The sequence below is a fragment of the Mesitornis unicolor genome, unplaced genomic scaffold (assembly GCF_000695765.1).
Source record: "Mesitornis unicolor isolate BGI_N332 unplaced genomic scaffold, ASM69576v1 scaffold15953, whole genome shotgun sequence".
In the NCBI taxonomy this organism is placed as follows: Eukaryota; Metazoa; Chordata; class Aves; order Mesitornithiformes; family Mesitornithidae; genus Mesitornis; species Mesitornis unicolor.
In genome coordinates this window covers 1-57261 of record NW_010176858.1, presented here as the reverse complement: position 1 = coordinate 57261, position 57261 = coordinate 1, and the positions used below count along the sequence as shown (strand labels likewise).

At 46.0% G+C, this 57261-nt stretch overlaps 1 protein-coding gene across 2 annotated transcripts; it reads left to right on the top strand.

Annotated features, from left to right (window-relative positions):
• Positions 1-4586: 4586 nt before the first annotated feature.
• On the top strand, positions 4587-52818 carry NIN (ninein (GSK3B interacting protein)). Of its 2 annotated transcripts, none has more exons than XM_010181865.1 (29): positions 4587-4790; positions 10062-10143; positions 16971-17134; positions 22471-22510; positions 23058-23248; positions 23935-24081; positions 24618-24785; positions 26062-26198; positions 27468-27608; positions 27769-27943; positions 28684-28794; positions 29551-29640; positions 30938-31091; positions 31413-31534; positions 31920-32446; positions 33181-35229; positions 36415-36540; positions 36703-36772; positions 37640-37855; positions 38224-38337; positions 39407-39529; positions 39995-40108; positions 40837-40983; positions 42066-42245; positions 42770-42919; positions 43189-43302; positions 43822-43828; positions 46684-46835; positions 49748-49810. In XM_010181865.1, the coding sequence occupies exons 1-29, from the start codon at positions 4608-4610 to the stop codon at positions 49808-49810; spliced, it is 6057 nt and encodes a 2018-aa protein (XP_010180167.1). In that variant the 5' UTR covers positions 4587-4607. The 2 variants fall into 2 exon arrangements, with proteins under 2 accessions (XP_010180167.1, XP_010180166.1); XM_010181864.1 differs by lacking the exons at positions 43822-43828; positions 49748-49810 and adding exons at positions 51833-51946; positions 52609-52818 and having other exon boundaries at positions 4608-4790; positions 43189-43287; positions 46644-46835.
• Positions 52819-57261: the final 4443 nt, after the last annotated feature.

The window sequence follows — 57261 nt, the reverse complement described above, 5'->3', positions numbered from 1 at the left end:
CCTCTCCCCGGGCTGAGGTGAGGGAGCAGTGGGCTAGGGCTGAGGGAATTAACAACAGAGGTGGGTTTGTCATTGGTGAAGCCCTTGCTGTCACCAGGGTGGCAGGCGGCATCTGCTGTCTGGTCACCGACTGTGGGCCTGTCACCTCCGGCGCATCCGGGTAAGGATGGGGCTGGGGCCACGAAAACCCAAATTCGCAGCCTGGGACGGTCAGCCACTGGGGATGCCGGGGGTTTGCTGTGCGAGTGGGTGTCAGTTTGGGTGGGTGCCTTGATTCTGCTCATCTTCCCCCATTTCCTCCCAAAAACGGGGGTGACGGCGGGAGGTCCCGGCAGCGCAATGGGTGCGTGGCGTTATCGCCGTGATTCAGCACAGCCGGTGGTTACCGCAGCCGGCGCAGGGATGAGCGCCGCAGGAATTACCGAATCCCTTATTTCTGCCTAAATTGCCATCTTGCTTTGTTTACTTCTGCACTAAGCAGCTTTGTGCCCCTACCTTGGGCTTTATTGCACTCAGGGCTCCCCGAGTCATTGCAGCCCAACTCCGACCGATTTGCAAAATCAAAACAGATGGGGGCTTTGTTTTTAGCACTTGAGGGGAAGGCTGCTTATTGAAAGGCGCTATTACAATGCAAATACCGGGCTGGCGTGAATATTCAAACTGCTGCGCTTCTTTTGAAGCTCTTTACATAAATTTATAGTGCTTTATACACCATCGCTGCTTTGCTCATCCGGAGTGAAGCTTGGTTAACAGAATTTCTTTTCTCTGCCAACTTTGGAGGGTTTGGCTGTGTGTTTTTGGGGAGCACGGGGAGAGGTGGCATTGAGGTGCAAAGCAGCCAGCGCTGGGCTGCAAAAATTATGAGCATGCTCAATGAATGGGGAGGAGAGACTGCCAGCTGCACAGCTGACTGGTGGTGACCCTTGAGGAGCCGGGCGTGCTGTCGAGTGATTTACTGATATTTGGGTGCTTCGTTGTCCTCTTGGGTTTGGTTTTGTGGTTATTTTTTACCCTTTGGTTTCTTGGTGTAACCCTATGTGGAGCTGCTGCTCTCCAATAGCACATGGTGCTGTGGGGTGGGTTGAGCTCCGAAATCACCCTGGTGTGGGGCTTTAGGGGTGTAGGCAGCTGCGATGGATGAGATGGCCCATTAGGGAAAGGAGATGATGAGGTAGATGAGGCAACCCCAACTCCAGGTTTCCAGCTCAAGGGCCTGGTTTCAGTGGCTATGGGGCATCCCATCATAAAACCCTGCCATTAAAAACCCGGGTCCTGGTGCGTTTTGCCAGCCTCATTCATATAATCTTGGTTGTCCCAAGTGGCTTTTAACCTGCCCACATGTGGCCCTGCTCTTCAACATGGGGTGACTGCCACCGAGCGGTTACATTTTGGAGGTGACCACGTGATGCTCTGCTGGCACACTGCTAATTGCCAGGTCCTCGTTTGAGTCGAGGCAATCAGGAGTAATGCCAAAAATGACATTTTCTTTGCTGTCCCTGGAAGGAGACGGCTTCAAGGAGGTGACCGCTGCCTTCTGGGGTGGAGACAGCGTTGCCCGTGACCATGTGCCCTGGAGAGGGGCGGTTGGTGATGCAGCCCAACCCTTGGTGATGCTGAGCATCTCCACGCCATGCCACTGTGCAGCACCAAACGTGCTGGTTGCATTAATACTGTTTTTGCACAAAAAAAGGCTAATTGTAGTGCTTTTTACTTGATTGACCGGGTAATCTGTGGCTCCATTAGTCTGAGGCTAAATCTTGGAGGCTGATATTGGTTCCAGGTGCTTAATATGCGAAGCGGTAATTACCATTTAAGCCTATATTGTTTGAGTTAAATTTAGCTGAGAATTCAGTTCTATCGGGCCTCTGCATTGTGCACCGTGAAGGTTATCTGGCTTTCAGGAGGGGGTGGATTTAAAGGAAGGAAAGAAACGCTGGTGAAAACATCCTTTTCTCATCATCTCTGAGTACTTTGCTTCCTGGGACTTGGTATAGGGAGAGGAGAAATAAAGAATAATGTGGGTACGGCTCCAAGTAATTCTCTTAAACCTGTGCTGCCTGCTTAAGCCGGTCATTTTGGGGGACTTAACGGGCCCCAGAAGAGAAGCTATAAATCTGAACAAAGTGATGCCCTATGCAGGGAGCGGCCTCTCACAAGGGATGGGGGAGCCCCGGCTCAGCTGCTGCCTGCCCGCCCCCATTATCCCCAGCTCCGGGCGCCCTCCTGCATCTCAGCTGCTGGCCCATCTGGAGCGGGGATGAAAGGCTGGGGTTTCATTCAGGCTTTGTGTGCCTCTTGTGTTTCCCCCCCTCTATCCCTCCCCCTTTAGCCCTTTCTCTGCTGCCGCTCTCCCATTGCCAGGTCCAGGGTGCGGATGGAGGGCGGCTGGGGGCTCTGATGCCGCTGCCCTCATTATTTTGACTGCTGGGTGATGCTGGGCAGCCTTGTCAGGGAGGAAGCTTAGGTTTTTGTGGATTTTTTCCACCCTTTGAATAATTCAGCCAGGAGTAGGCATCTCGGGTCACCTTGCGCAGCCGGCTGTGCGCCGGAGCCGGCTGCCTAAGATGGAGGTTGTGCAGGATGCGTGCGGGATCTCCTGGCTACCGGCAGCTCGCCGTCACTGACTGATTGCAGGTAGGCAAGGAGCCTTGCTCTTTATGTCATGATTTCTGGTGCTTTTTACACTGGAAAGCACAAAATCCCCTCCCTGGAGTGGCTGGGATGTGCCGAGCCCAGTGAGCTCCAACCATCCCTGTCCATGGAGACACGCAAGGCTGCCGGGGCCACCATGCCCCAGCCAAAAACTCAACTGGGTGTAGGGCAAGTGCGGCCCCAGCAGAGACCAGCATCCAATGCTCTTCTCCTTTGGGGATTGGATTTTTCTTGCTGATCTTATGGTCTCCTCGCTCAGCCCACCTGGACTCATCTGGGGCAAGTTTTTGGGGCTGCCTGCGGAGAGGGGGTGACCCCAATGGGTGCCTGGGGACATGTTGGTAGGTGGCATTTGTCTCTCAGCACTAACTGAGAGAACTGGTTTTGAGGGTGTGAAAGTAGGGTTGGGTGCTGGAGTGGTATCTGGGGGGCTGGAGGTGGCTGACCCTGGAGATAAGGGGTCCCAAAATGGCTGGAAAGCTCCATGGGTTGGTGTTACCTTTGCTGTGGGCTTGACTGTAAGTTTTGGGGCTGCTGGAGCAGACAGGGCTCTCCTGATGCTGGTACCTGCTATTGAGCCCCGTGGGTACTGGTGGGAAATGGCGTTGTTGGTGTGAGAACTGGGAAAGGAGTTTTCTGCCTTATTTCTGCTTGCAGGGACCTGAGTTTTTTGGGTGATTTGAGGAGGGGTTGTGTCCACTTTCTCGAGGTCTGGTGCTGCTGCTGTCCTTGTACCTGTCCTTGCAGAAGGAAGGACAGCCAGGACGGGCTATTTCTGTCCACTGGTTCCTGTGTGGTGCTTGGCATCGGCCCTGCATCCCTCAGCAGGAGCGGGAGCCCCTTGCCACTGGCATCCACTCCTGCGGCCAGCAAAATCAAGGATGTGGCTGCTGCAGTGTCTGCCTCAGACATTTCCCAGTTACTCAGCAGTGGTGGTGGGATGGGTTTTTCCCTTTGCCCATTCCCATTTTTCCCTCTGCCACGGGGCACTTGTGCAAGCTGATGGGGTGGTTCCCAATGCTCTTGGAGGTCAATGCGTGCCTCGGAGCTGTGGTGGTGGGCAGGGGGATGAAATGGGGCAGCCAGGCAGTTGGGGCAGCTCTGCTTGTTCTGGGGTGGCCGGGAGCATCGCAATGCTGAGAGGAAGGAGGAGAGTGGCTGCTCCATAGCAGAGCTGGGGGGTTGGATAGGACCCCCAAGCTTTGGGAAATCTGGCTGAGACAACTTGCAGCAGTGTGAGCAAAACTAAATTCACGTAGAGACCTGGCTGGTGGTCTGAGGTTGGCCGAGCATCCTGGGCTTGTGTCCTTGGGGTGCTGAGTCCCTGCAGTGCCCGCTGCCACACGGTGTGCCCCAGTGATGATGGGGTGGTGGCACCTCCCCTGCAGTGGCTGGGCACCCCAAGGCTGTGTCGTGTGCTGGGTTATGCTGCTGCCCCAAACCAGCGGGGAGCCCTGCAGCCACAGATGCCAGCCAAATCCTTCATTTTAGACAGGAAATTCCCTTCCTAAAACAGTTCCTGGGGCTGCAACACTGCTTAGTGATGGGATGAGAGAAATGAAAAACTGTTTTGTTGGTGAGCCGGTGCTGCTGGGATGGTTGTTTATTTCCTCACTAAGGCTGGCAAAGCATCACCTGCAACCCCTGGGAGCCAGCAGGGCTCAAGGGACCAATTTTCCCCTGCAGCTGCTCCAGGGCGAGGTGGCAGGTGGGGACCTGGCCCTGGCCACCCACGCTGTCCCCACCCCAAGCATTTTTTCCCCTTGGTCTTTCTGCTGTGTGACTTTGACTTCACCCAGCAAGCGGCTGGAGGGGTGGTAGAGCACCAGGTTTACTTAATGCGAACAAAATCGGCAGCATATGACCTTGTGGGCTACCCTTTGGGGTTTGCCACCCCCATGGTTGATGCTTACCATCCCCGTCTCTCCCCACAGGTGAGCGTGGCAGGCTATGGGATGGATGAAGCTGAGCAGGACCAGTATGAAGCTCGCCTCAAGGAGCTCTTCGACAGCTTTGACAGCACGGGCACGGGGTCGCTGGGGCAGGAGGAGCTCACTGACCTCTGCCACATGCTGCACCTAGAGGAGGTGGCCCCCGCGCTGCAGCAGACCCTGCTCCAAGGCAACCTCCTAGGCAGGGTAAGGCTGGGGTGACCATGGGGTGTGATGTGGGGGGTTTAGCCCCATGTGCTGGCATTGTACTGGTGTTGGGTGTGTTTTCCCAGTGTCCAAGGCCAGACCAAGAGCTGGGTCCCTGCTGCCCTTGCCACCAATGCTTGCACAGCACAGGTGCTACCTCAGCACCCATTAATGCCATTTTGGGCCCAAACCAGCTCAGTGGGTGTTTGTGGTGCTGGGGGAGCGATGGGGACCTAAAGTCAGGGCTTGAACCTGTGATTTACCTTGGCTTAAGCTGTAGTTAAGCTGGCGGGGCTGCATGCCATCGTGCACGTTTCTCTAAAGTGGGGAATATTTTTCAGCTCCAGCACTCACTGACTGAGCTGCCTTTGTCCATGTTACCCAGGGTCAGTAACACAGACCCAGCTGGGACAGATTTTTGGGGACAAATGGCCCTGATCTTCTGCAGGGCTGCAGCATCCCCCCAGCCCGTAGAGGGGAGCTGTGGCTGCTAAGCACCCCGTGCTTTCCAAAGCCATTTTTTTCAGTTGTGCTTGTACCTTTATAGAGTTAAATGCCAGGGCGTTGAGCAGAAGCTGCTCACCCTTAGGGGGACCTCAGTGTTCATCGTGGATGTCCTTGTGCTCTTGCATTTCCTTCTTCCCAGCATGCTGTGCTTGGAGCACATCGGATGCTTTCCTTGAAATCACCCTGAAATCCCATCACTGCTCATTAAAATCAGAAAACGGAGCAGGGCGGCCAGGGCTCTCAACAGACAGGAGCTCAGCAGCCATCCTGATTCCAGTTTCCTATCAAACTGCAGCTCTCACAAAACAGAATAATTCCTGTAACGAACGAAGCCTCCTCATCCTTGCCTGCCCTGGGGCCGCAGTTCTTCTGCTGACAGGAGCACGGCTGGATCTGGAGGTTTCTGACCTTTGGAGTTGTTGTAGCGTGGCATTTGCTTGAGCACTGGAGACTCATCTCACTTGAGACTGTGCTGCTTGGCCGTCTCGAGCTTCCGCTGCTGGGATGCTGTTACCTGGCCTTGCCACTCGCAGGATGATGGGATGGAGGGAGAGGAGGAGCAGCACTGAAGATGTGGCTGTCACACTTGGCCAGGGTTCAAGCAACAGCGCTCGTCCCTGCTCAGAGTGGGTGAAAAGCAAAGTTAAATGCAGTAAATGCTCAACCCAAAAAGGCCCTGCTAAAGCATCCTGAGTGCTGGGTCTCGCTCACCCCATCCCAGCCTGGAGTTCCATCCCTGCAAGCTGTCCCAGGGCACAAGGCATCCCCAGGAGCACTTTTATTTCATTTCATCCCACTTTGTCTATGGGGATGGTTCTTGTTTACAACCCGTGGCACCTCAAATGTCAAAATAATCTTTGTGGCCTTCGTTTTCTCCTGTCTCCCCAGCGTTTGTGCTCGTTAGCAGCAGCAATGGCCCATATCTGAGTGACAGCCTGATTTAATAGCTATCGAATCCTGAGGGTTTCCTAGGGAGCTTATCGGGAGAATAACAGCAAACATGTTGGGAGAATAGCAGCAGACTATCCCCGAGCACAGGCTTCTTGCACCTGCCCCGTGCTGCAGATGGTCCCTCTTGGCGCTGGGAGCATCCTTTGTTTGCCTGCATTTCCAGGGACTGGGATTTATGGGAGGGCACTGGGGAGGGGGGGGATGTTTTGTCCGCCAAGGAGGTGACTTGGTGAGGCCACGTGCTTGCTTTTGTGCCAGGGGGTCTGCTCTGAGGGTGAATGTGCCGTGCTGGAGCTGTTTGGTTGGACAGGGAGCTGAGCTGGGATCTTGATGAGGGGATGGGTGCGCTGCTTCCCTCCCCCCAGCTCTGTGCCGTGTTTTGGGGCTTATTGGGTCTGGTGGGGGGTGTAAATTGTGCCCTGACTCACGGCAGAGCCAGCCCATCCCAGAGCAGCTTCTCATGCAATGGTGTGCGGAGGCGATGCTTGCTGTGATTCCTGGGTTTCCCCGACAAGGCTGTTTCCTGCAGCCGTGCCCGGCTCGTTTTGCCTCGGAGGGGTGGTTTAATTCCCCAGCTCAGGCACAAGCAGCGCTCATGGGCCGCAATGGTGACTGCAGTTATGATCTGCAGGGATGGGGTGAGTCAGGCACCTCTGGACCCTGCCCAAGGACCGTCCTTTGGCCGCCCTCAAGCAGGGATGGGGAGTTCAGGTTTCAGCCCGCTATTGCATTAGCAAACCTGCGGCCAGGACACCGTGGCGTGGGGTTTCACACATCAGCTCCTTTCCATGCTTTGGCTGATGACCTCTTCCAAATATACTCCCTCTGCGCCCGCTCTGACGCTGATGCCCTGAATGCACGGTCGTTGTTTGCTTGTCTGGCAGGCTTGGTTGCAAGCTTGCCCTGTCCCTATGCCTTCCCCACCATGTCCCTCTCTAACCTTCCAGCTGCTGCTGCTGGAAGGGGTTTGCAAGCAGGGCCAGGGCTTTGGGCAAAGGACTCTCCTCTCCAGGAGCTGGATGGAGCCACCAGTGCTGGCTCACCCTGGAGAGACCAGGGTTGCAGGCTCCGCTTTGCGTTGCAGGGACAGATAGCGAGGAGCAGCAGGTATCCTGGCACACACACATGCTCTCTTTTGAGTGCTATTAAGTCACAGCTTCATCGGAAACTTGCTTTAAAGCTGGCGTCAAGATTTCTCGGAGGCACTGGGATTGCTCAGCAGCCGCTGCTTGCTTGGTCCTTGATCACCGGGGGAAGCTGGGCTGGGTTTGCTGTGTCTGTGTGGTGTATTGGTCTTTTTTGCCTCTGATTTGCTTGTTCTGGGAAAATTCTCCTCACCAAGGACTTGCCGTGCTCCCGGTGCTGTGCAGAGCCCTGGTCTTGCTGTGGGGTTTGCCGGGACTGTCCCTGATCGATGCCTCGGGGTGGGCATGAATGCATGCTCTGCCATCGACCCCCAAACTCTGCTGGTTTGAGTCAGCCCTTGAGTTGCTGTTCGAGGCCCCCATGAGCAGATGCACAAGCTGTCACTTCCGAAATACCCCAAATTCAGTCGAGCACATTAAAAAAGAGCATTAAACTTTAAATACTCTGGCACTGTTTCGCTGGTGTAGACTTTGTGCCTTGCACTTGTAAAGTTTTTGGGTTGTCTTGAGCATCCAAGGCTGTTTCCTGGAAGCAGATGGTGCTTTGTGCCATTAGTGCTCTGCTCCCTGGGCTGCCCAGTCCCATCCTTTTGCTGGGAATATCCTCCGAGCAAAACACCAAAGGGTGTATAAAGGAGATATAAAGCAGCCCAGTGCCTGCTTTATATCTCCTGGGGGTGCACATCGCTCCTTCGTGCACCCTGGAGTGTAACTGGATGGAGATAGGGTGTAAGGACACTGCTGGGGATATTTCCCAAGTATCTCTGCCAGCTTGAGCTGCACCCACAGAGTGGGGTGCTGCCACTCAGAAGGTGTTTTTGGACCCCTCCGGGCCTTGCTGTGTGTCTGTGCTGCTGATTTGCATTTCAAATGTGTAAAGCCTGCTGCACAGTGGCTGCGGCGCTGGCACGGGGAACTGCAGGGTGGCTGCTGCCTGCCCTGCACTGAATCTTCCCCAGCGCATTTGGCGGTCATGGTAAAATCACTCTGTGGCCTCCACACTAGAGCCATCTGTCCCACACGCAGCTCAGTCCCCCCTTCCTCTTTCACCCCCTTCTTCCTTCCTCCTCTTCGTTAGGGCTTCTCTGCAAAAGTGAGCGATGGGACTCGTTAGGCAGAGCAGGATCTGTCCATGGGGCTCTCTGCCCTTCCCCAGGTGGTTTTACTCTGCTGTCTCATTCAATGTAATTGCACAAGCAATTAAAAGTAATTTTTATTTTATTTTCTTGCTGTGAGGTCCCATCCAAACCCAGCCCCAGCACCCATTTAAGGGACCATCTCTGTCTGTCCCTGTGGCTGTTCTCACCATTTCCTCCCCGAGAAGATCCCGTGGGGGGACACACACACCTGTTATTCAAACACCCTCATCTTTTATTCATCCTCATTTAGTCTAAATGTCAAGGTTTTTTAATCAGGCAAATTCTCCTGTCTCTGTAAACTGTCCTTTTGAAGTACACCAGCCCTTGGAAGTGAATGGCAGCAATTAGTATTTTTTTTTTCCTGACAACTTTCCTTGCTGAGCATCTTTCCAACTGTTTAATTACTGGGGGAGCCCCTGTTTAGAACTGTCGGGGTGGGTCGCACTGCCTGAACTGTAGTATGTGGGGGGACCACAGCTGAGCTCCCACCTCTGCCACTATCCACAGGTGTATTGCTCTTTTTCTGGGGCTGTCTTGACCCCCAAAAACAAGTTGGCAAACTTCAGACCTGAACTTTGCTGCTTGTGCCTTTCGTGCTGTATTTGCAGCCATCGGCTCTGCCAGCGAGAGCAACCTCGGTGGCTTCTTGAAATGCAAAGTCTCTCGTTCAATGCTAAAAATTCTCCGCCGAGTTATTTAGCCAGAAGAAGCGGTAGCAGCCAGCCCTGCCTCGCCACTGACCCGTGTCAAATGCCTTCCCCAGCTGTCCCCCGTTTCCATCCCCCGCGGCTGGGATTGCTGGCATTCCCCGGCGTGGCTGCAAAGATGCTGCGGCCCCTTTGCTACCGCTCCTGATGGTGAGGCAGGAAGCTTTCCAGGAAGGCACAGATGGAAAACGAGGGGAAAAAAATAAAACAACAAAAAACCCAGTGGTGGGAGCATCCCTCCTTGTTTTTCCCGTAGTTGCACTGGTATTTCCAGTTCAGCTCCCGTGGAGCTGCAGCAAGGCTGGGGCAGGGCTGCACTGGAAAGGGTGAGACTTTCTGCTGTCCGCTTTGGAAAGGGTTTTCTGGAGCATAATTAGGGCAGCGGAGCATTTTTATAACTGAGCATCTCGTCACTTGTCAGGACTGGGATCTCACTGTGGGAGCTGCCAGCCCTGACCAGGTCATTTTAAGCGATGGAGATGCTCCCTGGTCCTCTGGACGTGTTATTTCGGCTGCTTGTTTGATGGAAAAAAACCCAACCAATGCATTAAAGCAGTGGCTTGGGGAAATTCTGTGATAGCAATCATTTTTTCCATGTGCTAGAAATGCTGGGTTGCTTGCTGTTGTTTCTCCAGGCTCAGGACTGAATGAGCTGAGGTTCTTTCATGCCCCTTGCCAAGGTTTTTGGCAGACACAGGAGTGCTCCTGTTTCTATGTTGTGGTCTGAGTGATTTGCACTGTCTTCGTGCTGGATTATTTGCCTGATATTTCATTATCTGCACCCGTTGATTTCCTCCTCTCTTCCTTTTTTTCCCCCCACAGGTCCACTTTGACCAATTTAAAGAAGCACTTATCCTCATCTTATCCAGAACCCTCTCAAATGAAGAGCACTTCCAAGAAACAGGTACATCCTAAAATTCCATATAATAGTACATTTTCTGTGGCAGAGCAGATTTGGGTGTCTCTCACAGAGGGTCTTAGAAGAGAAAGTGATTTTTAGGCACTGAGATAAGCTCTTCTGCTTGGATGCCTGCACCTGGGGAGAAGGGAGAGCTGTGGAGCCTTGTACAAAAGCATTTTCTCAGCTATTAGATATTTATATCCCATTACCATGATCTAAATGCCTGCAGAGGCACGTGATGTCTGTGTGTCAACAGCTAACAGCCCTTCAGATGCTGGAGATGTCCCATGGCTGCTAAATGGGCTGAGATCTCTGCATCTCCCAAGGCTTCTGATGGCCAGGGATGCTTTAGGAGCTCCCCAGCAGACAGTGATGGGCAGGCGATCAAACAGCTTCCTTAATGCTGCTGCTGCTCATCTTGGATGTAAAATACCCCTCCTGTCTAGCACTGATGTTTTAATTTTTTTTTCCTCTTAATCTCCATTCTGTTTCCTGATCTTGGACATGAACGGAGCAAGCTCAGTCCTATAGGAAGCTGCTCTGAGGTGTCTATTTCTCCCAGTCTGGCCCAAAGATGCTTCCCAGCAAGGTGAGCCCTCTGACAAACCATTCTGAGGCCGGTCAGAGGCAGCAGTGGGTGCTGCACATCCTCACTGCCCTGTTTTCCCCTTCTCTTTGTTTCAGCATGCCTTGAAAATGTGGCTTTTTAGACCCTTGGCAGGAAATACGGTCAGAGCTTCAGTGTGTGCCCCCCTCCCCATACACAAGGGAGCACTGGGGAGGTGTGGGGTGAGGGCTGAGCCTCTGCAGCTCCAGCTGGAGTGAGGGTGGAGGGGGATTGAGGTCTGCCCGGTGCCCCACCTGTATGTAAATCCCTAATCCTGCCTGCGGAGCAGCAGGAGCGCGAAATCCTCCAAGGAGCAAAGGGCTTAGCAAGGGGGGAGAGGGGAAACTCCAGGTTTCCTCTCCTGAAGCATCCTGCAAAGAGTCAGCAAAACCACAAATTCCCCCCTTAAATAGGCTGTGAGGGCCGCAGGGCCCAAGAGATGCCAGGAGTAGATTATTATCCAATAAATAAATCAAAATAAATCTTCTAGAAAGGGCTAAATTTGGGGAAATTGCAAATGCAGCTGGCCAGAGGCTGTGTTGGAGCTGGAGACCTTGGGGACATGTTTGTCACTGGGTTTTGTGTCAGGTAATCGAAGGGCACACAGCGCAGGTAGGGAGCCTGCACCGGGCAGGCCTGGCAGGCATTTATTGTTAATGCGTTTTGACAGGTCGGTTAACGCCAAAGTCTTTGCTGCTTTTAATTTAGATCAAACTCGAGATTTGGAGAACAGGCTGCTTTGTGCTGTTGGTGTCAAACTGTCAGTGACGGTGGAGATGCTGGTGTTAGAGCCTGCCCCGGGCTTGGGGAAAATTGAGTTAAGAGCTCCAAATCATATAATTTAAATGAAAAATTAATTTGGGGGAGGAAAAAAAAAAGCACAGATTTTAAGGCTGTTTGCTGCCTTTGGAGAATTTGCTCTGTCAGGAAGCGGCTGTGTGGCTTGATGCTGTGGTTGTACCCGGTGACAGGGCAGCCTCTGGGGTTTCGGGGCTGGGGACAAGGAACCAAAAGAGCCATGGGATGCACAAGTGGTTCCTGCAGAAGCAGCTGATGTGGGTTTCCCCATTTTGGGGGAGAAGCAGCAGGTGGGAGAGACTTGGGCTTGCAGAGAGCAGCCAATATATTTCTTTCTTTCTTCTTGGTAAAAGAGCTAAATTCCCTTTCCCAAGGGAAGCCTGGCAGGAGGATGGTCCTGGCAGGCTGTGGGTGCTTTGCCTGGGAAGCAGCCCTGAAAATGGAGGCAGGCAGAGCTCCTGGTGCTGCTGTCATCGGCGCAGTGCCCTCCAGGACATCGGTGTGGGGACGCAGACCCAGCTGCAAAACAGAGCATCCTTAGCATCCGCCAGCTGGGTGAACACTCAGATCTGCTGGGAAATTGTGGCTGGGGCAGAGGAGTGCGGAAGACTGGGGAAAAAGCAGAAAAAGGCCTTAATATGTCTTTATCCACTAAAATAAGAACTATTTTTTTAGCTCCTGCAAAAGTGTGACTGCAAGGGAGACCCATCACCCCCAGCAGCACCTCGGGCCATTGCGGAGCTGTCTGACAAAGCTGGTGCTTGTGGATAAATTGCAGCCTGGTATAAATTGCAGCACGAATTAGCAGGGTTTGGTGCTCTGGGAGGTGCTGGAGGCTGAGCCTGTGGCTGCTGGGAATCCCGTGGGACCTGGGCTGGGTGCTGCTGCCACTGGTGCTCTTTATCCATGGGTCACTGTTGCAGCGATGATAAAATAGATTTAAGAGGAGGAAAAAAACCACAACCCAGTCAGTGATGTGTGTTTAGGGAAAAAAACCCAATCAAATAATCAGGTTTTTTTCTTCTCCATTATGGCAAATGAAAAGTCAGCTGTGTGCTGGAAGCCCAGCTAGGGAGGGATTACTGGGGTGGAGCGCAGGATTACGGGAACACCCAGGACAAATTAAAGAGCATCTTGATGCCATCCTCCATGTGGTCACAGGGGCACGTTGTGGTATTTTTTATTTTGTTTTTCCTTCCCAGCACATGGAGACAACAGCGCTGCCCTCCCAGAGAGGAGCTGGGGGGGTGATGCCCTTGTGGAAATCCCACCCATGGGGATGCTCTGGTGACTGCAAAGCTCTGGCTCCCACTCCACAAGCAGACTGGAGTGGGGACAGGTATAAAACCACTGATTTGGAGGTGATTTAGGGCACAGGCAAGGCCTCTGGGACAAAATGCCTTGGTTTTGGGTCCTGATGCCCTGGACAGGGTCCCCAGCAGCCTTGGTTGCTGAGCCTGAAACAGGGCCTAGGAGGAGTTTAGGCAGGACCTGGTGTCTCGGGGATTAGGATTTAGCAGATCCTTGTGCTTTGCCTGGGCTGGCTGGGAGAAGGATCCCTCCCTTCCAAATCTTAAGCAACAAAGAAATTAATTTCTCCTCTCAATGACAAGCTTGCTGGGCGAGGGTCTTCCTCCTCTAAACCCCCTTTTGTCTGCACTCAATGGCTTTGATGCTGGGGCCAGGAAAGCGCTGCTTGCCATCAAGGGGAGCCCCCCCGTTTCTGCCAGCATCCGAGGGCAGAGCAGGATTTTGAAATTACTTATCTAGTGCAGAAAGGCAGAAAATCAAGCGTAAATCTCCAACCATGGAGACGTTTCGCTGCCGAGATGGATGGCGGGGAGCGAGCTGGGGAAGGGATGGCTTCTGTCTGCAGCGCTTAAATCAGGGGCTTGCTTGTGAAATGCAGATGTAGATAGGGTTTGTTTTCCAGAGGGCACTTTGGGAGCCACAAACCCCTCGAGGCAGCAGGGCAGGGAGGCGAGAGGATGGCTCTCTTAGTGGCTCCTGTCTTACCCCCAGCCTGGGGGCAATTTGGTGGAGGCAGCAGATCAGACCCCAGTGTCTAATTAGACACCAGCTCCTGAGTGTGTGTTTTACTAAGCCCGCATGCTGCCCAGGGCTGTAGGAAGCAGGGAGGATTCGACCTATTTTTCTTTTTTTTTTCTCCTTTCTTGGTGTCTTGTGAGGCGCAAGGCAGCCAGGGTTTGTGTGGAGCAACATCTCGCCTTGCTGCTGGTTAAAGAAGGAGGTACCAGAGCAAGAGCTGCCTCTGTGTTTGATACAGGGGTGTATTTTACAGTGTTTGGGATAAATAGCACACAGGGGCATCTCACGGGCATATGTCTTGTGGGAAGCATTGATTTTTGACATCTCCCTCCTGTGCCTTTGAAGGCACGTGTGGATTGAGTGGCTCTTTCCATCCTTCCTGGTAGGTTTTGGCTGGAAATAAGAAATACGGTTCAGTGAACTTTCTGCTTGTGGGGATCACGGGTTGCTGGGGTTTGCTGGTCTGTGTGCTTGGCTTTCCCTGAATATTGGGATGGAGGGAGCATCAAGGGCACCGGTTGCTGTGCTGAGAATTTGGGTTGGGGAAAGCGGTAGAGCAGAAGGGCTCAGAGGATGCTGAGTGTATGGGAGGTATGCGTGCATGCCTGGTCCAGGGATGATGGTGCAAGGGGCTTTCTGTGAAGAATGCTCTGTGCTCGGGGATGGAGCTGCAGGATGCAGTGTGGTGCCCGTGGCCCTGTAACATGAGGGCTTTGTTTTGTACCATGTTTTTTAAAGAGCTGTAACCTCATGTTAATGAAAGCACCCTGGTGCGGGAAATGGGATGTTGGGGTGCTGAAGCTGGGATCCCCTCGGGAGCTGGGCTCAGGCACAGCCTATTTTGAAGTCAGAGCTTTGCAAGGCAGGAGCAAACATTCTGCTCTTTTCAAACTGTGAAGGGTGAACACCTCTGCTATGAGACAGGATGAGAGAGTTGGGATGTGCAGCCTGGAGGAGAGAAGGCTCTGGGGAGACCTTAGTGTGGCTTTTCAACACTGAAAGGGGGCCTATAAGGAAGATGGGATAGACTTTTTAGCAGGGCATGTAGTGATAGGACAAGGAGTAATGGTTTTAAACTGAAAGGTGTGATGTATCAGATTAGAGGGAAGAAACTTTTTTGACAGTGGTGAGAGACTGGCATAGATTGCCCAGGGAGGTGGTAGACGCTCCATCCCTGGAAATGTTCAAGGCCAGGTTGGATGGGACTCTGAGCAACCTGGTCTGGTTGAAGATGTCCATGCCCATGGCAGAGGGGTTGGACCAGATGGCCTTTAAAGGTCCCTTCCAACCCCAGTTATTCTATTCAATTTCTATGGGTCATCTTTCCCTCCCAGGGACATTCTCAGACTTCACACTTTTTTAATTGCAAAGAATAATCAAGCACACCCAGGTGCTGAGACCAAAGAGGAGAGAAATCAGCTGCCAGTGTCCAAAGGCTCAAAACCCATTTCCCCTATTGCTGTTAAAGACTGGCAGGGCGGCGCAGCATGAAGGCACTGGTGTTTCCATATTCAGCTGGATTTTCAGTGGTTAAACATGCTGCTGGGGCTTTGGGGTGGAAACAAGACTTCTGAGCATTGGGAAATCCAGAAGGAAATTAAGCCATAGCTTCATTATTGCTAAATTACAGCTTCTTTCCCCCCACATCTTTCCAAAGGCAGATAGGCGCGGAGGTGTGTTTCTATCTTGGAGGAGGAAAAATTATTTATAAAAAAACCCAAACCAAACAAAACAAAAAAAAAAAACCAACCAAAAGCCCCCAGCTCTATTCTGCAAGGGCGGGGGAGATGGCAGGGAGAAAATAAATGGGTGAATGAGTAGCCACAAATATTAGCATTTCAGAGAGAGCTGCTGGATGGAGATTGTTCACCACCGGGTAGGCTTTAATAGGAGCGATAAGGTTTGCTTTTGTTCTCGGGCTCTCACTTAATCAGCCTGTCTCATTGCGATTTTTCTATCGGTGCACTTCATCACCCAACTTTCATGTGCGAGTCCCAGCTGCAGCAAATCTTGTTAAAATGGCCTTGTTCAAACACAGGCGCCGGGTTTGTTCCCTAGAGCTGCAATATGGATGGATGGAGCGCAAGGCTGGAGGAATCAAAGGGCTCCTCGTCCTGTGTATTTTATAATTCATTGCATAGCTAAGTTGCAGAATATTTTTTCCTCTAACAAGCTTGAAGCCTTCTTCCATATCTAAGGGAATATTATCCGAGGAGGCGTTTGGGCAGGGGGGTTTAGAGACCCACTGCTTGCTGCGTACCTTTAGTCAATGATTGAACAGCTTTCCTGCTCCTTATTAGTATTGCACCCTTGCATTTATTTTGTACCAGAGCGCTCTGCAAATAAAATTTTAAAAAGCTGCTGCTGTTGCTGCTGCCTCAGTGTGCTGCAAGTGGCGGAAAATAAAGACGATGGAGTCCTGGGGGGGTTTCGACGGTGAGGTTAGCAAACACTGAAACAAAGTGTGGCAGAAAGCCTTCCCCTAATTGAATCCCTGGTTAATTTGGGCCTCTGTTTAATTTGCCCCCTGCTCCAGACCTTGGCTGATTCTCACTGAAAATAGCCCAAACCGTGCTTATTTATTTTTCGTTTTGATCCCTGTCTGTGAGTGCTCCTGGATAATTCATTCCCCGAAGGCAGAGGTTGTGGTGGGGAGCTGGAGCTGGGGAATGCGAGCGGAGCCACGAAGTCCCCTGTAATTAGTGACGACTGCGAAGGGTTATTTAGACCTTGCAGTTGGCATTAGTTGCACAGCACAAGCTGGGGCCTGCCCCGCCATCACCCGGATCAGCTGCTCGTGTCAGCCCTCAGGACGTGTTCGCCTCCAAACTTGCCCAATTTTTTTCCCCCGCTCACCTGGTTGTTTTCATGCTTTTAATTGAGCTGTGGTTTAAATCTACTGAAAGCAGTGGTGGTCACTCAGGTGCCTGCATAATCTGGAGACTTGAGCTGCCTAAGTGCAATGCTGTCCCTAATTAAACCTGCCCATTGCTAGTAATGAAGATTAGCGCAAGGAGGAGACACCTAATTGCCTTCCCATCCATGACTGTCTGCAAGGCTGGGGGTTTTTTTGCCCCCATCCTGTTAATGAAGCAAACTTGATCTGAGATTTGGGGATGGGTGAGGAAGATGGAGCCCAAATTCCACTTTGCGACAGCGTTGGTTTGGGTGTTTTGGGAGCAGGACCAGTTCCAACCCATCAGGCCTGATACCATGGTGATGGGTAGTGCTCCTGGAAAGGAGCAAGCTGCTGGCGCCTGCCTGGGGGTGAATGGTGGTGGCAATTTGGTGCTCAAAACCAGTTCTTTGCGCTAGGGTGCCAGACTGGATCTGTGAAAACCATGTTACCGATGCGCTTTGTGCTTGAATTTCACAGATTCTTCCCCAGAAGCCCAGCCCAAGTACATCAAAGGTGGCAAACGCTATGGCCGGCGGTCCCTGCCCGAGTTCCAGCAGTCAGTGGAGGACTTTGCCGAGGTGACCGTCATCGAGCCGCTGAGTGAGGAGGTGCATCCCCCGCACATCGCCCCCAGCACGGAGGTGAGCAGGAACGGGCCAAGTGCTGGGGTGGGCCGTACCCCCAAATGTTGCTGCTCCCCACCACCCTTGGGTGGTTTGGTTGGCCTTGGGGTCTTCCCAAGGCAATGGTCACCCTCCTCGCCTGTCCCCAGCGATCAGGCAGCACCTCCTTTGCTCCAGCCTCAAATTCCTGTCTGCAGGCTGCCGTGGGAAGCAGAGGAGGAGCCGGGCTCATGTGGTGATGTGCTTCTGGCCGTGGCGCAGGCCAGCAATTAAGTGAGGGCTGTGGCTAATGAAGTGTGGGCTGGGAGCTGAGCGAGCAGAAGGAGCATGTCCTCATCTGGTAGCTCCTCTGCAAAAACCTGGCTGTGGCTCCGGTACCTTGTGATAGCGGGGATGGGGAAGGTGGGTGGTGAGTGCCTAAATCCAGAGGTACTGGCTTCTCTTTCTGGTCTTTTTTATTGTCTCAGCAAAAACCTTGCCTGCTTCTGCACTAAGCTCTCGGCAGCCCCCATGCCCCATGTACGACTGTACATTTGCTTGGTCAAAAATCCAGATACTTTTTTATTTTCCCTGGTTTAATGATCATAATTAGTGTCTCTCTTTGCGCTAGTGCTTTCAACCCCAGCATGTCCTCTCGCCTTTTCAGAACAGAAAAGCAAAAGGTGAAGAGTGGGTTTGGTGGCATTAGCATCTGGCCACAGCAGTGTTTTCCTGCAGCTGAGCTCATTCCAGCCTGTCCCAGGTCGCCAAATATCATCATTTTGGTATTTACTTTTCTGCCAGAGCCAGCTCTGTAACCTTTGCTCACCACCACGGAGATGCTCATCTGTCTCCTGGTGCTGGCCACATGGGCTGCCCTGACCTTGAAATCCATGTTCATCTGCCCACAACCCTCAGGGAAGCGATGCCCTTGATGGAAGAGGCCACTCTAATCTCAATCCTCTGTTTTAGCTGTTAAGGAGGTGTAAAATCCTAGTCTATTAACAAGGTCAGTTAATTAACTAAACTGATATGTAACCATGGTGTGCTCCCTGTTGGCTGCATCAATCTCGTAGTGAGACTTCTTGTTGCACCTTTTGGGATGGTTAATTCTCTTGCAACTTGAGCAAAAATCAGGCTAAATTTGTAAAATCCTCGTTTTTCATCTTTATGAGGATTACTACCTTGTATCTAAAAGAAGATCCTCCTGGTACGTGTAGAAATTGGTTACTTGAAGGCATTGGGTGTCCTGGGGCTGAAATGCTGAGTGGTGTTGGAGACTCCTGACCCATTGATTTTTCTTTTTTTGGGGCTTGGCACAGCCTTTGCCCAGGTCTCTCCTGTGCGTATAAACACGCTGCTGCCTGCGCTCCGCAGGCCCTCCTCCAGCCCAGGGTGTTCTGCTGGCCTGAGAACTGGGGCAGTGTGGCTTAATTGGCGCTTGCTTTCAAGCGGTGCCAATTAAAAGGGCTCAGGCTCTGTCTGAGAGGCTTCCTTCCCCCTCTCATCTCCATAAACACGGGAGGCAAGGCTGGAGGACTGGTCTGTGCATGGCATTGGCTGCTCCGTGACCTCCATCACCAGTAACTTTCCAGGTGCCACTGGTCACATCATGAGCAGCTGGGTCTGAAGTCAGTGCTGACCTCGCCGTGGATGGTGCCGGGATCCCGAGGTTCCCTCTGACCTGCATGAATTTGTCCCCAAAGATACTACTGGGCCAATGGGTGCTGAGAAATGAGTGGCACTGGGACCTTTATGGATGTGGTGTTAATGTAGCCGTGAATGCATCTGGAAATGCAGTGTGAAAGCTTGCGGTGGTCCAAGCTGTGCGTCCCTGGCTGTCACTTGAGCTTGTTTGTCCTAAACTCTTGATGGGTCTTGTTGGGTGTTGAAGCCCATGGAGACTGAGAGCTGGCCCAGTGTGCTTGGGAAGGGCTGTGATCTTGTTTTTGTTTCCTTTTTGCCTTGTTTAGCACCTGGTGGTGATCTGTGCAATGGCGGTGGTGCAGGGTTGGGATGGGGAGCACGTTTGGTGACTGTGGGGTACCACACCCCGTGCAGCAGCACCCTTTGGCTGTGGAGTTGGACCAGATGACCTTTTAGGTCCCTTCCAACCCAAATCAGTCTGTGGTTCTGTACTTGCAGGTTGTAAAAGCTGCTGTCGTGTCCCAGCTCTGTCCCTTCTGAGCCCGCCGAGGCCACTCCCCAAAAATCCACATGTTTGCCTCTGCAGAGAGTGGTTTCCAGCACAGCCTCTCAAAGCCAGACCTTTTGGGAGGTTCAAGCTGAAACTATTTGTCCTCAAGTCCTCGGTGTACAAACGTGAGGCTTCTGAAGCGCAGCTGTCCTGTAAAGCCAGGATTTGCAGATAAAACAGCTCAGGGTAGCACTTGCTCCCTGCCAAAAAGTGCATTTTTTGATGTGATGCTGGTGCTTTGTAGCTGAAGGCAGCTGGCAAAGCGGGTTGTGGTGATTTGGCATCTTTCAGGGCTTTCTGCTCTGGCTGCTCAGATTGGAGAGCTGCTCTGTGGGCAAACATGCAGGGAGGGAAGAAATGGAGCCGTTAGCATCAGTGCGAAGTCTCACCTTGCTGTGCGTGAAGCAGAACAGGCTCAGCGTGCGCTCCTGATCGTCATTTTAATTAGCAATATATTCTGGCGGAGAACAAAGGTCTGTCTCGCTGAAGCAGATGGCGGAGGAGGGGGGAGGAAGAGAGGTTGCTGTCTTATTATGGGGAGAGGCCACAGCGAGCAAACGGCACAGGGCTGCAGATGCTCGCCCGCGCCCCGAGCATTGAAAGCCGGGGCCATCTGCTCCTCCGCCCGGCCAAGCACACGCCTGCCCAAATAATAACGCATTCCTGGGATCTCCGCTCCCCGACGTGTGTGACCCCCGTCCAGCTGTAGCCCCACCGGGGAAACAATGCCGGGCCTGACGTCGGGATGCGCTGGTCTCTGCTTTGTCCTCCCGCCCGCGGTGGCTGACCCCAAGCCCCTGCCGCACAAAGGGACCCCCTCACCCTCCGCAGCGGGGCATCGGCATGGGGAGAGGGGTCACACGAGCTCCCCGGGGTCGGGGGCAGTGTCATCAGCCCCCCCCCACCACCGCTATATTCAGCCTCTCTAGGGCATTGGGGTTTATGGAGTTATTGTGTGTGTTTGGGGTTCTTGGTTTGGAGGCAGGTCCTTGAAGTGAAGTTTGGTGCTAAACAGTTCAGATCTCATTCTGTATAAAAATATATGTTACTTATGCAAAAAGTGTTGGGCACAGCAGCAGACCCCCCTTCTGAGCATCACTGCTCCCATGCAAGGACAAGAATGAGCAACTGCAGGGTAGTAGCTCTGTCTGGCACCCAAAAATGCCTCTTCCCAACACTGAGCTGGCTGTTGCATATGTACAGGCACTTACAGGCTGGGATGGTGTCAGCTCATGCATTTTTGGGAACGTGGGCTGTAACTTGAGGGTACCTGTTGCTCAGCTCCCGCTTTTTGTGTGCATGTCCTGATGGTTTATGAGGCAAATCTGCCATATTAATGCCTTGATGGTAGCACTAGAAGAGCACTTTGGGCTAAAAGCTGCAGCTTTCTAGTGCAATATTATATATTTTTTTGACTTTTCCCAGAACAGAGCTGCAGGTTCCAGCCCTGCCTCCCTCAGGCACATTTCTACCTGAAGCCTGGCTGGGAAAGCAAAGGTTAAGCCCCCCACCGTCTCCATCCAAGGCTTTCCCCTATCCCTGCCCTGTGAGTCAGCCCAAAAGCAGAGGGGTCCAGCGAGATGCCATACCCTTGCCTGGTCCAGCAGCTGAAACAGGAGTGAGCAGCAGAGCTAAAAAAAGTCCGGTGATCTAATCCGGTTTCCATGGTAACATTGTAGATTAATGGCTTTTAGCTGTAATCTGAATGAGATGCATTGAAGTTTTATGTGATGATTTAGAGCCTCTTTATGTCCTGGGTGACTTTGACTTCAAATCCATCAGTCACGTGTGTGCAGAAGTAGCCACTTGTAATGATGGAGAAGTAACATCTGCCGAGGCTGTTGCTAGACCAGAAATTAATATTGCTGAGCATCACGTGTGAGTAAATACCCTGGGCTGGTACAAGAGTGGCAGAGATGAGACAATGTGGAGTACATGGGGAAATCACTTGAAACAACCGGTGTTGATGTAGTATTGCCACAGAGGAAGCGGGATGGCTTAAAACTATCAAAGAATATGTTGTATTTTTCAATCTAGCTCAGCAGAGAGCTTGTTGGCAGCACGGCTCTGTCTCCTGACCCAGAGCTATGGCTGGCAGAGATGTTTTGGAGAGGGCCTGGCCAATTGGCCAAGTGGGGCTCTGCAGGCAGACGGGTGCCCTTTGTCAAAAGGGAAAGCACAAAGCAGCAAAACCTTCATTTCCCAGACTGCACGTGCTCTGGAAGCAGATGTCCCCATCAGACCTGTGGGTTCGTTGCAGCTTAATTACCTGTGGTGGATGTGTGTTCCCCGGTGTCTGGGCTCTGCGGCTGGCGTGGGTGACGTGATTGCCCACAGAGGAGAGCAGGGACGTGGAGTGGTGTTGGGCCATGAAGGTTTCTGGGGATGCTTGAGACTCAAAAGTGTTCTGTGCTCATGTCCCAGCTTGTGGGCTGGCTGCGTACAAGACCCATGGGCTGCAGGTAGGGAAATGCAATGGGAAAATAGGGTGCCAGAAGGAAAGGATAACCCAAACTCAGATGGTCCCTCTGTGCAGCTCGTGATCTTCCCTGCCTCCTCATCATCTCGACCATCAAAACGTCTCAGTGTGGTTTGCTTGGAGGGCAAGTCTCTCCCTCCCTCCCTCCCCATCAACCTGCTGGACCCTGTGACTAGAATCACAGAGTCATTAAGGTTGGAAAAGACTGACTGTTCATCAACTCCAACTGTCAACCTAATCCCACCATGGCCACTGAACCATGTCCCCAAGTGCCACATCCACACATTTCTGAACCCCTCCAGGGATGGTTCCTGACTCCACCACTGCCCTGGGCAGCCCCTTCCAGTGCTTGACCACTCTTTCAGTGAAGAAATTTTCCCTCATATCCAATCTAACCCTCCCCTGGAGCAGCTTGAGGCCATTTCCTCTCATCCTATATCCCACCTCTCCTGGGTCACTTGCTTTAGGTGTCTTTTGCTGCAGCTGTGGTTTATCCCCACTGAAGCACCTTGCATGCCAGAAAGGGGCAGCATCAAAGAGCCATGGATTGCCAGCCCAGCCCGTGGGGAGTGGAGAGATGAAAGCCTGGCAGCTTTGCTGGAGTCCTGTAGCTTGTCTGATGCTGATCACGGAGTCTCTTTCATAGGGGTGATTGTCTTGCAATAGTAATAACTTGGGAACCTTTTGTTTTTTCCCCAGCACTGGAAGACGCAAGACAGCGAGGAGTACGAGGCCGAGGGTAAGAGCAAACCGCAGCGCTTGCATGTGCTTATTCTCTTTTCAGCTTTGAAGATGAAGCAGAGGAGTGCTTTAAGATGATTTCAGACCAGCTGGGTGCACTGGGAGTCCCACTCTGCTCTCTCCCATATTTCAGCTGCTCTCTATCCACTAGCCTGTCCAATGAGACCACAGTTTTGCTCCAAAAGCTGCTTTTCCAGCTCCAGGGTGAGGTGGTGGATGCAGAGCAGCTGAGCAAGCCCTGACTGGTTTGTGTCTGGTAGCTCCGTGAGCATTTCCAGTTGGGTGAGACCAAGCTCCATGTGTTTGCTGGAGGTAGAGGAAATGTGTTCCGCTGGAGTCTATTATATTTTCCGGTAGCCATACCCCAAAACTACATCCTGTGAGCAGGATGAGGTAAGGCAAATAGTGCTGTGGGGTCTGATGAGCAAGGAGGGGAGGCTCTGCCCACAGCAAGTCCCTTGTGGCTTGGAAAACCCTCAGGTCTTCTGGTGGCCAAACGTGTGCAGTGGATGGGCAGAAACTGGAGCATTTCCCCCCATTTCCAGGGCAGCTGCGCTTCTGGAACCCAGATGACCTGAACGCCTCCCCCGCAGCAGCGCTGCCCACCCTGGACTGGATAGAGGAGAAGCTGCAGGAGGTCTGCAACCACCTTGGCATCACCAGGGATGGCCACTTGAACCGCAAAAAGCTCATCTCCATTTGCGAGCAGTATGGGCTCCAGACAGCGGCTGGGGAGGTGAGCACTCACTTATGGACTTAACAACACCGTAGCGTGCGTCTTCTCATGCAGTCAGAGTAAACTGGAATTTAAAAACATATCCTGAATTCCAAGCGTGTTTCCTTTATCCCAGAGATCTTCTAGCTAGACAGTAAATATGGGTTAAAATATTCATAGGTGATTGCTTTTGACTTTGTGAAGGCCTGCAGGCTGCTTCTGTCCTGCAGGAGGAGTCCATGGGAAAATGATTTCTCTAGAAAAAAAATCTCTTGTCAATTTAGGATTCACTTTTATAAAAACATCAGACTGTTTTGCATCTTAGAATAACATGGCTTGTAATCATTTCCTTCATAGCGCACATTTCTGAGCAGGTATTCCTTTGCAGCATTTGCAATAAAATGTTTTCAGGATATTAAGGCAGAAAATGGAAAAAAAACAAACTGTAGACAAAGAAATAGGAAGGGACTGATCTTTACATCTCTGATCCTAATAAGGTTGGTCTTGCTTTTCGGAAAGCAGACTGCCCTGAAGCATAAAACAGATCTATTATAACCTTGCAGTGTCTTTCTATGGTGGTTGGTTCAGGGTTTGGAGGGGGTTTTTTTGTAGAGCCTTAGGGAACAGGACACTTTCTGCCGTGCCAAATTATTACCATGGTGTTTTTGGCAATAACAGATGTGATTCATAACCTTTGTTACTTGCAGGTGCTGGAAGAGGTGCTCCATAACCTGGAGCAAGATGGCACCATGAGCATAGAGGACTTCTTCTACAGCTTGTTGAAAAACGGGAAGTCGCTGACGCCCTCAGCGTCCACCCCGTACCGACAGCTGAAAAGACACCTCTCCATGCAGGTGAGGAGCTCGGCTGGATCTTGTAAGCTGTGGGGTCCAGTCAGTAAATGGGATAAACTGGTGGCCTGGGGTTATCTGGAGACTCTGGGCATGCAGGTCCCACATCTCTTCTTTAATTATTTTCTTTCTGAGATAGTTTGAAATTACTACTACTTATTAACTACTACTACTTCCTATCTTTGCCTGGAAGGTGAGGGCTATAGCAAAAGCACCTGTGCGTATGCTCCCTGCAGCCTTTTAAGGGGAGGTGATGCTTGAAATAAAAAACAGGCAGTAGAAAATGCTTTTGAAGCATTGAGGACAGCTCTGAAACTGTCCCCCCTCGGATTTATTTTAAATCCAAAGGGCCTGGTTGTGCCGTGGTGCCACGAGGTCAGCAGTGGTGCTCCTGCCTTGGCAGCGAGGAAAAGCCAGAGCTTAATCCTTAATCTCCAGAGCACTGTTAGCGAAATCACATTTCTAAGCCTTTCTGGTGGCGGGGTGGCCAGACGCCCGGTTCTGCCCATGCCCTGTCGCAGCCTCTCCCCTCTCCACAGTCTTTCGACGAGAGCGGGAGGCGCACGACCACTCCCTCGGCCATGCCCAGCACCGTCGGCTTCTGCCTCTTCTCCAGCCTGGATGATGGCATGGGCTATGGTTGCGTGGAGGGCATCCTCGACTGCTGGCACCAGGAGGGCATAGAGAACAGCCAGGACATCCTCAAGGTAACCAGTGGCTCTATCTCACCCGTTTTTGCATTATTTTTTTTTTAATCCCCAGTATGAGATGCTGGGCTGTCGCTGGATTATTGGGTTTTTCTCCCTTTAAAATTCCCGGTGCTACCTACAGGAGTTGAACTCTTCTTAGAAATTTCCAATAATTTCCTTCATTGAAATGATGGTGCATCCCAGAGAGCTAGAAGTTACTGATATAAATGTAACGTGACTGCCAGCTTAGCTCAAAGAGGTCACCTATATTTGTAGAGAGCAATTTAATTCCTTTCCCTCACTGAATAGCTGCATCTGCAAACCTTTTAGCATGGGGCTGACCTGAATTATTGCTTGTGCTGAGGTGGAGGACAGTACTTGAAACCCTGCCTGGTAATTAGTGCTTTATTAGACAGAATAAAAAGGTAATGAGGTTGCAGATCAGATACCTGAAGTGAACCCTATTCCTGTCCATCTTGCTAGAAGCTGTGGATAAGAGAAGATAATTTTCTGTGTGTATTGAGACCACCATGGGATTCCTGGCAGCAATGCTGGCAGATTTCTCTTGGCATTTAATGTCCATATGGATATTGAACATCCAGGTTGTAATAAACTCTGCCATTGCTCAGGCTTTAAAACTCGTTTATAGCCTGGGTGCGTGCAGGCCAGCTCGATAACCTGGTCCTGCTGTCACCAGGCTTGCCTGGTGCACCTTTACCTTCTCTTCTGTTTCCTGCTTCCCACTTTACCTCTGTCACCAGGGTGGTTTCTCCAGTGTTTGCAGAGTTCAACCTCACTGCTTTGTGCTCCTGCAGAGTTAGGTTGAAGGAAATGCTAAGCAGTTGCTGATAATTTATTTTCTAAGAGGTGGGATCTTTGCTGTCAAATATCTCCTACGAGGCTGCTTCTGCATCTTCTCTATTGCAAGAGCTGGTTTTGTTTAACATGAACATCTTCAACTGCTTTCTTGCAGCGTTTGAATACGTAAAAAGGCCAGTGTAGTTAGATCCTCTAGAGAATTAATACTTTTAATCAGGCATGGGCTTAATTTCCTGTAGGTCTTGCAGTACAAGTAGGACACTTTCCATCTCCGCAGCTGGCAGCAGCTCTCTAGCATAGGAAAGTGGCAGCGATGTCTGGTTTATTGCCCCCCGGGCATTCGTGACAGATTAATCAGCAAGCACGGATCTTTTCTGAGCCTCCTCACTTTATCCTGTCGCTTCACGCACAAATGTCTCCAGGCTTCTGCAGGGCAGCAAAGCTCGTTCTGCTCCAACGCTGAGTTGTTTTGCAGGCTCTGGATTTCAGCTTGGATGGGAAGGTGAACCTGACAGAGCTGACGCTGGCGCTAGAAAACGAGCTTTTAATAACCAAAAATGGAGTCGTCCAAGCAGCCCTGGCAAGCTTCAAAACGGAGATCAGACACTTGCTGTAAGTCATGGGATCACTGGTTCTACCCCATCCTCATCACCCTCTATTTTGCCAAGCAGGAGCTTACGTAGCAGTTTGTAGCACCTCTCCAAGGGGCACTGCCATTAGCTTCTCTGTTAGCTTGGTCAGAAGCTTTCAACTCTCCCGTTTTGCATGGGTAAAACACTCAAACCTAAGTATTGCAGAATAATATATTAAAAAATAAACCAGAGCAGCAGGCTGTTTCCAGCTCTCCCCTGCGGTCTGGAAATGGTCATTGCAATCTGCAATAATCATTGATGGCCAAGGAATGGAAAACTTAAGACACAGGCTGGCGCAATTTGTTAAGCAGTACCTTTAATCTGAACTGATTTCTTGCAGTAGTGCTATGTAGGTTTTGCCATGTGCTAGAGGTGTGGGTGAGGTACAGAAACGCCAGGTATCCCCACTTTTTTTATTTGAAAGTCAACACAGTGACTTTGCACTGGACTTGCTGTGCAGGATTCCCCAGCGAGGGTGTAGGAGATGGGAAACATTTCCCTGTACATATATTTATTAATTCATAAATTATCTACATGTACTCCTGAAGCTCAGATATTTCTCTCCACACACCAATGAGTCATCTTGTCCACCCCACTTTGGAGATCCCTGCTCCAAGCATTGCACCCTCAGTTTTGCCTTGGTGTGTAACTGCTGCACCCATCTGCCACGTGCATGAGTTCCAGTTGTTAGTGGTGTTCTGTTTGTGTTTGTAAATCTTTTAACAGTTCAGATATTTATCAGCTTATGCATTCACCTCCATGCAACACGATAGATGACTTTTGCTGGTCATTAAGACTGCATGTGTTTTTATCCATGTCTAAATACCTTTTTATGTTCACTTGGTGGAGAGATTTGTTGTCAAGTTCCCATCCAGAAAGCAGCTCAGTGTAGCAGATCTTACCGACTTGGGATCAAAACCAGGTTGGATGTAGTGTAAGGGTGAAGTAAAGGTAATAAAATGATGAGAACAAGTAAATGGGGCAGAAAGTGGCTTGCAAAATAGCATAGCCCTGCAGTTCAGGGGGCTAGGACACAGCTGAGGAGCTCACGTGTTGAGGTCTGATACTGGGGTTATCCACACAGGTCCAGAGCTATGTGTGCAAGTTCCTATCGAGTGACTAAATGCAGTTGATGCTAAAAACCCATGGAGAGCTTTCTGAGATGTCAATCAAGTTACTATTTGCAAGTACCTTCTTTGGGGGAACCAGGAGTGGGGGGTCTGATCCAGGCTGGCTGTGCTTACCCTAGGGAGAGGGTTGACCAAGTGGCAAGAGAGAAGGAGAAGCTGCGGTCGGACTTGGAAAAAGCCGAAAAGCTGAAATCCCTGATGGCCTCCGAAGTAGATGACCACCATGCTGCAATTGAGCGCCGAAACGAGTACAACCTCAGGTACAGTGTCCTGGTTCTTCCCTCCTCTCCTTTTTGGGATCACTGCTGTGGCATTGCAGGGGCTCTGTCACAGAGGTAGTGGCTTTGTGCTGGGTGATTCCAGCAATGCCTGCCACCTGCTGCTGCTTATGAGCTCCTCTTATCTTCGATGCCTTCGTAGGAAGCTGGATGAGGAGTACAAGGAGCGAATCGCAGCTTTAAAGAACGAGCTCCGGAGAGAGCGGGAGCAAATCCTGCAGCAGGCAAATAAACAGCGGCTGGAGCTGGAGCAGGAGATAGAAAAGCTGAAGACAGATGAGAACTACATGCGGGACCGCCTCACCCTTTCCCTGAAGGTAATGGGGACTGAATGCAGCTGGCGTTTTCCCTGCAGAAGGCAGGGATGCCCTGAAGTGGGAGGTGATGCTTGCAACGTAGTCCTTGTTGAGAGGAAGTGTTACAGTGTGTGTTGAGCTGAAAGTCATTTCAGCATCGAAATAGAGGTGTATCCATGAGAATTGGTTTTTGGGTCACCGTGATCGGTTATTGCTTGGATTTGTATGGCTTCAGTTCAAATCTCTGCTGCCATCAAGTGTGCGTGTGTACGGCTGTTGGATGGGCTGTCTGCCTTGCTGGCTCTTTGGCTGTCTAGCCAGGAGATAATGTCTTGACAAAGTTTATATATCGCTTTAGAAAACTAAAATAATCCCAAGCTTTCTGTTACGCCTTTTGATAATTTATCTGCTGCCTAATGCAAGGGTGGCACTCACCCATGACCCCACAGATTCACATCCTTTTCCTAGATTTTCTCTAGAAAACACTTAAGTCATGACTTTTTTTCTGAATCTGACAGCTACATAACCATATAATTTAATTCATTATTTTTTTTAAATGGCAATGGTGTTGTCTTACAGACAACTTCAAAAGTTGCCCTTTTGCCATGGTTGTACATGCGTGGCTGACAAATTCACAATTCCTATCTTTGGCTGAAGCTTGTAGCAGTGATGTGACTGGGAGGTTTTCCTAATGCGTTACCATGTGCTAATGATTTCCTTCTCCAAATGCTGAGCCTGTCGGGGGGGTTTGTTTGTTCCAGGAAAACAGCCGTCTGGAAAGTGAGCTCTTGGAAACGGGGGAAAAACTGGTGGAGTATGAAAGTTTGGCAAGCAAACTGCAGAGGAACTTGGAAAACGTCCTGGCTGAGAAGGTAAATCCTCCTCTTCCCACCATGCTTCCAGACTTAAATCGCTTTTCAGTTACCATGCTCAAGCTGCCAATTTAATTAGTGTAGGCTCTTGGGGTCCCTATCCAGATGTGACCCTTGTTGACATGGGCTGCCTGACTGACTTCAAGTTAAGGAAATGGAAGATATTTTCCCTTAGCTGTAGTTTTATGCTATTTCACAGTAGGGAGCCTTACACTGAAGTGATAATTTTGCTTTTTTTTTTCCCCCAGCTCCCCATTTTGGATAGACCCAGCATGCAGGTCCTTTATAGGAAAGATGATACACGAGGTGTTAGGCATTAGCTGGCATCTCTGCTAAAATTAGGTGGAAACGGAGCTGAACAACTGATCATGGTTGTCTTACAATAACCTCATCAGAATATCAGCTTTTTCAAAGGCGTTTCGGTGCATGTGTAGCCATAGACAAAGGCTCCTGTACTGGGATTCACACCCAACATCTGTTTTCCAGACTTCTTTTTTAAGTTGGGATTATTTATCCAACAGAGATGCACATGTGCTAAGCTGTGGTCTGAAATCAAAGCTAGCATGAGAGCTATGGCGAGACAGCAGCTTGTGCCCTACCAGAAGGGAAGCCAAGCTTTTGTATTTAAAATTTAAAAAAAAAAAACCCAAAAAAACAGAAGGGAGAGGATGCAGGGTGAGGATGCAGGGTGCTTGTGGTGAAGATGCATGCAGGGCTGTTTAGAAGAATAACTGGATTCCATCCATGCCGTTTTAGTTTGGTGACCTGGACCCCAGCAGCGCGGAGTTTTTCCTGCAGGAGGAGAGGCTGGCGCAGATGAGAAGCGAATACGAGCGGCAGTGCAGGGTGAGTGGAGCCCAGGGCTGGAGACCCAGCACCCATCGCCCACACCCACCAGGAACATCCTTGCTGCAAACGGCAGCACACAGCACTGCTGGATTTTCCTATGCAATGGCTTTTTTACATTAATTCAATTAATTCTTGGGAAATGGAAAGCTCTTGCCTCAGAGGCAACTGGCCGAGTGAAGAAGATGAGGTGTCCCAAGGGTGGGCTGGGGTAAGGTCTGTGGGGCCTCCTTAGCTCCCCAGCTGCACATCAAGCTCAGCTCCTTGCACAGTGTGCACCAGCAGGGTTTTTTTAATTTATAAAATAAATTCAAATATAATACGTGTAATACAGTAGTAATTATATATGTAATAGAATACAGTAGTATTTTCTTAAAATAAAACTGGAAATGTAAAGCTTCTTTTCCTCCCAAAATCTTGTATGGCTGAAGCACTGCTTTAAGGTTGGTCTGCAAGTTTTCTATTTGCTTATCTACTTTATGATGACTGCAGTGGTTCTCAGCATTCTGCACGATCTTTTTCATTCAGTAAAGGGCTACCTTGGCAAAAAGCTGTCTAATCTGAAACAGCACAGTAGGTCTCTTAGGAAGTTGCAGTTTAAAAGCAAAGATTGTCTAGAAATATTTGTTGAATTGATACTTCTTGATAAGGTGGTGCTTGAATATGCAGTTTTCTTTTTTTTTCCTAAAAAAGAACATCAAATATGGACCAGTATTCAAGGTTCACATTTTGAACCTTCTGAATCTGCAGAATTGTGTGTTTACACATTTGGGGATTCATTTTCCTCAATAAACGCTGTTCCTGGAGCTGGGTGCGTGGCATTTGGCACCAACGCTGGGGATATTCCACTGGCACATGGGCAGAAGTACCAGATGGTAACTGCAGTAATGAAGGGATCTCTTTCCTAATTCGATCTTTTTCCTTCCAGTTTGATTTTTTTCAAGTAGATGGTGTTTGAGGAGAGATTTCTCGACTGTTTGTTCCTAAGCTGCTGTTTAACAAAGGTCATAGGAAGGACGAATAAAGGGAAAGGTCCTGGAGCATGATATACTTCAGAGGCAGAATATATATGGGCGTCGGTGTTTCTTATTAAAAGAAACACATCTACTTGCATAGGTTGGAACCTGAAGGATGTTTTTCTGATAGGAGGATGACTGTGGCACGATGGCAGGATTATTGACAAGTCTTTACCTACCACAATTCCCTCCTAAATGGCTCCCGGTGGGAGTTTGTTGATGCAGAGATGCTCGGCTGCCTTGGTTGCTCTCCTTCAGGCTTCTCTTTTCGCCTCTCTTAGGAGCTGCAGGACCAAATAGATGAGCTGCACTCGGAGCTGGAGGAGTACCGTGCCCAGGATAAAGTGCTCAGGCCCTCGCTGAAAAATTCGCTGTCAGAAGAGTTCGACATCGACATGAAAAGCCATGGCAATAATGGCATCGAGCCTGACCAAGGTAAAGCATGTTCCCTGTATGACCAGTTTCTGTGCTGTAGGCACTTATGATAATGTCTTAGACATGATTTCATAAAAACTTTCCCAAACCTTCACAGTGAGACTCAAACACGGCTTCTGTTTTGCTATTTATCACTAAATAGAATACAGCTGCTGTACTACGTTTTACAAATTCATGCTTGCAGTTTCTTGTCTCTTTGTGTGATGGGAATTTGGGAGCTGCAAGTAGCTGCCTAAACAAATTTACACTGATGAAATAACTCTGTTCAGAATGTATCTCTTTGGGCTTCAAAATATGTAGATATGTATTTTATTTTGAAAGGACTTGGTTCGGAAGACTGCAACCCATTAAATATGAGCATAGAGGCAGAAATGGCTATTGAACAAATGAAGGAGCAGCATCACAGGGATCTACATCAGCTCAAACAGGAACTTGAAGACACAGTAAGCTATTTGAACTTCAAACCTTCTCACCTTTTCCAGCCTCTTCATGCAAGTAGAATGGTCTCAGAAAATGATTTTTATTCCTGGTAAAATTATAACCTTTCTGCGAATCTAACCCTCTACCTTCCCTGTTCCTTTTGCACGTTGCTGTGTGTTGGAGAGGCGCTGGAGATGGCTGAATGAATCACAGTAGGAAATCTCAGTGCAAAATTAAACTGAGCACTTTAGCATTCTTTGCAGGGGAAATCAATGCAAGATGCTAATACTTAAATCCAAATATTCTGTAGAATATATGGAAATATACAATACAGAAATGCTGAGGAAAACATCTCTGTAGAACATCCTTTAGAAACCAAACCAATCCAATCTGCTTTCCTTCTTGTAGGTGAGCCACTACGAAAAGCAGCTAGATGAGACGAAAGTCCACTGTGAAAAGGAGCAAGAGGATCTGAGGAAGAAGTACACCGAAGAGATGCATGCCATGGAAAAGCAAATAACTGGCCTTAAAACTCAAATTGCAGACCTGCAAGGCGAGACAGCAGTGCTCAGAGAACAGCAAGAAAAGCTGGATTGTAAATATAATGAGGAGAAAAACCAATTACAATTGCGCTTCGATGAGGAAAAAGCCAACCTGCAAGAACTACTGAGGCAGGAGCACGAAGAAGATGTTCGAGCCAGACTGGAGCAGGTAAATGAGAAGTTCAGCCAAGAACGGGAAGAACTGATTCAAAACGGTGTCTGGCTGGAAGAAAAGATGAGGGTTTTAGTGCAGAGGCTGCAGAAGGAGAAGGGAGAGCTGGAGCGAGGCTTTCACGAGCAGCTGAAGCAGATAGCGGAGGTCCATGCCCTGGAGAAGGAGGAGCTGCACCAAGAGCTGCTGAGGAAGCACGAGCAGGACCTGGAGGAGGAAAGGTAAGTTGGCACCGCTGGTGGGGACAGGAGTGGTATATGGTGACCTCGATGGCTTGGCATGGTGACCAAGGGGAAGGTAGTGCAGAAATTACTCCTGATGCTTAATTTGTGTACTCAGTGCTGTTACCTGTTTTATTCCAGAGCACTGGGCTGCTGTCCAGAGCTTGTTCTTCTTCTGACCTTCCTCAAGCAGATTTTTATATCGATTTGTAGCTCGCCCAGAGGCAACAGTGGTGTTAAAGCATAACCAGATGCGATTAACCTGGGCTCTGTTCAGGATCTCTGTGGTTTACAAATCCCAGCTTTGTACTTGTAAAGCATTTGGGTTTTCAGAGTTCTGAAGAAGTAAAGGGATCGCTGGTAAATGCTTTTAGCCAAGATCAAGTGTCAAAAGAAACTGAAACCATCTTAGGGTACCAAGGGAGAGATGGGGGTAAGAACATCTGCACCCACAAACCTGATCACAAACATAAGAGGGCATATATTGTACATGAGGCCTTTTCTGAGGATGTTTCATGAGTTACTCTTTTCCAAGGCAAATAGATTTTTCTCTTTGAAGTTTCAACAAATTGCCTCAAATTTAACCTGGGCTCTCAGAAACACCCATCAAATATTACTTCATCTAAAACTCAGTGAAAAGGTAGTTTGTCAACTTGTTTTATTCAGCCTAAAAAGCCATTTGAATCTCTGAGTTAGCCTAGAGTTTAGTAATATATTATGTTAACCATGTTTAGGAGAAAAATGGAAAGTGACTATAAGAGAAGAGCATCTCATGCAGAAACGCAGTTTTCTGTCGACACACAAACACTTGTGAATAAATACGAAGAAACGATCCGAAATCTGGAAGGCCGTTACCAGCGAGAGTTGCATGAACTCGCTGAACAGCAGAGAGAGGAGAAATCTCAGTGGGAGTTTGAAAAGGATGAGATCGCTCAGGAGGTTGCTGAAGCTCATGAGCAGCTGAAGGAAAGTCTGGCAAATGAAAAGGCAGTTTCTTCTGCTCTGACCCAAGAGAAAGATCTCCTGGAGAAGAGCTTCAAGGAAGAGGTGAACAAGCTGATGTGCGAGAGGGAGCAGCTTCAGAGGGAGCTGCGGGAGCTGAGGAATGCTGCTGAGACACAAGAGAGAAAGCTGAACGATAGAATAACACAACTTCAAAACGACCACAGGAAAGAGCTACAGAACAAAGAAGAGCGCATATCCATGGTGGAGGAAAATGGGAAGCTGGTCAGGCAAAAGCTGGAGAGGCTTGACAGTGAATATAAGCAAGAGAAAGAAGAACTCAATTCCAAACTCCTTGCTTTGGAGAGCTTAAACAAAGATATTTGTGTAAGAGCAGAATCAGAAAAGGCTGAGATGAGTCTGGAAATCTCAAACCTTCAAGAGATAATACAGAAATTGCAGTGGGAAACCCAGAGCTTTTCCGTACTACAAAGTCATTATAGGGTCCTGGAAAATGAGTATGCGAAAGCAAAGAGCAAAATTGCCTCTTTCTCTGGCACAGCACCCCTGGGAGATGACGCGGATGTCTTCTTAAACCTGCAGAAAGTGCACGAGCAAGCAGTGAAGGAGAACGTCAGGATGGCTGCCGAGATCGCCAGGCTGCAGCACAGGCTGCGTGCTGTGGAGCGGGAGCTACCTCCCAGTCCTGGCTGCTCTGATGCCATCTCCGAACCGCCTCAGCTGCCAGATGAGGTAGATCCCATTTTTGAAGGGTTGCTCAGCGATTGCAGAGAGGCAGAGAAGGGGACAGGTTCAGATGTTCTTCAGCTTGTGGAGGCTGATGCTACAGATCTCGGAAAAATAAGTGAGGTTGATTCAGATTTGGAGAATGCACGTGTTGAAGCCAGAGCAGATGGCCGCATGCTCACGGTGCCCGTGGGTCGGATGCAAGGAAGTGAAGCAGCACTGGGAGCTGCTGGCAGTCAGGACTGTGGCAAGAGTGAGGAGCTGCTTTCCTGGGTGCCTCCCCTGCAAAAAAGGGGAGATTTTGAGAAAACTCCTGCGAGAGATCCCAGACCGAAAATGTTACGCAATGATATTAAACAGCAGAAAGTTCACCTGCTAAATCATAGCATAACTCCCAAAAATAAAGGGCTTGTTTCTGATGCTTTGGAGCTGCAGGTTGAGCTTGAGAAGGCTGAAGAACTGAGTGAAGACTCTCTCCAGCTTGACCATGCTCCTGGGTCCACAAATGGTGACCTGAAAAGTGTAATAGCTCAGCTTTGGAAAAGGGTCAAAGAGTTAGAGGACGGATCAATGGCACAGGCTAAACTTCTGGCACTGCAAGAAGAAATTCAGGCAGAAAATGAGGATCTGAAATGTGAAATGATTGAGTTAGTAGAAAAAAATCAAGTGCTAGAAGACAACCTGCATAAGCTGAGAAGTCTTCACTGCAAGCTAGAAGAAAGCAAACTTGAAAGTATTAAGCTCAGAGAGGAAAACGCACAGCTCCTCCAAAAAGTTAAAGAATTGGAAGATGCCCAAGAACAAGATGATGCGTACAGGGACAAGTTAAGGCTGCGATGGCAGCTTGGGAAGCTGGAAGAACATGCTGCTGCGTTTACAGTTCAAGACAAACGTGCCCAAAGCAAAAGCACGGTGAAAGAAATGTCACTGGAAAAGGAGCTGCAAGAGCCCAGCAGAAAGCTGAGGGAGAAAGCTGCTGCTCCGGTTCACCCCACCGACATGTATTTCCTCCAAGGGAGAGAGGAGAGGAATATGGTGACACACGGCTTACAGAGCACGTGCACGGAGCTGCAGCTGAAAGTTGATCATCTGAGGTAATGTACGCTTGCCAAAACCTGGTGGGAAATGCGCTGGCCCCACGGTAATCAAGCGCGCTGCTTAGAAACTAACCTAGCGTCCCACTCATCGCTTCGTAGCCGCCTGCCTGCGTACGGTTGCCGCATTAACCACTGTAGATTAACTTTGATTTAGAAAACGGTGCCTTGGACTCTTAACTGCTAGCAAGTGGGTGATTAACCACGGATAACAACATTGAAGTCAATGTGTGACTTACTCCTCTCTGACCGTGACCTAACACGAATGATAAAATGGGAGCGACCTGCCAGCAGTTCTCTCTGGGGACGTAGTCACCTTTGTAGGGTGTAGCTTAGGGTACATCACAAACTCCTGTATTTTTATGTCGTATTTTAATGTCCAAAATACTGTGGTAACACTTCCAGAATGCTTTTAGCTGTTACTAATATCACTTCTGATTCACTCCCTTCTAGTACTGAGTGTTACTTGGAATGCTAAAACTGCTTCTATTTTTCTCAATATTTGAGTTAATACTAGAGAATTATGGTAACTTTTTTCCCAGCAAGAGCACATATTGTTAGGAATCCATCAGGCGTGTGATACGGTAAATACTGTTATAGCACAGAGAACATAATAGGTTACCTACCTGGCTTTAACTGCTGTATTTCAGCACGGATTTTTTTTTGGAGGCCATAAAGTGGTGACAAGTGGCTTAATTATTGTTTAGCACCAGCTTCCTGCAGGAAATTGTCCTTTCAGGTATTGCACCTAAGTCATTTCTCTGCAGTCGCCTCAGGACAGAAAAGGCACTTTCCAACGTGGCTGTTCGCAGCGCTATAGAAACAGCTCGCTCTTCTGGCTGGCTGCATGTTGTGGTGTGCAGCTGGTTAAACTTACATTATTTGTAATGCAAGGACTGAAAGGTATAGGCAATATTAGGGTGAATCTTTTACGAGGTATCTTAGATTTTAACTAACTTTAGCTGTACGAAAACATGCACAAGAAGTCCCTTTTTCAGCAATCTGAGAGCACTCTTACGAAATGAAATGCAAAATCCATATACTGTTCACATATAAAATAAGTCAATTGTAGCTTTGTTTTGAAATATCACAGGTAGCAATAGTTAGGCTGTTATTAATTTTTCTCCCTGTGGGCCTAGACAATATACAGAAACCGTTCTTGTTTGTCTCATCTTTCTGCCCCAGGTCCGAAGCCGAGAAGCTCAGAGAAGAAAATGCTATTCTGAAAAATGAAGTGACTTTGTTAAATGAGGAAGGCAGCGCCTCCAGCCTGAAACTGAGGGAGCTGAATGGATCCCGAGAAGAAATGCGGTAAGAATTCAGTGTGGCATGTGCCGTGTGTGTGTCTTCAGGCTAAGCTCTAAATAAATATCCAGAAATATAATTTCTCATTATGTCAAAACCCAGCCCATTCTTGTAGGCCTGTATATTAAGAGGTGACCCTAATGTTAATGAGCTTTCATTTTTCCTTAGGCAAAAGATAGAGTCTGTGAGGAAGGAGAAAGTGGCTGTACAGAAGATGGTTGACAACCTGAAAAAGCAGGTATATGGACTGAGCCTATAACCTTCTCTGTAGAAATCATCACTGTATGAAAGCTGTTCTGTAGATGGTCACAAAGGCAGAAATATATTATATACAGTTAAACCTTTTGATAGGTGTTCTCATCAACTCTTTGGGATTGATATGAGCCTTGTTTGATCCAATCAGAAGACAACTGCAATGCTACTGTAACTGTCCAGCTTACAGACATGAGAGCACTTCCCATAGTCAGCTTGGAAAGTTTCTTTAATAGAGAGATAATGCTAAAAATCTGTCTTTTGGAGTCTTTGTGGGTAATGCTCTGCAGTAGCCCATGGGAAACAAGTGTTATGTGACTCAGCCTCTACTTATTTCCCAGCTAGCTGGGTCTAGGAATGCTGCCAGCCATCACCCTTTGCTCGGATCCATGAGACTGCTACTTTTATTCTATTGCTATGCTAGGCAAAATAGAAGGTTTAAGTAGCTCTTACATTCATTTCTCTCTTACTATTGCTTAGTAAAATCCTACTTGCTCAGAATAATCTAGTGGCTCACCAGCATAATCCTCAAAATATCCATCAGCGTGGCAAAGGGAAGGAGGAACAGAGGGGTGTGCCAGATGACTGATGTTATAACTGCTATAATTGAGGCCAAATAAGAGAATTTAAGTTTGCAAGGCTGGCTATGCATGTAGCAGGCCATCAGGAGGATGACCTAAATATGGTTCTGTTGGATTTGGCCTAAAATTAGGGCATGGAGCAAGTTAAACAGCTCCATCATGCAGAGTCACCGTTGAATTGGAGTGACGCTTGTCAGTTCTTCTAATAATCTTAACAGAAAGGAAATGTTTTCTTAAAATCAGTCATAACTGACACTGCTGTCCCGATGCAGGTAGCAGATCTGAAGACCAGGAACCAGCAGCTGGACTCTGAAAATACAGAACTCAGCCAGAGGAACTCCAAAAATCAAGCAGATGTGCAGGACCTTAACCAACAGCTGGTGAGGGTGCTGAAGCAAAAGGAAAGGGAAGTGGGAAAGTGCACCCTGGAAGAATGGGAAAAGGAGAGGCTGGTACTGAAAGAGGAACTGGAAAACTCCAAAGTAAAGGTATGGGATTACACTAACAGCATCAAATAATTGAACTTTTAGCAATGCACAGGTGCTATGGTGTTTGCATCCCCTTCTTGAGCTGTGCGTGGTCTTTCAAAGCTGAACTTTCCTCTGTACTAGCTGCAGATGTCATGTGGGGGTGGAAAAAAAGGCACAGCAGCAGCCAAAAGCAGGGAAGTAAAAATGTGCAGGTTTGTCTTGAAAATGGAGCTTAGCAATGGATAGTTACCTGCATTTTCCAGCATGCCTGTTCTGTTCAGTCCAGTGCCATCCCAGCTCTAACCCCTGTCACTGATTGCACCATCCTCTGCTGACCCTTTGTTGCTCTGTCTCAAGTTCAAATCTGATCTTTTTACTTTTTGCAGTCATCAAATATGGTGTCTTCCTTGGAGATGGAGCTGTCAAAACTGAAGGTTCAGGCTCATATGTTGGAGCAGGAGAACCACATCCTCAAACAAGAACTTGAGAAGACAAAACAGGTATGGCATCCTATTTGAGTGCCACCAGGTGATAACGCTGGCTGGCTCTTAATGTGCCCTGCTCTCTTGCTTGTGTTGGAAACAGTTAATTTCTTTAAAGAAGGGTCATAACAGTAGGGGAATATAAATCCTTTTAAAATGGTCTCTGGGTACAATGCACAATTGTTCAAGTAAAGTTGGTTTCACTTTGCCTTTGCCAAAAGGCCTTCCAGAGTAGGGGATCTACAAAGCCAGGCTTTGACAAGGATTTAAAGCTCTAATGAAGGAGTAGACAGAGGTCTTCCAGTTCGTGCAGATGGGATTGGCAGGGCAAAATTTTCCTGTGTGAGTGGTGATACCCGAATAGCTCCGTTTAAGGACTGGTGTCTTCCTGCATGTCCTCTCAGAGAGAATTCCTATTGCTAAACCCGTCTGGAGACTTCAACGTCTCACAACTTCTGAGGATAATTTCCTGGAGGGTTTGGTTTATCGCCTGTATAAGCATGGTTCAATTGGCTGTAAATATATGCTAATAAACATAGATAATGAAGGCTACAAATGAGTTAGCTTTCCTGATTAGGGCTCCACCAAATAATTTTCTTTACAGCATAAAGCACTCATTTGATGCACCCAATGCTTAGGGCAGATAATGGTCTTAAAAAGCAAAAGCAGTTGAGGCCTATTCAGTAAAGAGTGGATTGTGGCTTGAGTGTAATTAAAGGCAGAAGATTGAGAGAGCAAAGACAGAACAGGACAAGAGAAGGCCGGCTGTTAAGCTACAGTGCTGTGTCAAATGGGAAAAGGATCAGAAGTCAGCGTACAGTAATTTTTTCCCCTCTCACAGAAAAGGCAGAGAGACCCAGCCCTAAAAGCAAATCTGAGGGGTCACAGGGCAATTAGGAATGCCCTGGATCATACAAACAATGCTCATATGGTCATTTGTACCAAATTGGAGAGCGCTGCTCTCTCTTCTGCTCTATCTGGAGTGGGTTGCTTGGCCCAGATGAGAAGAGAAAGCTTTGTGTCACACTCATATGCAAAATTCTGAAACAACCCAGAAACTCAACTGTGAGGGGTTTGTTTTCCACAGCTGCCCAGATGTCCTGATCTCTCCGACCTTCAAAACGAAGTTTCGAGCCTAATCACTAAAAATGAAAAGCTGCAGAAAGAAAAAGAAGCCCTGAGTGAGGAATTAAACAGATGTATTGATAAGGTAAGAAAGATCTGCAAATCCACATCACTACCTACATGCTGTAATGGGCAGTTAAAATTCTCATTATCATTATCTGTGTCACTCTAACCTGTAAAGCTACAAGCCAGATAAAGGCTTAATTGTTGCTACCTTTTGTTTTTCCTAGCTGGTCTTAAAGAGTTTAAATTCTGGAGCAGAGCTTTACTGTGATTAGATTATGTAGAAAATTCCAAACATTGCAAGGAACAGAGGCCTGGATATAAATATTGCAGCAGCACAAGGAAGGCAGTGTTCTCGCACTTTTATTGCAACTCCAACATATCGTAACTCAACTCGAGCAGTGTAACTACTACACACACTATAAATAGTGATCCCGTTGTGTGGAGATAACTGTAGCTGTAACTCCCTGTAGCTTAACCCTCAAAATCAAATTGAGTTAAAGAAAATCCTCCATCAGTCGGGCTTACCGGTGTAATCTTATTTCAGGTAGCTCAAGTAAGCTGCTTAGAGAGTGCAATTGGCAGCTTGAAGCAGGAGCAGAAGTGCTGGGAACAGCAGAGTCAGGCACTGAAAACACAGCTCGCCGTTTCACAAGAAAAGGTATAACAGGGATTTCTGTTACAGCCCGAGATAAAAAGCAATTTTTTTAATCTCATGTAGTGTTTTGTTTTTTTGTTTTTTTTTGTAAAAAGCAGCCCCCTTCTAATGTGTGCAGAGATGTGATGCAGCTAAGAATAGCCTCTTTGATCAGCTTTCAAAGTGACGTTCTTAAAGGACAAGAGGAAACTTGTTAAATGCTGCGAGGGACATTTTTCCCCTGAGAATAAGCTGTTTTGCATCTACAGACAAGTTCCTTTTGCCAATTCTTTCTGCCCAGTTATTCCTAAAATGCTGCAGAGACTCTGCTGCTGCTCCCTGTTCTTGTGGTGATAGCTTGTCCCTCACCATGCGGGGAGGGGAAGGAATGGCTCCCTGCTCGGCTGATTACACCTGGGGCTTCTTGTTGGCCATAGGCTGCCAGGAAGAATAAATAATTCAAGAGAAATTGTCTCTTCCCAGCATATAAATATTCGGGGCTGGAAGATGTCTCTCTTGAATGCAGCGTTGTGGCTGTGCTTAAAGTGGATGGCTACTAATTTGGAACAGAGTCAGAAAATCATTTAGCATTTTTAAAAGGGATTTTAAATTTTTATCAGCATTATAACTGTTTCACTCCTCCCATCAGAGATCTTAAATGTGTGCTATGTGGTGCATACACTTCCCGGCACACCAAGCTTCCCAGAAATCTTGGTCCAGCAAATGCCAAGCTGTGTTCCTGCTCGTTACAGGTTCAGAGCCTGGATGAGACGCTGCAAAATGCCAACCTTCAGATGTCCCGGCTAAAATCGGATTTACGGGTAACGCAACAGGAGAAGGAAACTCTGAAACAAGAAGTGGTGTCTTTACACAAGCAACTGCAGAACGCCCATGAAAAGGTACTGGACCTTGGGTGCCTCCAAGGCCATCAGCTTTGCATGCCACCTGCTGCACTGCTGTAGCCAACTTAATTCTTTAGGTTGCCCACTAAAAGGACACAAATAGTGCTGCAGGCTTGAGCAAGTAGACTCTAAGTTACTGCACCTATTGTATAGTTTTTTAAACAAATGATATAAAGCTAATAATTTAAAAAAAAAAAAAAGCCGAAAGGAGATGGATGCAAAAAAGCGCCTTATTTTAATGATGTTTTCTGTGTTTGGTAGTTTTCCATTTCAAAATAGTTAACTATCATTACTTTTGTCAGATCGTATATCATGTGCAGGTTTTACATTTAAAAAAAACCCCAACTTACTTGAAGTTTTGAATGTGAGGACAGGCAATGATCAGTCCATCTCCTGAGGCTCCATTCTCCCCTGAAAGAAATCTTTGCAAAAAAATAAAAATCTATGGGTACTGTATGAATTAACACCTATCAAAACTATAATGTATTAACAATTTAATAATTGACAGAGGGATCTAATTTTCAGTCAAACTTGTTTTTGAAAGGCACAGTATTCTGTCAGCCTCTCCTAACTGCTGAGGAACTGTAGCTGAAGGAGGTTGTAGACAGCAGTCTTGGGATTGGTATGATGAATTCAGTTACTAATTTGGCTTGTTTGCCATGTAATTAAGGAATATTTAATGTCCACGTGGAAAAGAGGCTGTTTCAGAATTGTACGACAGGAACTAAATTACAGCTATTACTGCATAATATATAATACTGAGTGCTATTATTTGCTTGATGAGGCTGTGAAATGGAGCACAAATTGCTGTTTTGTGGCATTGAACTCTGCGTGCTGCTCTCAGCCATTCTGGCGCACAGCTATTATCTCTGGTTTTAGCCAAAGGAACCACTTGGGGTTTGCATGGGGATTAGGATGTTGGGTTTCTTAGTGGCAAACTGTGTGTAGGCTGGGAGGAGGATGGGAATCCTGTGACTTTCGAGTCGGCAGTTCCTCAAAAGCCTGCTTAAACCCCACCTGCATAGAGAAAATGTCTGGTGCTTTGTGTAAGGCCTAACCCTGCAATTCTCTGTCTTAAGAATCGGGTTCTAGAACGGGCTGTGCCTTCCCCAGGGCTGCAGGACCAACACGGGCAACTGCACTGGGACGAACTGGACCAGCTGAGGAAGCAGGAGCAGCAGCTGCTCAGGCAGGAGAATGAGAGGCTTCAGAGAGAGGTGCAGAGCACTAAAACGGACCTGACCCACTCCCGGGAGAAGGTAACCTGAGCAAAGCTCAACCCATCACAGAGGCGGTCCTTGCCTTAATTCTTGGTTTGCAGTGGGGAATACAGGAGAGGAACATTGCTCCTTCCTTTTGAATAGAAACGTTACAGGAAAAACACATAATGAACAAGTTTTCCTTTGTATCTGCACTGAGTATGCAGACACTCCTATAATGTTTCAAACAGCTCTTTTTGAAAAGAAAATCCTGATAAATACTGTCTAAGATTCTGGTCCAACTTGCAGTTAACACCCTTCAAGTATTGTCTCTTTAGAAAAAATTCTTAATATTCCAAGCATTCCTCATGTGCAATTTCTTGGCTCACAGTATTAGGCAGATTATGGGGAGGAGGAAAGGAAAGACCTAAAGACCTTTTGTTGCTCAAATCTAAAATGTCAAAACCATACCAGACTCTGCTATGAGTCTGCAATTGGTTGGTATTTGAGATGAAGTAAATGCAATTTGATTTTTGAACGCTCTGGAACGTCTTTACATATCTGTTCATGTCTGGTCTCTCCAGATCCGACAGCTGGAATCTACTGTCCTTTCCCTCAAGCACCAAAAGCACCAAAGCCAGGCAGGTATCGTCAAAGCCATAGAGCAAGAGAAATTAAGCTTGAAGAGAGAGTGTGAACAGCTTCAGAAGGAGTTGTCGTCTGCAAACAGGAAGGTTAGTTTTTGATGGTAAATACAGCGCTTGATGCTAGTGTTACCACTTTTAGGTTACAAATCAGTTACCCTGCCTGTTCTTTGAAACTTGTGTCAGAGACACTGTATGACACTGTATAGCATTGTCTTAGACGCAGAGCATTATATTTGTCCAAATACTTCTGTCTTTTAATCTTGAATTGTCTTGATGTGCAATGATTCTGGGGGGAAAAAATGTACAAACCAGTAAGAAACTATTATCTTTCTAAGGAAACTTCTTCTCTTTAACAGATCAGTCAGATGAATTCTCTTGAACGTGAACTGGAAACCAGCTCAGAAAATGAAGGGCTAAGAAAAAAGCAAGTCAAACTGGATGATCAGTTAATGGAGGTACTTTTTCAATCAGTGTTGACTGTACTGAATAGTGTGGGCTTTATAGCTATCCCACCGAGTCTATGCATTTCTTTAAAAACAACTTCTAGATCTGTAGGAACAGAGGAAACGAATTGAAAGTAAAGAAGTTCATCTCCCCTAATGACTGATCTCATATTTCGTGATCCAGATGCTCGTGTGACAAACATGCTGCTCTGGTTTATCATGTTTCACATAAGGCTTCAGATATAAAATCAAATAGCCAAGGAATTTGTTTCTGTGCTTGAGGCAAGGCTAACATTTTCCTCTTCCTTCCTAAAACACGTAACCTCAAGTTTCCTAACTAATATTTGTGTAACACTGCTCTTAATGTAGAAACCTGTTCTTATTTACTATGGGAATAATTTGCTGAATTTAAACCTTGCTATCTTATCTAGATCATGATAGAATAACAATATACACAACTTGGTGTTAATTTAATGAGTGAAAACTTCAGCTGAGGTTCTCCCAAAGCCTGCTGTCAATGGGGGGGTTTGCTCAGTGCTGCTGGAGAGGGGTTGTGCTGGATGTTATGAAGACTCCATTGTTCTTGGGTGTCCTTGGACACAGGAACGGGCAAGCTCATGCTAACTTGTTGTAGCCCTTAAGGTCAGGCTACACCTCTGAGTTGTCTCTCAGCAGCCTTGCCTATACTTGATGTCCTGAATTTGAATTTAAAACAGAATATATTTTAAAAAAACCCACAATTTTGACTTGTTCCATAAATCAGAGCATCTTCTAGATGAGGCTTTTACAGCACTTTATGGAAAGACTTCATGTTTTTCATCGAGAGAGCAAATGGGAAACATTATGTTGAATATGTTATGTGGTTAGCTAAAAAGTCATAAAAACTTAATTAGAAACGATGAGATTTTGACAAGTTACTGCAAAGACTGTTTATATGCCCTACATTTTCATTTATATAGTCTTAAATAAGCTTTGGGAAAATTCCAAACACTGTTGAACCCTTTAGTACAAACACCAAGCACAGAATGGCATTTTCTCCTAAATTTTGTATTTCAAACATGCAGGACTTTTTGTTACTCCTGATAATGTTTTCCCAGCAGGTGTGTGTGACATTCACTGAGCACTTTATGACTTCTAACTTTCTCTTTTGTGCCTGTTCTCCCTCTGTTCGTGGCTAACCTGTCTAGAACTCAGTGGTTGGAAGTAGCAGAGAAGGGTGCAGTTCTCTTTCTGAAATAGTGTGCGAAGGTAGAGCAATAATTTTCAATGTACTACCATGGCATGGAGAAAACATCGCTTTCTTGTATGGATTTTTTTTTTAAATTCCATGCATCTTTTAAGTAAAGAAGCCACTATTCATTTTAATGAGAACTTTGAGCTTTGACAGCTGCACTAACTTCTTTGTGGTTAGTATATCCTGCAATTTGATTCTGTACACCAAGAAGTTGCATACTGCTGAGGCGTTGCCATGAAAATGGAGAAAAATAACCAACTGCATTCAAAAGAATTCAATTGATCATAAGAAAATGAAAAGTGGCTCAACCTCTTCCTTCTAACCCACTGACTGTGAGGCTGGAAGGTGCTTGCATATTTACCTCTGATATCTGCATGCTTTTTCACCAGACTCTCCAATGATTCCTTAATATTAACTGCTATGTGATCACACTCAGTGTCATCCCTAATAGTTTAGTGAGTTCGTTATTGTTCCAGTTTCTCCCACAGATTAATACAGCAAGGCTATGTTGTCTTCATTAGCCACGCAACTGGTATTTGTTGTTAAGATGCTCTTAAAATTGTTTCTTCAGCTGATTCATTAGATGCTCATGTGCCTCACAACATTACAGGAAACTCTAAATAAATTCCGTCAAAAGTTCATTATTTGGAGTAGTGTTTCTGTAGTCAGTAAAAGAATGGCTCCTTCACAGACAAGTTGATTCAAGAGAAACCTCCTGAGAGCTTAAAAAAATACAAATAGTATTTTGAAATACTCCCAGACCTATTTTCTGTTTACCAGGGCCAGCAGAGATGTACAGATGCCAACATAGCCAGAACAACTGCTCCATTATGAAAAATACTTATAGTTTGTTTGTTATAGATGAACTCAATAACTGAAATATGATTGCAAATTGAGGCCTTCATTTTACCACTTGTGACAGGAAAATTAAAACCACTAACACAATCACTTACACCTCTTCCTAAGGAAACAGAGTAATGGTGAGAATTTTATGATGTGGTCAACTGAACTTTACATGAAGAAAGTATTCATCTTACACAAATTCAAGCTGCAAATCAGCTTGTTTGAAACATCAGGGGTTCTTACTGTACAGTTCTGGTCTTTTTTTTTTTAGTTATTATAACCTATTAAAACTGTGAGCTGTTTTAATTTAGTCTAGAAAAATGCTAAATAAATAGTCACACGAAACAATCGTAGCTCTTGATATTGTCTGAAAGTACATCTAATGCTGGGCCAGTTTACCTAACTTAGGCTCTCGCAGTTGCAATGCTACCTTGGTAAGGCAGTGCCAGAAATGCCTTTTTCTAGCTGCCTTCATCCAGTAACTGTCAGAGCATACTATGATTATGTTACATAGACTTGCTGAAGCATTTGGTAACCTTTTTTATATGAAAGCAAGACAAATTTGGCATTAGCTGCTTCAGATGACTACATGCAGCCATGTCTTAAGGGCCCCTCTAAGTACACTTTTGTTTATGCAGCACAGACACTCAGGGGATTTCCAGACTTGCTCTCAAGCTCTCCTTGTGGCATGTCTCAAACTGAAAATTATGAGATGTGTTAAAATTCCTACAGTTAGTAGTGAACCTAAGATAGATGGGATTCTAAACACTGAATTCTGAATGTAACATAGCAGCTGGCTTCAAATTACTGAAGCCATCATACATGACATTGAAAATTTGTTTTGCTTTTGAGAATGTTCTCTCTCCATCCTAGATTAGACTAGAAATAGTCAGCCCTGATGGACATCTTCTTCAGCCTCAGGCTAGTGCTTTTATTTGTAAGCAGATGGTATTTTTGGAAGAGCTGCTTCAGATCAAGGTTAAAATTAAAAAGGACTATGAAGTTAAAGCTCACCACGGGCCCATTTAACTTTGACAGGATTTCATCAGAAATTATAATTCAGGACTGAAATGACGAATCAAAGCTCAGACTTCAGAACTGCACATAAAGATGCATCTTTTTTAATTGGAAAGAGAAATGTGTTATTTAGCTCATACTGAGTTGAGGCTTGTTCCTCTTGCACACAAGAAATTTCTCAAGAGTAACCCGATGTCTAGCATGTTGCTGAAAAATACCTTTTATGAATGGCAGCGCTGCTTTCTCCTGATGACGGCTGTGCTTTGCTCTTCAGATGCTCCACACCAGCGGCAGTGTGATGCTTAGCCAGCCAGCGCACGGCCGGGAGCTCCCGCAGCAAGGCTGTGCCGTGGTGCCCAAGGAGCAGCTCTTGCAGCTCCAACACCAGCTGCTGCAGGCGGAGAGGAGGAATCAGCGTCTTCAGGAAGAGCTGGAGAGCAGACCCTTGGAAACAAACATGCAACAGGTAAAGCTCTTCTTACTCTGCAGGTTACCACTTTCAAAGGGTATCTGGTTAGCTCACTCGTTTTTTCAGTTCTGATGAGATCCATTCTCTGTTTATGCCAGTTCAAAACTGAAAATTTAAAATTCATTCTGTCGAAGCTATGCGCAAAACAAACCTTTATTTAGAACATTTAGCTTGAGCCATAGCTTCATTCTGAAGTCCTCTTAGTCATCTTGAAATAAAAAACACTCCCATCCACATCCAACTGGCTTTTCTCCTTCTGATCAATGTGCAGTAAGTGTTTATAGAGGTTTTTTGTTATTTTGTTTTGTTTCCTTTACCTAATGTCAATGTCTGGAACCATTGTTTTAAAAAATACACTACAGCACATATTGCACAAGCACATACCCATCAAACGTATGATACTAATTTGGGCCGTTGCTGTCACGTGGAGTTTTGTCAGCTGTAGTAAACAGAATCCAAACAAATTAATCTTTTTTTATAAGGTCAGCCTAACTTCATTTTTTGGCCACAAGACAAGATGTTGTTTGGAGGAACTGTTACTTCCACATTGGCATTTCTGAGGAGAAACACCTAATTCCAAGGAAGATTGCAGCTACATATTGAGCAGAGTCACTGTTAGTGGTGGTTTGGGTTTTTTTTACGTGGAAAACTAAATTATAGGCAATAGGTAAAAAAGTTGGCATTTCCCATGTGAAATTAAGCCTGGGGACTAGGCTTGCCAAATGACTCTTCTTCAAAAAGTAACCGAGTCTCTAAATTGCTAAAGCTTTGGGCTCAGGCCATAGGTCTTAAAATAGTATTACAGCTTTATCTTATGGGAAAAGATAAAGCTTTAAATAACTTAGATAAAATACTAACATTTTTATTATGATAGAAGAAAAAAAAAGGCCTATACATTTTAAACTCAGATAGCACTTACACACTTACACTTCTTAAAATTAATAAGATGAAGACTTTGAAGCTCAAAAATCTCTGAACATGTTAATAGAATATTCTGGAGGAAAGGTATTATGGAGACGGTACACACAGTAACAGCGTCTAAAGGTTCCAAAACTTGGTGTAACAATTCTTTTAAGAAAGGCATAAAATCAGAAAGTTTCCACCCATAAAAGAACAGCAAATAATATAGGATAAGTAAAAAGAAATCAATTGTAAGGTTCTCTCCCTTTCAGCTGAGTCCTGATAGAAGTGCATTGCCATGGGCTGATGTACTTGGTCTCAAGCATGGAAAATAGAGCGTGCAGTTGAATTTGCAAATCAATAAAAGCCATATTACAGCAGGAGCATCTGCAAATGAATGTGCTGTGCGTTGCATGAGGAGCGATGACTTTGTAATTTTGCCTTTGAAAGCCCTAAGAGACAACTTGCAAACTAGTCACATCCTGGAACTTGTAGTTCTATGGATAAATCACTGCTGCACTTCCTGTGAAAGCTTTTATTCTGGAAAGCTTCATGAATTTAAAAATACTTTGAGAGGCTTTGCAAATATTTGCCCTCAATGCACTAATGCACTTAATCCTTTCCCATTGGTTTATTTACTGTTTTTCTTAAAGTGAATGGATATTCCAGTTGATAACATCTCCTACAGCTTTTTTAATGGACTTTATCAGATGATATCTCTAATCATTATTAAACACATGCATTCTATAACTAAACATGGCCAAATTTGTTTTGGTATGTCACAACTTTGACATTTGTGTAATCACATCTTGCTTTAATTCTCACTGTTGATTTTTCGTCGTCAGCCTGATTTCTAGGGTTAACATTTAGTTGAGCTTATGTCCATTTTAATGTCCCCTTTAGCCTCTTGAAAAATTGCATCCTAATCCCTCTTCATCACCTTTTCACCAGTGAGTACGATGTCAGGTTATCCCCATGCTTTCTGTATACATTTAATCACTTCGTTTTGCTGCTGCTGTTTTGCACTTTGCAGCTTTCTTAGATCCTGAGTCCTTCTGTGTCACGAGGTATCCAAAGTTCCCCTCTTCATTTTTTTGGAATTATTTTATGTTCCTATTGCTTTGCAATTTTCATTGCTTTGTGCTCATGGCTGTGGTGTTCTGCGTTTTCATTCACTTTACAGTCAGGCTTGAGCTGTTGCCCTCCAGAGGCTATAGCCATGCACTCAAATTTCCCTAAATTAAAACTCCTCAGCTTTTTTTCTACTGTGTTAACCTGTGCGGACTCTTCTGAATTCCCAGTGACTGTACCTGCTGCACAGCAGCAATCGCTGCACTTGTTCTCGTATTCCTTATTCAATGACTACATTTGGGAGCCTGTTAATGACCCAATCTTTTCCTAAGTTCTCTTAAAACCTCTGCTAACCAATATTTTTGTTCAGAGTATTTATAGTTGCTCAACTTCCCCTTTCTTCAGCTTTTTAGCTGACCAACAGCTTGTTCAAATCAGCCCTGACCAACAGCTTATTCACCTGTCTCAGGAAAAGACTTACCACTAGGTTTAAATAGAAATGGAAATAAGCTTTTTCAAAGGAGTCAGTTGGACACTTTACACAAATGCTCTTCAGCAATCTGTGAGATTATATCTATAATGTTTATATTTATATAGTGGCAGATTATTTCCTGTAAGAAACTTAATTGCTTTTGCTAATTGCAGTTAATAACTGCCACTGACCTTTTTAAATTCCCCCAAACACGGATGAGCTATCTGAAGAGTCCTTACACCTAGTCCTTGCATCTGAATATCTCCTCAGCTGCATTTGTGTAGTGCTAATATGAGTGTTTAGAGAAATAGAATATGTGATACTTTGCATGTTTTCTTTCGTGTGTGATTTTTGTTTGTCTTGTGTTGCTTGCTTCACTTGGTGGTTTGCTTTAAGTTATACGTACGTATTTAAACAACAAATCTGGATATCAGGGTGAAGTATCCCACTTGCCTTCTTTCTCTAGGCCTTGCTACCGGAGCAGCGAGCAGTGCATGCAGATTCCTACCGGAGGATCGGGCACCTCTGACAGTTTGGCTGCTTGCGATCTCATTCCTTACCATGACAAACACACACAAACACACGAACTGGCATAAGCTGAGAAACTTGAGGATCAAATTATTTTTGTGCTTCTTTTTTTTTTCCAAAAAAAAAAAGTTTCCACAGTGTTATTTCTTATTTATTTGTCTAGAAGCTATTTTGTGAAAGTTCATAAGCTGTCTTTTTTTTAATCCGTTACAAATACTTTTTATTTATGTTATTTAAAATGGGGCGTTGTTCTGTGTGGAAAGAGACTATTTTTCTCAAATGGTACTAATTTTATATGAGATTGGAAGAAAATCTGGGGTATTTATACTGCATTTTTGTATGAGATGTATAAACTTTTTAACAGGGAAAGATGACATTTTTTGATGTAAATGAAAAATAAAATCTTTTTTTAAACATAACGTCTCTTGTCTTAATAGTTTCAGCTTTATGAATGAGAATTAACAGATTTTAGACAAAATATCTGTCTTTGATACTGAGGATTGTCATATCAGGACTTTTGGGAAAGATTTGTAATAGAGGATGTATTTAAGTACAGATACTCAGCTTCTCTTTAGCAGATGTACCTGCACATCTAAGGAAAGAATTTGCACAGTTCATGGGCTTGTTCTGCTGCTGTGGCCATTCAGTAGAAGGGCAGTGCCAGAAAAGGGAAAATGAACATACCTGGGTTTTGGATAACATTCCTTAGTGGTTTTTATTTTGTCTCAAATTACTAGATTAAACTAGACTTTTAATACTTGAAGAGGTCAGCAAAACACTTCTTTAAGGTCTCTGATGTTTCTAGTTGGGAGCCAGGAACCATTTCATGTTTGCTTTCAAAGATCTTTTTGCTCCTGTCGTTCTGATGACCTTAAAGCTGATGCTTGAGCTGGCTTCTCCCTTTAAACATGAAATAATATCAAGTTAGACACAACATTCTCAACTCAACTTTAAGCCAAAAACCAGGGATCACAGGTATTGCAACCACTACAATTCTTAGCTTTCACATCTCACTCGAGGTTCCTGCAACCACTATGAAGTGTGAGTGTCAGCCGTGGTTTTGAATTCCAATCAAATTGGAAAATTTTAAATTTCACAAGCTAAGTGATCATATAACCCCATCCATAGACTTCAGGAGTTTCTGGTGTTACACAAACAAAATGTTGAGTGGACTTCAGTCCATCCCCTAGGGGATATTTCTACAGTGGTCTGGATGAGCAATGAGCTGAAATGCTCCTCCCTCAGGTTTTCATGTGTCCCCTCCACATGTGTGAAGATACTTTGGTTTTGAAGGGATTTTATTTTGGGGAGAAGGTTAGTGCTTTCTCAAAGTTAGTCTTTTTAGATGACTTACTAGAATTACTGTAGCAAGCTAGCATGAAAACAAAGAATCCCTTTCCTTGCAGTTAGTGTTTAAGTTCCGAAATACAAACAAGCTTTCTTGTAGTTCCTGGTGTTTCTAATTTATTTGGGAAAATTTCACTCAGTTGTTGGTGACACTGAGTTGCTGTGCTTTTAGTTAGACTGTTACCTCACAGCAAAAGCATTTTAGAGTTACCATTTGGGAACATCAACAACTAATCTAAAAAATGTAAAAAATCAAGTTTGGGATAATAGCATCCTGATTTTTTTTTAGGATATGACTCCATTTCGAGGGGTCTTTGGTATTTTCCTTCCTGCATTCAACAGAAATATGGCAGCACCTAAGAACCAGAAAAGGAAACTATCCAGATCTGCCTGTTACAGTCAAGACAGCGTAGAATTTTATATCCATTTTTCTTAGATCTGGTAATCTCAAGTGTAACATTGACTGGGAAAACCAGTTCAATGCTGTGAGTGTCCTTGAAGTGTTGCCAGGACATTTTGCTTTCATTAATGGTTTATTGATTTAGTCGACTCCTTAAAATAGACTCACATGTGGAGTGCCAGCTATTTTCTTAAGCATAAACTGAATAAAAAAAGGAGATTGGTGAATGCGAACTGATTCTTGTTAACTGATTCTCACATAAATGTTGCTTTCCAGGGGGGTCATGAGCAGCTTCTAAAAATGATGGAAGAACGTATGATGGATGTTGAGCAGAAACTAAGGCTTGTGAAGAGGCTTCTCCAAGATAAAGTAAATCAGCTGAAAGAACAAGTAAGCATTTTTAATATCTTCCTCAAATCATCCCCATTAAACAATGAAGTGGGCAAATTCTTGCTTAGAATAAATTTAAAGGTGTCTTCCTTTTTCTTTTAATGCTTCTGAAGTGTAGCTTATTTGCCCAAAACTTCCTAAAACTCCAAATTGGGGACTGAATCCACCACTCATTTATTTCCTAAAAACTATGTTGGATAAGCTGATGCACTTAAAATCGGGGAAACAACCACCAAATTCCAGCCAAGTATCGTAATTGGAAAAGGAGGACAAACCATTTCATGAAGAGTACAGAATTAGTGTTCAATTACTGTACAGTTCTTGATTTCTTGATGCTCCCTGCCCCAACACACCCTTTGCTTGCCATGATTTTGGGGATTTTTGTTCTTGCCCTGGTCAGCCTTCTTCAGGTGTAGGAAAAAGTGGCTTGTGAACACTTAGACAGGTGTGCCCCAATAATATCTATTTTCGGCTGAGTTACAGTCTCCTCCTTCACATTAAGGAGGTGCTGTACTGACAGGGCCTCCTGCCAGAGGGCTCTTCCCAAAAATCACTAGGTAAGTGCAGGGCTGGGACACCTACTTTCCCAGCACGGTTCTTGCTGTTAATTATTTTTCTTTATTTTTAATTTCCTGAGTAATTATGCTCCATTCACAATTCAGCTTTGCAAGAACACCAAAGCAGACGTGATGGTCAAGGATCTCTATGTGGAGAACGCACAACTGCTGAAGGCTTTGGAGATGACAGAGCAGCGGCAGAAATCTGCTGAAAGGAAGAACTATTTACTAGAGGAAAAAATCGCCAACCTCAATAGAATAGTAAAGAACCTGGCATCCCCCTCATTTCATTCAGCATCCGAGATAAGGTCATAGCAAAGCCATTGAGTCTGCCACGGTCCCGTGCACTTTACTGAAATGTTAATATTTCAGCTTTTCACTGTGTTGCCTTTTTGTATTGATGAATTGTAGTGAACCGATGCCTCAAGGAAAGGACAGAGCTAAATCCCAAACTGGACACTGCCAAAAGAGAACTTCTGTTTGTTCCTAGACGTTTTCTGCTAAGTTTTGCCTAAAAGTAATCTTCACTACATAAAAAGAACATGTTTTTCTAAGTTAATTTTGTTTTAATTTAAAATATCAATTCAGAATTTACTGTACTGAATTAATTATTCCTATCTAGATTGAAGCCAAGGTCTAAAGCAAACTTATGTCACATAATTCAAAACTTCTAAATATTTTTGGCTTTCTAGGATACTTCATGGTCCAAACCTCGTAATATCGATAGGTCACTCTTCAACACTGTCAGTATAATGGCTGTTGAAAGCAAGATGTTCCTGATACGGTTTGTCCTGCAAACTGATTCTGGTTTCTGTAAAGCAGTATCTTCTACTTTATGCATTAAGCTTCTGGGTTATTCTTCATGGCTGTTTCTCAGCAGAGTTCAGAAAAAAAGGTTTTCTTAAAAATATGTAAATAGACTACTGCTCCAACTACTCCAACTAAGCATAACAGTATTTCAGCAGAAGAAATGTTCCAGCTGGCAAATAAAGACTACTTTTTTTTTCTTTTTTTTTATGCTGTGCTGCCAGACAACTTAAAAGTTGTAGAGGCCTTAATTTTTCTGTATGCAGAAATAAGTTATACTAAACAAAGGAAGAGTCACCAAACAAGTGAAGATGTAAGTTTTGTTTATATAATTTTTAAGTTCAGCAAAGCAATGGAGTATCTCTATTAAACAACTGGGAGAAGAATGAAGAGAGAGACTTGAATGATTTCTTCAGTGAAACCCTGTCACTAGGCCTCACAGACGTGGACCTTTGCCATTAATGCAGTGTTTTAACCCGAGTGATAATTGGGAAAGGCCTGTCTTGTCATAAATCCTAGCACAGAATCTAAGTTTGTAATTGTGTAGAAACATATTTAATGTGAATATGAAGAACTCAGGGAATAACATCCTCAGTTAGCTTCCTTCAGCATTACAAATGTGGATATTAATGTCAATAGATGAAGATAAAGGTGCATTAGGAAAAGCAGGATAAACCGGATTGTGTTTGGATGTTACCTTAGCACTCCTAGACCAACGTGCAGAAGTGCTGTAGTCCTGAAGCTCAAGGAGCATCAAGGTTCGTGGTGCCAGATGAAACCTCCTGTTTGTCAGTCCATGAGCCTGGGGAAATGCAAGTTTTCTGGGAACACCTTCACACTGAAACTGCTGAACAGGAGCTTGCATGCTCAAATCCTTGTATATCACCTATTACTGCAAACGGTCTAAATGCCCTACACATGCCTTGCCTCTGTCAGACCAGTAAGGCACATTTAAACACTGTAAAGGAAACTGGTGAAAGGGGCCATACTGGCAATACTTGAAACCAGACCTCTTTAAATATGCATGAACTGTGAATGCAGAGGAGGAGGAGGTGTTTTTCTCAGACCGCCAGCAAGGTGACAGTTCTGACAGCACTTGTAATGAGCCAAAAGTCCCCCAGAAACTGGGATAATCCTACCTACAAGCTTTGCAGTAGCCTATGGAAAATGACTTTTGCTTGGTACTGATTAGCATGTGGCTGTAGGGGATGCTATCTATGTGGTTACTTACCAATTTTGGAGAGTTGAGGGACTGAATGAGACATCCAGGGTACGACTTCCTCCTCTCCTCCTCCATTGCTTTATGCAGGCAATATAGTGGAAATAGAAATACAATCGTGGAAGAACAGCGGTTTAGAGTATCACAAAGTCCTTATAAATTATTACACTGCTATGCTACTCTCGATGCCTACAGGGGGTATTTCTCTAAGTGATCTCAAATTCAGGGATTTACATACCCAGTTTGTTAGAGGCTGCAAAATTTTTTTCACAAATTCAAAATGTGTTGAATTGACAAATTGCACTGATATAAATCACAGTTTTTTAAAGCTTGAAGTATCACGATGATGTTTCTTTTAATATTAATCGAGAAGTGATATCAGTTACAATAAAGCTCTGTATGTGGGTACCAGGGCTGCATGTTAGCGATACTGCGCACACCCTAAACCATGCTTATGCTACAGAAATTAGCAAAGTTTGAAAATACTTCCAGGAAACCATGTAAATGAGGTTGAGATGATCAGAACTGTATTTAGAAATATATTATTAGATAGCTCATTGTAACACTACTTCATATCTTGACCTAGATTTACTTCTAATGCTCAGTACGTGACCAAAGTCTGAACACTGAACAGAGGGAATGAGTATTCCACTTAAACTATTGCGGAATTAATTTCACATTATTCATTTTAAAGGCTAGACTACTTAACTAAATTCTTTTAATCTGCTGGTAGTTTCCAGGTTTTTATAAACTAAATATACAATAATTTCTAGAGCACAGTACCAAAAAGGGAACCCAGATTTTGGAATAGAAGGGAGAAAGAGACAAAAGGGACTTTGACTTCTCCCTTTCTCACCCTATCCTACCTTGCTCTACTTTTCTTTCATTTCACATCAAAAAAATAACCACGGGAGTGAGTAGGAGGAGACGGAGGAGAATGTTTGGTAAATAGTTTTTAGACCAAACTCCAATTTCACTGGAATACTTGTGCAAATTAATTCTCGGAAGTGCCTTTTCTAATTACATATTCTAGGGCCTTTCTGTACTGTACCGTTGTCATTGCTACAGGACAATTCAGGATGATCCCTTCCCAAATGGAGGGAACGCAGGGAAAGGCAGCACTGCTTACAAACGTGCATCGTGTTACTTTTTGGTTCATTGTGTCAGCTCAGAAGATAAGCAGCCAGCTTCACACAGTCCAGGCTACTGAAAATAAGCATATAAACTTGTAAGTTATTAAGCATTAGCAGTCGTTTGTGCATGCATGTGTCTCCTATGCAGTACAGGCATTTTAAAGATACCAAAGTATTTAATGGTGTTGTACCAGTCAGAAGTCACTGAATTTCTAAGCCTTGTTCATACAACAGGTCTTGCTAATTATGTTATTAACTACTTTATTACCAGAAGGTGTTTTAAATGTTTTCTCTTTATGAATCACTGTGAAACTACAGGCACATAGGTATTTCGGGTTGGGTGTTTAGGAAGAGCAGAGAGCCCAAGTTAAATTTATGTGTACTAAATTCACACAGTTAAAGTGCTACTTGTCGATTTAGCATGATTTACAAGTATGCATTGGCACACATTCTCCAGCTACTACTTTAAATACAAGAAAAAATTAGTTCTTTGAATTCTGATTGAAAAATAGGATTGTAACATATTTGATTTTTAGCCAGGTTATAGGTAAGGTAGAGCAGGGGCCAGTCTGGATCTATCAGGAGTGAAATCCTTTTGTTTACTTTCAGCCAATGACATCTCTCAGGTTTTCCATCATTTACCTGTTAAGTTTCTTATTTGGTGTCAAATGCTGTCATTTCATGACAAATGACTTCTGTGTAAATGAAAACAACTGTATTTTTTTTTCTATTGAGTTTTTGTTCTGGTGTAATATATTGTCCTTACAACATCATGTAAAAGTGAAAGATGAACCAACGTACACATTATTTATAATGAATGTAAAAAAAAAAAATAAGTATGATCCATACTTGTGTCTTTTGGTTTTTATTCAACATGAAAATATATTGGTATCTTCCCATGGAAGTTGTAGGTACTTGAGGTAGATTCTGCAAAATCATCAAATGCATACACCAAGCTACAATAACACGAAGGGCAGTTTGGCAGCTACTGAAGGGAGTTTCTTCCATTATGAAAGATAGAACATTATTTGATAGAACAAGGGGAAACGGCACCAAGCTGTGCCAAGGGAGGTTCAGGTTAGAGATAAGGAGGAAGTTCTTTACTGAGAGGGTCGTCAGAAGCTGGAACAGGCTGCCCAGGGAGGTGGTGGAGTCACCATCCCTGGATGGATTTAAAGAGCGGGTAGATGAGGTACTTAAGGATATGGTTTAGTGGGTAGACAGGAGCGGTTGGACGTGATGATCTCAGAGGTCTTTTCCAATCGAGCGATTCTGTGATTCTGTGAAAGTATAAAATTGATTACAAGTGTAAAAAACCTGCCAGGTAGTGAACACACCTCATAGCTTATTTTCAAGCATGCTCTGCCATCAGCTGGAGCTGCATACCTATTGTTCACCTTTATACAGAACATACTGAGTACTTCTTGTACGCTTTTCCTGTTTAACCTTCTAAATCTTACTTTTTGGGTAACCGGGGTGGAGGGCGGGGCAGGGGGTACCCGCTGGAAGCCTAAGGAACACCGTCCCTTAAACCCTGAGCTCGTGTGGGGCTTGAGCTTCCCCTGCCAGCGACGCAGCGCTACTACCTCAGCCCTCCCC

What these genes read in the sequence shown, in the direction of transcription:
- NIN (XM_010181864.1), top strand. Translation starts at nt 4,608, where the DNA reads ATGGATGAAGCTGAGCAGGACCAGTATGAAGCTCGCCTCAAGGAGCTC. An exon ending in ACAGCCAGGACATCCTCAAG is followed by an intron (nt 24,786 to 26,061) that starts GTAACCAGTGGC and finishes GTTGTTTTGCAG; the next exon opens with GCTCTGGATTTCAGCTTGGA. An exon ending in CTGAAAGTTGATCATCTGAG is followed by an intron (nt 35,230 to 36,414) that starts GTAATGTACGCT and finishes TTTCTGCCCCAG; the next exon opens with GTCCGAAGCCGAGAAGCTCA.